This window comes from Peromyscus leucopus, chromosome 8b (assembly GCF_004664715.2).
Source record: "Peromyscus leucopus breed LL Stock chromosome 8b, UCI_PerLeu_2.1, whole genome shotgun sequence".
NCBI classification, from domain to species: Eukaryota; Metazoa; Chordata; class Mammalia; order Rodentia; family Cricetidae; genus Peromyscus; species Peromyscus leucopus.
The window spans coordinates 89,817,705-89,878,652 of record NC_051086.1 but is presented as its reverse complement, the minus strand read 5'-3'; the positions used below and the strand labels follow the sequence as shown (position 1 = coordinate 89,878,652).

The following is a 60,948-nucleotide window of genomic DNA, read 5'->3' as shown; positions in this document are numbered from 1 at the left end:
GCCAGGAAACCCAATGGCTGCCCAGTATCTTCACCACTTGTGGTATATGCGTCATGAGCACACAACTGATCCAAACTGAGGAGCACTGTAAGTGCAAACTAAATTCCAAAGACAGTTTGAAAGAAAAAAAAAAAAGGCAAACTTAGCACTAATTACTTTATATTGATTACATATGGAAATCATTTAGAGCATTGAATAAATGTTATTGGGGTTAATTTCACTTGTCTTAATTTTTTTTTCCTGTTAAAATATGTGGCTACTAGAATACTTTAAATATCACGGGTGACTCAGATTCTTTCTCTATGAGTCAGAGTTACTCTGGGAGCTGTGTGCTCAGTGTAGACAGATGGGATGATTCAAATATGGGCATCCCTTGGTATCCAGAAGAGCTGCTTCCAGTAACCGTGTGGGTACCAAAATATTCAGGTGATGAAATCCTTTATACAAAATGACGTGGTATCTGGGTACAGCCCGTACACATCTTCTTGGAGACTAACAATCCCTCCTGTCTTGTAAGTGCTTTGTGGAAAAGTTGTTACTGTTTATGGAATAATAAGAAGGGGAAAAAAGATGTTTGATGTAGACACACCTTTTTTTTTTTTTTCCTTTATACTGTTTTAGACCTGTGATTGGTTGAATGCTTTGGTGTGGAATCTGTGGGTAAGAAGATCTGGGGCAACTGTAACATTGGGAGCGGGGAATGTGGTCTGTGTCCTAAGAAGAGAGAACTCCGGGGGGGGGGGGGGGCTGCTGTGGCAGGTTCCAGGGAGTTCTGCAAGTCCAAATATGGTTCTGGGGAGACGAGATGCAGGAAAACAGCGGCAAAGGCGGCAGGAAGCCCGGGCACTGGCGAGGCTAACACAGACTTGTGACTGAGGCAAGGGCTGCGGGTCTTGGCAGCATAGAATTCCAGACTTCCGGGTCAGGAGGGTTAGGCTGGGGCAAGGCTAGGTCAGGTAGAAACCGGAGAAGGGTCAGTGACTCACAGAGCAGGCCTCCTAATGCAGCCCAGCCACTCAGGTTTCTTTTCCCGGGTCCTCCTTCCAGCCTGAGGAGAATGCACTTGCTGAGGGGTGCTGTGAGTGAGCTCTACCAGGAGGGACTAAGGGAGGAGGCTCTCCAGAGAGAATTTCCTGCAGCCTTACATGGCTTCCTGCCCAAAGCTCCCAACACTTGACCCCCCCCCCCCCATTAAATTTCTTCCTTCAAGGAGAGTTAGGTGGCCATGAAGACTTCGCAAGCCCAGAGGCCCCCAAGTCCACAGCAAGCTGAAGGATCCCAGATGTCTAGTCCACCTGGGGCCTTCTGAGGCATTGACTTTGGGAGCTCCTGGGAAGGAGTGGAGGTCTCACTTCACCCAAGGACTATGGTTTCCGCCCCAGCAGGCCTTGCTTCCTTCCCAGGGTTTTCCTCTATGCCCACCCTCACTTCAACCCTCCCTCACCTCTGCTTAGGAGCTCACATTCTCTACTTCACTGATGTAGCTCTTTCCCAGAGCTTGGGAATTCTTTTTTTTTTTTCCTTTGCAGACAGGGTTTCTCTGTATAGTCCTGGCTGTCCTGGAACTCGCTCTGTAGACCAGGCTGGCCTCGAACTCACAGAGACCCACCTGCCTCTGCCTCCTGAGTGCTGGGATTAAAGACTTGTGCTCTGCCATCACTGCCCAGCTGAGCTTTGGAATCTCTGAGGAGAAAGAGCGTCTTTAAACCCCACAGGAAGGAATCCTGGGGCTTCGTACACCACTTCTCTGAGAATAGAATGCAATTTCCTCCAGCGTCTGTGAGACTGGGTCCCAAGGTTTTATTGTTATTATTTTGATTTTTTTTAAACTTTCATTCATTTATTATTTTTATCTTTTGTTGTGTACGTACGTATGTGGGTACAACAGCACACATACGGAGGTTGGGGGACGCCTTGTGGGAGCTGGTTCTCTCCTTCCTACCATGCAGGCTCAAGGGATCTGACTCTGGTCATCATATGTGACAGCAAGCACCCTCACCCTCTGGGCCACCTCTCAAGCTTAAGGCTGAGTGTTGAGAGCCCATCAGAGGTCGACAAAAGGGGCAGATCTCGGCTGAGCACATTGCTGCACTCTGTAACTTCGCCACTTTGTAGGTAGAGTTAAGTGTCCACGTAGCAAACAAGACCCTGCTCAAGCCGGGCGGTGGTGGCGAACGCCTTTAATCCCAGCACTTGGGAGGCAGAGCCAGGAGGATCTCTGAGTTCGAGGCCAGCCTGGGCTACCAAGTGAGTTCCAGGAAAGATGCAAAGCCACACAGAGAAACCCTGTCTCAAACAAACAAACAAACAAACAAACAAATAACAACAACAAAAAAGACCCTGCCTCAAAATAAACAAAAAGAGCCTAGCATGGTGGGTGGCACCCAGGATCTCCGGAATTAGGAAGCAGACAGGAAGATCATCTTGAGTTCCAAACCAGCAGGAGGGAGAGTATGAGATCCAGTGTCAAAAATAAGCCACATCCCCCAAAGCAGCCAGACCTTTCTTTTTTTCTGTTTCCTAGACCTATACAATGCCCACTCAAACAGGCCAGCCGATCCCCATGGGGTTCCTGCTGTGCCTCAGATTCAGCTCTACCCTGATATAGAAATGTATTATATAGAAATGATAGGATAAAAAGTAGTTATTGCATCTACTCTTAAAAAAAATAGGATAAAAGGGTAGATTATTGAATCTACTCTAAAAAAAAAGGATATAGATATAGAAAGATAGATTATTGAATCTACTTTTAAAAAGCAACTACTAGTTTTAAATTGGATTGGAATTTTGTATGCTGTATACAAATTTTGTATAATGATACAAATGATAAATTTTATTAGAACATTCTGTACATACATTTCTAATCTTGTTCAAGGTATTGTACCTATACAGCTCATTTAACAATGTAATGCAATTTTCTAGTCCTTTAAAGTTATTACCAACTAATTAGGATATAAAGAAATGCAGGTTAGTAGTTAGTCACCTATTACAATCAAACTTGTAGTCATATTAAGTATGTTTTCAAGGTCAAACAGATATATTTTAGATAAACATGTCATCTTCAAACACTTCAGAGATCTACAGAATATGGCATTTAAGATGTTTTAATAACATAGATTCTTTTTTTTTTTTTTATGACTATGAGACATGTCTGCTCCTGGCAGCACCAATCTACTTCAGAGAAGATGATGGGCATCATCCATATGGAGTTTACATTCTTTGTGGCAAAAGTCAGCCACTGGGCAAGAAAGTGCCTTTACCTCAACTGCTGACAGTATGCTGTCCAAAACGGACAAGAAGGAGACAAAAGAAAGGACTGCCGAACTCTGCCAAGACAAGGTAGGACAGCCATTCAGAAAATCCTGCTTCACAGAAAAGTCTGTCAGATATGCTGGGCCTGTTGGCTGAAGATGGATGTCCCCAACATTGCAGAGGAACCTTGGGTGACTATCCAGGCAGCCAGATGTTTCTGTCATTTCTCACATTTTTCACAAGTTGCTTATTTGCACTTCCTGCTTACTTAGGTAATGTTATTTCCTTCTCGGGTCTCTGATAGAGTTGAAGGCTAGATAGTTATAGTTTTCCTTGTTAACAAACTCAGAACAGAAACTCACTACAGAGGTGTAAAGTGTGTAAGTTTAAAGGACATCAAAAGATAGTTTTCGGTTGGTAATACATTAGGATAGAAAGTGAATTAGGGGGGTTGGGATTTAGCTCAGTGGTAGAGTGCTTGCCCAAGGCCCTGGGTTTGGTCCTCAGCTCTGAAAAGAAAGAAAGAAGGTGAATTAGGTACTACACTTTGGGTTCACCAAAATTGGATAAAAAAATAATGGAGTATTTTCTCTGAATTTGTCAAATGCTAATGGACTGGACATTGTTAATGTAATTCTTGACTGTATATATTATATATACTTATTGTACTTATTGTATATCGTTTTTCTTATATTAGTTATAACCTTCTTTTACTATTTTAGACAAAAAAAAAAAAAGGAAATGTGGTGATAGATTGTGCACCCTAATAAAATTTATCCGAAGATCAGAGAGCAGAACAAGCTTAAACATAGAGGCCAGGCAGTGGTGGCACACACCTTTAATCCTAGTACTTGGTGGCAGAGATTTGTCTGGATCTGTGAGTTCAAAGCCACCCTGGACTACATGAGATTGACTCAGTCTAGGAGAGAAAACAGCCAGGCTCACACCTTGAATCCCAGTACTGGGAAGCACACACCTGTAATCCCAGGAAGTAACGGCTGGGCTAAGAAAAGCATATAAGGCGTGAGGAGACAGAAACTAAAGGCTTTTCAGCAGAAGGGTCCCTTTGAGCTGGCGGCTCTTTCAGCTGGAGCCCTTTCAGGCTGAGGCGCTGGTGAGGTCAGAGGTGGTGGCTATGGCTTGTTCTGATACTTTGATCTTTCAGCTGTCACCCCAATATCAGGCTCCAGGTTTTTTATGATAAACCTTCAGAAACTCGTGTTACACTACTCCTATGCTTGTTATAAATTCTAAAAACCCTCTGAAAGATGCTCACAGGCCGCCTCAACCGGGAACCTACCTGACTTCTCCCATGATGCTGTGCTGGAGGTGGAGATGACCTCGGGGAGGTTTAGCGCCCGCCTCCCTCTGCCTTGACACACCCGTTTATCACCCAACAGGAGCACGAGTGTTGCTACCTGCTCCATTCCCACAGAGATCAAGATGGTATCTCCTTTCCCAGCGGGACTTTTCATTTCTGTCCCCGGAGAAAAGTGAGGCCCTTGCGGCTATTAGGCGCCCTCCTCCAGGCCTGCAGAGTTTCCACCGTACCGAAGGCTCCCCCTAGTGGAGACAAGAAAAACCTAGCAGTCTTGGAAGGAGAGGGGGACCCTGGAAATAATACGGCTCAAAGGCTTGGAGACCCCTCTTGAGAGACAGTCCCACTTCCTCGCCCTCAGCCCTCTAGATTGAGGGTGAGCCTAAAAAGGACCCGGGATCCTGTGGTCTCCTTTTCACTCTCCAAGCCTGGCCTACCTTACTACTCCTCCCTGTCTGGTCCCTGGAAAAACTTAGCTGTGCCCTACACCAAAGCCCCTCGAAATGAGAGAGATGGAATCTTGGACAGTCAAGCTGCCAGCAGAGAACGGAGTCCCTGGTTTCTCCCCCATGCAGCCCCCTCCCGGCCACCCCCACCCTCCCTCCCTCCCACCCACCACCTCGCCCTTGGATCTCTTTACTAGAAACTTCTTTTCCTTTGGTCCTTCTTCTAGGCCATCCAAAAGTCAGGCTTGATTTGGAGAGGGGATGGCGTAGGGAGGGAGGAGGGTCGCAGCAGGGCGGGTTTGTGATGGGTCCTCCAGTTTGAGCATGCCCAGCCTCCACCTCTGCCCCACCCCCCAGCCTCGGGGTTCTCGGTTTCGCTCCTCTGCTGGGCTTCCTTCTATGGAGAACTCCTAGGAAGGCCGGTGCCCAGCTGGGACAGGGCGGTGGAGAGGGGCTCCGAGGAGAAAGAGGAGCGGGGAGACTCGGGGAAGGTGGCAGGCTGACTTTCGGGGGCGAGGGCCCGCGTCCCTCCAGCCTCGAGGGGCGTATGCAAAGAATTGCTAATTGCAACTAAACGAGGCCTCGTTGTGGGGGAAGGGGCAGCCCCGGCTGTCAGGGGCTACCGCCTCTTTGAGTGCCCGGGTAAGGCCAGGCCAGCCCGCTCTTCTCATGTAAAGCAGCTTTTTGTCTGGGGGAGCCAGCGCTGGGGCCAGGGGATGAGGAAGGGGCCCAAGCCTTTGGCAAGTTTCTTGTTCCCCAGCAAGGGAGAAGGATGCCGAGGCCTCCTCGGAGTGAGAATGTCCCCTCCTCCTAGTCCCCTCTCAAGCTTTTTATGTGGGGGTTGATGGGGTGCTGCCCAGCAGGAGGGGGTGGGTCTGGGATCCTAGCACCCCCCTTGCTGGGCTGTGGGAAAGAACTGAGCACAAAGAACGGGACTGGCCCAGTGAGTTGGGAGACAGGGCCGCTCTGATGCCGGCACATCCTGAGCTTGGAGCATCTAGCACGGAAGCCCCTTCTCCCCAAAGGCTCTCCTCAGTGGCTGCCCGCATCTTAGCTGGGTGGAACTTTCTCACCCGCTGGTTTGTCCCGTGAGGTGGGGTGGGGACCTGAGGATGTTGGCCCGCTTCCAGCTATCAGAGATGTCTTTGCTCTAAACACAGACTTGAGCTGCTTGTACTTAGTTCCAGATACTAGGAGGAATGGGGCCAGAGGGTCACTTGACCCAGAAGATAGAAGCCTACCTGGGCAGGCAACTTAGTAAGATTCTAGCCTCAAAGGAATAACCACAGCCAGGCGGTGGAGGCGGCCGTCTTTGATCCCAGCACTCGGGAGGCAGAGCCAGGCGGATCTCTGAGAGTTCTAGGCCAGCCTGGTCTACAGAGTCGAGATCCAGGACAAGCACCAAAACTACACGGAGAAACTCTGTCTCCAAAAAACAGAAACAAAAACAAAAACACAAACAAAACAAAACATGATAATGATGCTCTGGTCCCTGGAGCCACATAGCCTTCAATATGACTGATGGATTAATTTTTTTTTTTTTTACTTTGCTTTTTGTTTTTGGAAACAGAGTCTCACTATGTAGCTCTGGGTGGCCTCGAACTCCCGGCGATCTGCCTGCCTTTGCCTCCTGAATGCTGGGATTAAAGGCATGCACCACATCACCTGTCTTTGACAGATTGCTTTTTGTTTTGAGTTAGGATATCACTATGTAACCTCTAACTTGTGATTCTCCTGTCTCAGGCTCCTTGTTAGAGCCCTGGGCCATGCACTTTTAAAGTCGTGGGCAGAGTGGTCCAGTACTCAGGAGACAGAGGGAAGAGGGATCTCTGTGAGTTCCAGGCCAGCCAGGGCTGCACAATGAGAGTCTTCTCAAGATAGAAAGGTTATATCATTTTAAATAGGCTGGCAGGGTAGCTCATTTGGTCAATGCTTGCCTAGCACGCACAAAGCCCTGAGTTTGATCCCCAGCGCCACATATGACCAAGTATAGTGGAGCACGCCTTTAATCTCAGCCTTCAGGAGGTAGAGACAAGTGGATCTCTGTGAGCTCAAAGAGCGAGTTCCAGGCCACGTTGATCTACATAGAGAAACCCTGTCTCAAAACAAAACAAAACAAAAGCCGGGCGGTGGTGGTGCAAGTCTTTAATCCCAGCACTCAAGAGGCAGAGTCAGGTGGATCTCTGAGTTCAGGGCCAGTCTGGTTCACAAAGCAAGTTCCAGGACAGCCAAGTCTGTTATACAGAGAAACCCTGTCTCAAAAAACCAATAGATAGATAGATAGATAGATAGATAGATAGATAGATAGATAGATAGAGACAGATAGATAGATGGACAATAGACAGACAGATAGATAATAGATAAAACAAAGTAAGATTCCCTACTTATCCTACTGCCAATGTGGCCTCAGAGCTCCCATTTTACAGACTAGAGAAACAGAGCCCAGGAGTGAACCAGCCCTGAAGGACAAAGAGTTCAAGGTCTCAGGGAGACTTGGATAAAATCACTGGCGAAGTCATTTGTTTTTCCTGTGAAATGTCCACTGGTTCCCACAAGCAGGGCCCCTTTCCTTCCTCAGTTTTTGTGCTCTGTGGCCTCTCCTTATCACCATATGTCACTCTGTCTGGGCCATTCAGCCAGGTGGAAGATGCTGACTTCCAGCCTGCCAGATACCCAGGGATTCTTGGTCTCAGAGTGTCTTTGGCCAAGGGACTCTGGCTTGGGGCCAGTGCCTTTCTGCTGCTGGACTCACTCCCCACAGGCCCCTAATCCATCTCACCCAGCAGGAAGCCCTTAAGCTGCCTTTTCAATGTCCTTCCCCAGCCTGCTGTGGGCTCAGTGCCTTTCTATACCACCCTTGGCAGGAGCTGTGTTAGACAAGCTGGAGAGAGCTGCCCTTGGAAAGAGGTCATCTTGCCTCAGGCAATTTCCTGCTCCTGGTTGGAAGCCTCTTCTCTCTTGTTCCCTGGTCCTCTCCCGAGGTCACCCTTCTAGGACACTGCCTGGGTATCTCACGGCATGTACTGTCCTGGCTAAATCACGCCGAAGTTCCACATTGTTCAGGTGCCGTAGAGAGGAGGCTCCAGAGGGCAGGATGCTGGGCTCTGGGGAAGTGTGGCGGGCAGGAGTGGCCTTTGGCTCTGTGCCTTCTGTCCTTTTAGGGACCACTCTCCATGTTTCCCGAGTCTTCCAGACTATCCAGAGCCTTCTCGGGCTGTAATGCTGCCCGGCTAGCACCAGGAGAGCTCAGCCCTTGAGAGAACAGAGCCAAGCAGAGAGGAGACAAGGGCTGGGGTACAGGTCAACCCTGGGTTGGATGGAGACTTCCGCAGCCTGGCTCATTCTAGAGTGAGCTTGGCTTTCAAATCCCTAATGCCATGACTCCAGCAAATCGACTTGTAAAGGTTTTGATTTTTGGCTTGAAAAGTATGATTTTTTTTTTTCCAAGCCGTAAGTACTGGCTCACATCTATAATTCCAGGACTTGAGAAAGCCGAGGCAGGAGGATTGCCAAGAACTGGAGGCCAGCCTGGACTATGTGGTAAGTTCCAGGCTAACTGGATCTTAGAGTGAGACCCTGTTTAAAAAAGTATGCTGTGTAGTGTCTCTCTCTCCTCATCTTACTTCCGCACCCTTTCCTCCGGGGTCTGTGTGTGGGGTCTTCCCACCTAGGCCCCCCCTTTCAGCCTTGCCTGGAAGCCTGCAGCCTTGGAGAGGCTGGAGAAGAGTTGGGGAGGCAGCCAAGAGGTCTGTTTGTAGTTCAGATTCTTTTCATTCCAGCCTCAGCAGGCTCTCTAAGGGAAGGGCGGTGATGGGGAGGAGGATCCTTGGCGCACCAGCCTTGGCAAGAAGAAGGATATGTGTTTTCATCAGCTGACCCCCAACCACAGGTAGGACCTGAGGACCTGCCTGTACCGATGGTAGCCAGAGCCCCTGGACCCTCATCTGCCCCTTTAAGGACCCTTTCAATATGGGGACAATGCTCAGGGCTTAGATCTTTTCCTTTGCTTCCTCTGGAGTTCCCCCCTCCCGCCTCCTCCTGGGGATGCTAGGATGCATTTAGAAGGAGAAGAAGCAAAAGAGGCATCGCCTGGAGAGTGACTGGTCCAGGCTCAGCTTCAAAGAAGCCACGTCCTATCCATCAGTGCCCCCAAACTGAAGTCTGCAGAGTTTTACTTTAACCAAGCAGTGGATTTGCCATTCTATCTTGCCACCCCCTAGGCCACAGAATTCCTCCGGGGTTATCAGGGTGACCTGGCCCTGGGGGAAGGCAACCTGAAACCCCAGCCCCCCTTCCCATTTACCTCAGTGCTTAGAAGTCCTTGTACCTGCCCCTCTCCCTGGGAAACATCCCTCTCCCACAGCTTCTTCCTGACGAGGGGACAGAGGAAAAACAAACACGGGCAGGCGCTGGCCGAGTGTCCACCAAGTGAAGCCATCACTTTGTCTGACCTTCTCAACCTCTTGAGGAAGAAGATTAATGTCTCCATTGTATCGTCGTCGTCGTGTGACCGGCCCCAGGAAGGACCACAGGGGCCAATGAGCTTCAGTAGTCTGAATGGGAGGCCCAGGTGGAATGTGAATATTCCATCGGAATTGAAGTTGAGAGAAACTGGAAGGCAGGAAGAAACACTTACGGATGAACTAAGTCATCATTATGTATTAAAGATGGGCTAGAGAATTGGGAGGCTGATCACATTTAGAGTGTGCTTTTATAGGAGAGAATCTAAAGGAATCTAAGTTAGAAGTCTTTTTTTTTTTTGGTTTGGTTTTTGGAGACAGGGTTTCTCTGTGTAGTTTTGGTGCCTGTCCTGGATCTCTCTCTGTAGACCAGGCTGGCCTCTAACTCACAGAGATCCACCTGCCTCTGCCTCTTGAGTGTTGGGATTAAAGGCATGCGCCACCGCTGCCTGGCTGGAAGTCCTTTTCTTACTAAATATTTCTCTTTAAAACCAATTTATGTCACCAGGAGGTGGTGGCATAAGTCTTTAATGCCAGTGCTCAGAAGGCGGAGGAGGCAGAGGCAGGTAGGTAGATCTCTGTGCTGGATCAAAGGCGTGCGCCACCACCCGCATAGGAGAAGCCCTCTTCCTGGTTAGAGAGTCCAAAAGGGGAAGCAAGCCACACATGAGGATACTGGAGAAAAGGAAACCTATGGCGTTGTCCATCATGGGCAGATGTTGAGGAAAGGTCATTATGGGAAGCAGAGGTGCTCTGAGAACGGGCAGGTAAGCCCTAAAGGAGGAAAATCGGGAGGACAAAACGACAAGGCTTGTCCCCTTTAGCCAGACTTAGTGGCATCCACGGCATTCCTACATTTGCTTGTTTTCGTGTGGAGATACTCTTGGCTCTGTCTGTTCATAAGAATAAGGCTCCTCTGGAGTTGGGGTGCCCTTGGGGAGGAGGGATCCGGACTTCAAGGCCAAGATAAGTGTGGTGAATCCAAAAGTCAATTCCAGGGACTTTTGCAGAAGGGATGAAAAGAACCCTCTGATAAGACTCCTGGACAAATGGGTAAAGGGATGAGACCTGTCTTATGATGGTCAGACCATCATTAGGTGCCCTGCGTTGAAGAGTGGCCTTTTCCACAGTCTAGGGTTGTGTCTCTGAGCAGGATGGGAGTCAACGAGGTTGAATAATTCATCTGATCTTTAATTTATTATTATTGTCATTATTGTTATTATTATTATTAAGACAAGGTCTTGGGCTGAAGAGATGACTCAGGGGTTAAGAGCATTGACTGATCTCCCAGAAGTCCTGAGTTCAATTCCCAGCAACCACATGGTGACTCACAACCATCTGTAACGAGATCTGGTGTCCTCTTCTAACATTGTATACATAATAAATAAATCTTTAAAGAAAGAAAGAAAGAAAGAAAAGACAAGGTCTTGCTATTGTCAGGTCTAAATTCTGGTCATCAGACAAAAGTCAGCGTTCTTTAGGAACTTGTGAAGCCAGTTCTCATCCCTGGCAGAAGGGACAAATGGCTATCTTTGGTACCTATTTGTATACCGAAGTATCTGTTAGCTCCCAGGCTCCCTCAGTATCACAAGCACCTGTTGCACACTTCAGAGTCTCCATGTTAGCATCCCGACCCATCCCCTCCACCTTCCCACCCAACCCCTTACCCTAAACTTTTCCAGCCCAGGGGCCTCACTGCCCCCAGCTTCTCGTCTCCTCATAACCCTGCTGTTTGAGCAACCTCTTTCCCCTCTCACTCCTCACACCAGGTCTTTCCTTTGTCTTCCTCTCTCATTCTCCCCCGTCTCTCTCCTCTGATGGTCAAGTCCAGTCTACCGGCCACGTTCAGTCTACACTTTCTCTGTTGACTCCGGATTCTTCCAGATGCCTCTTGTTCTCTTAGAATAAAAACCTTCTCTTCAGCCATACCTTGGTGTGGTTATGTCATCCGTTATACCCTGACTGGCTTGGAGCTCCCTATGCAGATCAGTCTGGCCTTAAACTTATAGAGATCTGCCATTGTGCCTGGCTTCATTTCTTATATAGTAGGATGTCATTAGTGGAGACTAGAGAGATGGCTCAGTGGTTAAGAGCACTTGCTGCACTTGCAGAGGACATGGGTTTGAGTCCTGGCAACCACATCAGGTGGCACACAACCATCTGTAACTCTGTTTCCAGGGAATCTGGCAACTTTTTCTGGCTTCCGTGGTACCTGCACTACATGCATATATACAAACCCAGAGACACAGACCCATACACATAAATTATTGTTTTATTTTTTTTTTTTTGGTTTTTTGATATAGGATTTCTCTATTTAACAGCCCTGGCTGCTCTGGCACTCACTCTGTAGACCATGCTGGCCTCAAACTCACAGAGATCCACCTGCCTCTGCCTTCCGAGCTCTGGGATTAAAGGCATGTGCCACAACTGCCTGGCCATAAATTGTTTTTAAAGAGAAATATTTAGTAAGAAAAGGACTTCCCACCGAGTGGTGGTGGCGCATGCCTTTAATCCCAGCACTCAGGAGGCAGAGGCAGGTGATCTCTGTGAGTTCGAGGCCAGCCTGGGCTACAGAGTGAGTTCTAGGAAAGGTGCAAAACTACACAGAGAAACCCTGTCTCAAAAAACAAAACAAAAAAACCCAAACAAAAATAAATCATTACTCCCTCTTCCTTCCCCTCCAGACACCGTGGAGATTCAGCTGAATTCTTGGGGCAGTTGGTAGCTCTTGTGTCATTGAGGCCTTGAAGGCTGGTCCATTATTCCTTTGGATGCTCTGTAGTAGTCCAAATTTCTGGATGATTTTATGAACTAAAATTTGGACCCTGTTAGGCACAGTGGGTATACAACTTTAATCTCAGCTACTTGGGAGGCAGAGGCAGGCAGAGATCTCTGAGTTTGAGAACAGCCTCGTCTAATCAAGAGTTCCAGGCCAAGCACAGCTTCACAATGAGGCCATGTCTCAAACAACAACCACAGAGATTTGGACCTTGGACTGGAGAGGTGACTCGGAGGCTAAGAGTACTGGCAACTTTCAGAGGACTGGAATTGGATTCTCAGCACACATGGCAGCTCACAACTGTCTGTAACTTGATTTCCAGGGGAACCAATGCCCTCTTGTGGCCTCAATGGGCACTGCATGCATATGACACAGACATACAGCAGGTAAAACACCCACACACATAAAATAAAATAATTTAAAAAAATGAAAAAAAAAGGGGGGGGGGCTGGAGAGATTCTTAAAGATTTATTTGTTTTTATTTTATGTGTATGACACTTTTCCCTGCATATATGTTTGTGCACAACGTGCTGTGGGTACCTGGTGCCTATGGAGGTCAGAAAAGTCATCAGATGTCCTGAGACTGGATTACAGATGGTTGTGAGCCACCATGCAGATTCTGGGAACTGAACCCAAGTCCTCTGCAAGAGTAATACATGCTCTTAACTGCTGATCCATCTTTCCAGCCCCTTGTTTGGACTTTTCTCATCTTCCTCTGAGATGAAGTTTACAGGGTTAAGGAAGGAACGGATTTTCCCTTGAACAGCTGGACCTTCCCAGGGTGATGCCTGCTCCGAGTTGCCCAGAGCCTCCCTTTTGGTTTGGATACTTCTTCCATGTGATCGGGGACAGTGCACTCAGATCATCCCCCAAGGCCTCTGGAGTTAGCAGAGCAGCTTTGGCCGCAATGCTAACCTTTCTCCCTAAGATCTGAATCTCAGCTACGGTAGTCTAAAGGCTGTTGAGTGAACCCCCAAACCATCCCTTTCCTTTCAGTTACATGGAGATTCAAGTCTTTACCAGTTGGGAGTCTCAAAGCCTGCTTATGAAGGCCTGTGTCCCTTTGGCCCCTTGATGAGGGTTTCTGTTTTTCCTGCCTGGGTTTCTTTTTTAATGGCGGGTTTCTATACACATACATATACAATATATACGTGTGTGTGTGTGTGTGTGTGTGTGTGTGTGTGTGTGTGTGTGTGTAAGGAAGAGCTAGGTCACACCCAGTCCTCATTGAATCCCTTTTCCTGTTAACTAAGTCCAATACTAAGTATTTGATTGACAGCTGGCACAATTGAGCTTTATTTTGGATGCCTTACAGCCCCTGTCAGATGAGGAGTAACTTAGTTTCTTCCTGGGAATCTTCTGTGGGGCCACAAAGGAGATCTTCACATATTGGAGGACCTTGGCTTGAGAACTCAAGAAGTCATGCAAGTCCCTAGACAGAGCCTGGACAAGGAGGTGGGGACTATCCTTGAATCCCAGGGCAGGATCTTCCAGGTGAGCTGGGTGACTTGGGATGCTGGGTCCTCAAAGACAAACTGGTCCTGGGACTCAGGGTTTAAGGATTTACAGAACAGGGCACTATTTAAGTCTAGGGCAATAAACCATTCTGGGGTCCTTTGAGATCTGGGCCAGAAGAGTGGGTGAGTTGGGGACCAAGGGATGAAGTGGAATTACACCTTTATTAATAAGTCTGAGGTCTTGGACTAGTCTCCACTTTGTTAGATTCTGGACTCCAAGAATAGGAGTGTTACAGGGACAGCAAAGTTGCTGTTAGACAGGCTGTGATGTTTGGGAAAGCCCTGCTGTGTCTCCGGGTTTAAAGGATACTGTCACGGGTGGGGAAACAGCAGCCCCTCCCCTAGACCTGCCCTCCAGTTCCAGACCCCTGCCTCTGAGGAAGCCTGCCAAAAGCCAGCCCCTCCCTGGGGCTGCTCAAGACCACGCCTACAGGGTACTTAGGACCTGGTAGCCATATTTCCCATGTGACCCTTCCTCTGTGACTCTTCCCCTGCCTTCCCAAGGGCCACTCAGGATTGCTTTGCTCATTAAACCTGGATTTATTAATTCAGTTTGATTTGGCTTATTACATCGGTGGCAGCGGGAACCCAGCAACCAGGGATCAAAACTTATCAATTTGATGTCCTGACAGATCTCCGGCTTGGAGGGAGGACACTAACAAGGTAGCCTTTCTTTTGTCTCTCCATTCTCTTTCATTGATTTCTTCCTGGTCTTGATTGTAGACTAAATTAGTGGCACTGTTGAGAAATTTGTCTAGGGTAGGGGCTGGAGAGACGGCTCAGCAATTGAAGGGCACTGGCTGCTCTTCCAAAGGACCAGGGTTCGATTCCCAGCACCCATATGGCAGCTCACAATTGTCTATAACTCCATTTCCGAGAGATCTAATGCCCTCTTCTGGCCTCTGCTGACAATACACACGTGGTGCACAGACATATTTGCAGACTAAATAACTCATACACATTAAGAAATAATCTTGGGTTGGAGAGATGGCTCAGTGGTTAAGAGCACTGACTGCTCTTCCAGAGGTCCTGAGTTCAATTCCCAGCAACCACATGGTGGCTCACAGCCATCTGTAATGAGATCTGGTGCCCTCTTCTGGCCTGCAGACATACATGCAGACAGAACATTGTATACATAATAAAAAAAAATAAATATATAAAAAAAGATCATTTTAAAAAATAAAAAAAAGAAAAGAAATAATCTTGGGTTGGAGAGATGGCTCAGTGGTTAAGAGCACTGACTGCTCTTCTAGAGGAACAATTGAAGGGCACTGGCTGCTCTTCCAAAGGACCAGGGTTCAATTCCCAGCCCCTACATGGCAGCTCACAACTGTCTGTAACTCCAGTTCCATAGGATCCAATACCAATACCCTCACACAGACATACATGCAGACAAAACACCAATGCACATGAAATAAAAGTTAAAAAAAGAAAATCTTTAGGGGACTTGAGAGATAGCTCAGTGGTTCAGAGCACTGGCTGTTCTTTCAGAGGACCAGCTTTGACTTCCAACATCCACGTGGTCACTTACCACCATCTATGAATCCAGTCCCAGCTGGGTCTGACAGCTTCTGTGGGTACTGCACACATGTGGTACACATACATAGGTGCAGGCGAAACACCCCTCCCACACACACACAAAACCAATCTTATCATTTTTTTTAAATCTTATAGGGTGTTATTAGTCCCTAGAAGATCTTCTGTAATGTTTGTCTGATGGCCAGGGTAGTCCAAGTTGTAACCGTGATCTGTCAAAATCAGGAGTCCCTTGGGGCTGGAGAGAAGGCTCAGTAGTTCCGAGACCTTAGCCTTCTTGCACCAGACTTGGGGTTGTTCCCAGCAACCACATGGTGGCTCACAGCCCTCTGTAACTCCAGTGTCTGGGGAGCTGATGACCTCCTCTGACCTCCACGGGGCACTTGCATGTATATGGTACACACGAACTCATGTAAGCACACACACATACACAGAATAGCAAATAAATAAATCTTTAAAAGGGTCGGGCAGTGGTGGCAGCAGCGGCGCACGCCTTTAATCCCAGCAGAGCCGGGTGGATCTCTGTGAGTTCGAGGCCAGCCTGGTCTACAGAGGGAGATCCAAGGCCGGCACCAAAACTACACAGAGAAAACCTGTCTTGAAACCAACCCCTTAAATAAATAAATAATCTTAAAAAAAAAAAAAAAAAAAAAAAAAAAGAAGATCAGGAGGAGTCTGCCTATTGACCCAGGATCTGAGTGGATATGATTAGTGCCTCATGGCGTCTCCCTAGGAAGGCTGTGGGAGACTCAGCTCCTTGAATGACTCAAGACAGCTTGTAGTAATTGAAGGGTTTTTAGTGTGGGTTCTTTTTCAGCCTTCCAAGATGCAGTAAGAAATGCTTTTGTCTCAGTCTCCCCAGGAGACTGTCCCATTCAGAGCCACTCATGGGGATTGCTTGCCATCAGTAGAGGGACAATTTCCTCCCTGTGCCCGTCTCCTTCAGAATCTGCCTTGTATGTTTTATCCCCACACAGTTTTGCAGCCCATGAGATTGTAGTCTTCTGTGAGGGTTAAGGTTAAACATGAGTATGCCTTTTCATGTCCATGTCAAATCACAGGACTGGGCTAGTCCCCAGAAAATACCTATTAATCAGGAGCCTCTCGGGGCAGTTTTAATTTGCCTTCAGTCTTGGACCTGGTTGGATCTTTTCTGGGGTTCTAGGTATGCCTCTCTCAAGGGCAAAGGAGAGGGGAGAGGGGAGCCTGGAGTTTTGGTTCCCCTAGATAAGGAGGGCAGGAAGGAGACATTGTAGGTACTCCTTCCTAGATGGAAGCCTTTTCTCCTCTATGGGACAGTTTCTTTCCCAATGTGGTGTATTTAAAGGCTTTGGGGACTGAGTCAAAATCATGGCTAGAATTCATGAACCCATGTGGTTGTTTTGTTTTGTTTAAGAATTATTTTTATTTTCTGTGTCTGAATATTCTGTGTGCATGGACGTATGTGTACCATGTGTGTTCCTGGTGCTCATGGAGGCCAGAAGAGGGCGGCACATCCTCTGGAACTGGAGTTAGACAGTTGTGAGTTTCCATGTTGGTGCCCTCTGCTAGGGCAAATACTCTTACCAACTGAACCATCTCGCCAGCCTCCCATGCAGCTTAAAAAATTGTTTTGATTTATTTTATTTTGTGTGTATAAGTGTTTTGCCTGCACATGTATGTGTGCTCCATGTGCATGCCTGGTGACTGTAGAGGTCAAAAGAGGGCATCAGATCTCCTAGAACTGGTTGTGAGCCACCATGTGGGTGTGGGTAACCGAACCCAGGTCCTGTGAAAAACATTAAGTGCTGAGTCATCTCTTCAGCCCCTCGTGTCATTTTTTTTGAAAATATAAATCAGGGTTTGTTTGTTTTTTTTCTCAAAGCAAAGAAATCTTGCATATATAGTAAGTCATACCATTTCCCTCCTCCCAGAAAAGCAAGTCAGGTTGTAAATATAAACTGATAATTAATACTTCCCTCTGGGGGCCATTTCCCCTCCCCCCCCACTTCCCATCTGGTATTCTGGCCAAGCTTGAACACAGAAAAACACTATCCTTTATTATTATTATTTTTTCCTTAGGATCTGGAGATAAAAGTGGTCTAAGTTGGGTTTTTTTTTTCTTTCCTTTTAAGATAGGGTCTCTCTACATAGTCCTGGTTGTCCTGGATCTTACTATGTAGACCAGGCTGGCCTCCAACTCAGATATCTACCTGCCTCTGCTGGGATTAAATGAATGAGCCACCATACCCGGCTGGTCTGCGCTCTAAGCGGACACTGAGTGGTGGTTTGAAAGAAAATGGCCCCTAAAGAGAATGGCACTATTAGGAGGCATGACCTTATTGGAGTAGGTGTGGCCTTTTTGGACAAAGTGTATCACTGTGGGGTGGGCTTTGAGGTCTCCTTTGCTCAAGCTGCACTCAGTATGACACGGTTCACTTCCTGTTGTCTGCAGGTTCAAGATGTAGCTCCTTCTCCATTATCAGCTCCTTCTCCAGCACCATGTCCGCCTGCATGCCACCAAGTCCCTCCAAGACGATAATGGACTAAACCTCTGAAACCCTCTGAAACCGTAAGCCACCCAATTAAATGTTTTTCTTTATAAGAGTTGCTGTGGCCATGGTGTCTCTTCACAACAATAGAAACTCTAAGACACACTCCAAAGGAGAAGAAACAAGGTGGACTTTGACTCTGGGTCGCTTATATGTTGTGGGTGTTCTGTGGAATCCTGGATAAGCTCCTAAGCTGTAATAGTTGTTATAGTTGTGGTCTGTGACTCCAATACCACGTCCTCCAGATGATGAGGAATTAAGCCCACAGATAGAAGAAACAGAACACTTGGCCCTTGGCCAACATGTTTATTAGAAAGTGAAAGAGAGGGGTTGGGGATTTAGCTCAGTGGTAGAGCACTTGCCTAGCAAGTGCAAGGTCCTGGGTTCGATCCTCAGCTCCAAAACAAACAAACAAACAAACACAAAAAGAAAGTGAAAGAGAGGTGGGTGGAGAGACGGCTCAGCAGTTGAGAGCCCTGGCTGATCTTCCAGAGGACCTGGGTTCAATTCCCAGCATCCATGCAGCAGCTCACAACTATCTGTAACTCCAGTTCCAAGAGACCTGATACTCATACATGGACATATATGCAGGCAAAACACCAATGCACATAAAAAAACTCATTTTTAAAAAAGTAAAAGAGAAATTTTGAAGCAGGAGGATTCAAGAGAAGATACTGTCGAAGGAAGGGCTGTGTGTTGTTAAATGGTTACAGAACAAAGAAAACAATAATGTCACCAGACATAGTGGCACATGCTCTTAATCCCAGTGCAAGGGAGGCAGAGGCAAGGAGACCACTTTGAGTCTGAGGCCAGCCTGGTCTACACAATGAGTTCCAGACCAGCAAGGGAGATCCTGTTTTAAAGGAAAAAACAAAGCTAGGCAGTGGTAACAGCCTTTAATCTGAGCACTTGGGAGGCAGAAACAGGCATATCTCTGAGTTCAAGTCCAGCCTGGTCTACAGAGTTGGATCTAGGACATCCAAGGCTACACAGAGAAACCCTGTCTCAAACAAAACAAAAGAACACTTGTCATTCTTCCAGAGGATCTGAGTTTTATATCTATGACTCACATTAAGAGGCTCACAACCCCCCCTAACTTCAGCTCTAGGGAATCTGATGCCCTCTTCTGGCCTTTGTGGACACCTACATGCACACAGAGAGAAATACACATACACACATAAACAAAATTAAATCTTTTTTTTGTTTGTTTTTTGTTTTTGTTTTTTGTTTGCTTGTTTTTTTGAGTCAGAATTTCTCTGTGTATAGCCCTGGCTGTCCTGGAACTCCCTATGTAGACCAGGCTAGCCTTGAACTCACAGAGATCTGCTTGACTCTGCCTCCTGAGGGCTGGGATTAAAGGTGTGCGCCACCACCACTTGGCAAGTAAATCTTTTTGTAAAAAAGGAAGAAAATACTAATGGGATAAATGGTGACAGTTGGTTTGTCTTCTCCTGGTGCACAAGGTAACCGATTTCTTTTCACAGCACTGGGGTTATCTAAAGATCGTCAAACAGAAGGCCTCTGACGTGTGGAGAGTTTGACAGGATGACTGGGGCCTCCAGATGTGCAGCATCTTATTGGGTCTGGCTCGAGATTAAAAGCATGCACCACCACACCGGCTGATTCTGGTTCTCATGGAGCGGTTGAGCTCTAAAGAGCTCCTGTTTGACCTGCACATGGTGGTCCATGCCTACAAATCCTAGCACTTGGGAGGTGAAAGCAGGAGAATGAGAGATTGAAGGCCATCCTTGGCTGACATAGTGCGTTTGAGGCCTGTCTGGTCTGTAGGAGACTCTGTCTCAATAATAGTTCTATTTGGGTTGAGCACGTGCTCATTTGGTCCTTTCTTCTCACTCATCCTAAAGCTGGATGCTGAACCCTAAAAAGACTGGTGAGGTGAGGGCTCTGCCTAGAACCCAAGACTGTGAGGACTGAAACACCTCCCCGTCCCACCGAGAAGGCCCAGCCGGAAGCAGCCAGCAGCATGACGTCCCCTCAAGTTATGACTCACGGCTCTCTTTCCACTCTGGGGTCGGGCATCTTCGGGATCCTATTTCTACTGGAGGGGGCCTTTGCTAGAGAGTGTCTTAAACCTTTTGGGGCTTAAGGGTGTGATGAGAAAAGGGTAAGTGTGAGGTCAGAAGTGGTAAGAGAAGGGAGAGGAGGAACAGCTCCCCCGTAAAGGGCCTTGAGTCCCCACTGGAAGCCCGCATCCACCACAGTTCACATGGAACTTCAGCACAAAGAATCCGTGAAAATATCTGTGGTGCATGTATTGTGTGGTGGTTATGCGTGTAAACGTTCTGTGTGAGCTCCCTCCTAATCAATGTCTATGCCGCATGCCATGTGTGTGCATGTGTGTGCATGCATAGAGAAACAGGAGGTGGATGTCCAGTGCCTTCCTCGATAGCTTTCTTCCTTCCTTCCTTCCTTCCTTCCTTTCTTTTTCTTTCTTTTTTTGAGACAGGGTTTCTCTGTGTAATTTTGGTGCCTGTCCTGGATCTCGCTCTGTAGACCAGGCTGGCTACGAACTCACAGAGATCCACCTGGCTCTGCCTCCCGAGTGCTGGGATTAAAGGCGTGCGCCGCCACCGCCTGGTGATAGCTTTCCTTTTTATTTATGTATTTTACAGAGCTTTATGGGCTCAGCAGGCCACACTGCTGTCAAACCTCATATCCTGAGTTCCATCCCCAGGACCACATGGTGTGAGAGAGACAACTCCTGCAAGTTGCCCTCTGACCTACACAGGCTTGCCCCTGCTGTGTGTTGAGTAGCAAATTCCTCCAAGGCAAAACACACCACCCTGCAGGGAAGCCCCTGGAAACTAGGGAAGGAAACAACTCAAAAGCTTTAGGAAGTCCCTGAAACTGACCAGATTCACTAGGCCGGTCCTTCTCCAGGGTTATATAAGCAATGGAAACTGCTGAGAGACACTCTGAGGAGATCAGCTGTGCAGCCTGGAGGAAACTCTCCAACTTCTCAAGCCGCCTTCAAAATTGTACAGCGAGTGCTAGTCCCAGTTTCTGTAACTGTCACTCATGCTGGCTTGGGCTTTGGTGATGCAGCTGTCTTTAAGTCATTTATGGTCCTGTAAGTAACCCTTCACCCACACCCTTGTCAGTAACCCCAATATAACCCATTGGTTTACCAAGGCACACTTTGATGCTGTACTTCCTTTGGTTTCTTGTCAGTTCCATGGAGTGAGTAGACATTGTTCCTATTTCACCGGGAATGTGTGCCCACCCCTCCAAAAAAATAAATAAAAGTAATATGAATATTTTAAATGCCATCAAAAATTACATTTAAAATTTATTTTGTAGCCAGGTATGGTGGCACATACCCTTAGTCCCGGCACTCAGGAGGCAGAGGTGGGCAGATTTCTGAGTTCAAGGCCATCCTGGTCTACAGATCGAATTCCAGGACAGGCAGGGCTATGTAGAGGGACCCTGCCTCAGAATAAATAAATTAATTATATATACACATATATAATTATATATACATAATATATGTGTATATATACATAATATATAATACCTTATACACATATAATTATATATACACATACATATGTGTATATATACATAATATATGTAATACATTATACATATGTATATACATATTTAATTTACTTTGTGTGCATGAGCACAAGTGGAGGCAGAGGATATTTGCAGGAGCTGGTTTTCTCCTTTACCACGTGGGGTCCTAAGTACCAAACCCAGCCACCTTATTTTTTTTGAGAGACGATCTCTCACTGAACCAAGAGCTCATAAATTCAGCTGGACTGGCTGCCCTTCCTCAGCCCAGGGCTGCATCTAGCTTTTTACACGTGTGTTAGGGATCCAAACTCATGCTTCTTAAAATAGTATTTTTCATTTCAATTCTCAGATACCTTTTTTTTTTTTTAATTTTATGTTCATTGGTGTCTTGCCTACATGTATGTCTGTGTGTCTGTGTGAGATTGTCAGATCTCTTGGAACTGGAATTACAGTTGTGAGCTGCTATGTGGGGGCTGGGAATGGAACCCGAGTCCTCTGGAAGAGCAGCCAGTGCTCTGAACTGCTGAGCCATCTCTCCAGCCCCCAGATATCTTCTTATCTTAGTCCTTATCATCACTTTAAAGGGATCATAGGTCGTAGAGAAATAACCAGAAAATATCCGCAGCTCACTGTTGTATCCCCCAGCCTCGGATCTCAGAGAGGGAGTTAGCTTAGCCAGAGCCGGAATGAATCTGCCCAGGCTGAAGGCCTTCCTTCTCTCCAAGGGTACACCCGATCCAGTTCCTGAGACTCGAGGGGGCCCCCTTAAGAGTCTGCAGCTGGACCAGACATCCAGGATTCCCTAAGCCTGTTCCTGCTGGCGGGTCCTCCCACCACAAGAGCTGATTTTCAAGTTGGGGGAAGAGGCCGGTTTCCCATCCCCCAGTTATCCCCACAACGCGGAGTCCGGGGAAGGAGGGGGAGTGGGAAGGGTGGGGGTAGTGAGAGAGCCAGGTCCTTGCTAGTAAATCAAAGTTGGTTTCCCAGAGGGAGCTGCAGCCGCCGCTTTGACTTCCTTCTCCCCTCCCCCTCTGCGTTACCCCACAAGCCCAGCTCCAGGGTTTCAATTCCACCCTGAAAAGCAGTGGGGCCTCCGCTCAAACCCGCCCAGCTCCTCCAATTCCCAACAACAGCTTAAGTTACAGGAAAGAGCGAGCGAGGGGAGGGGGGATCGAGGTGACCCCCTGCCTTGAAGCAAAGGAGAGAAATCCTGGGAGAGAGGAGAGAGAGAGGAAACAGAGGGGCTTAGGAGATGCCCCCCCCTCCCAGATGGAAGGGAGTGGCCGCAGCTGAGAGGAGCCCCCAGTGAAAAGCCAACTTTCCCAGCGGGTATCCACACGGTTCCCCTCACCGAGCCTCCACACTTCAACCTGCATGTCACTCAGGCTTCCCCTTTCTTCTTGGTGTTAGGCCCTCGCCTTTTAGAACAGGAGACAGAGTTCTTGATCCATTGATCCCCACGAACCCTAATTTCTTCAATGTAAAAGCAGAGTCAGCCACTCACCAAACTCAGCATAGATTTCTGAGCCTCCTTCTCTGCCCTGAGCCACCCACGCTTGCTCAAGCTAAGGCCTGGGCTAATTAAAGCCCTTAAGTAATACATTCTCTGTGATATCTGTTTAATCCTTTTAAAGCCCATTTGGCCTTCCAGAAACATGGGTGTAGGTGCTGGAGGGATGAAGGGCCAACTAAACAGGCGTGGATTTTGGCAGGGCCAGGTGACAGGCACTGAGGACCTGGGAAGGCAGGAAGCAGAGGTCGCAGAATCCTAGGTCTTTGCAGATGAGAGCGACTTCCATTGATCCTTTTCCATTGGCTTCCTGACTGTGGAGATTACAGGCATGACCACCGCTCATGGTCTGTGTCCAGCTGACCTTGGTCCCATTCCTTCCTTATTTAATGTGCTTTGCTGTTGTACCTGCATGTATGTCTGTGTGAGGGTGCTAGATCCCCTGGAACTGGAGTTACAGACAGCTATGAGCTGCCCTGTGGGTCCTGGGAATTGAACCTGGGTCCTCTGGAAGAGCAGCCAATGCTGTTAACCACTGAACCATCTCTCCAGCCCCATCTGAGCTCAGTCACTAGCTCCAAGAAGGTTTTTTGTTTATTTGGTTTGGTTTTGGTTTCAGGTGTTTGTTTGTTGTTGTTTTAAAGACAGAGTCTCACTATGTAGCCCTGGCTAGACTAGAACACACTATGTAGACCAGGCAGGCCTCAAACTTGCAGATCCCCACCTGCCTCTGTCTCCCAAATGCTGGGCTTAAAGCTATGCTCTACCACACCCAGCCCAAGAACGGAGTATTTTTGATTAGAGAATAAAACCTTTAAGGATTGGAAAGTATCTGAAATTTTTTTGCTCTCCTTTCATAGTCCCCAGACAGATGCCAACAATCCCTCCCTCTTCAGGGCAGAAGGTGGTAATGCTTTGGGGAGGAAGAACAGTGATCCATTATGGAGGAGAAAGGTGGGGCTCACTCTCTGCCAGAGCTTCCTGGAGAAGAGACCTTTCCCTTAGGAGCACCCCACAACAGGCACGATCCCCTAGAGATTCTGTAGACGTAGCAGAGAGAGGCAGAGAGAGGCAGAGAAGCTGGCTTCTGAGAAGGAGCCGGGGTTGGGGGAGAAGAGGGTGGGCAAGTGCTTGGGCAGCTGTCCCTATGGTGGGAGGCCGACATGGAGGACTTGCGGGGAAGAGGGAACCCTGGGCAGCGCCCCTCTGGTTTCCTTCGCTGGGCATTCTCTATGCTGTCTTTTGAGCATGCTTGTGGCATGCAGGATATCACTGGCAGGCTGTCATTCACTCAGCTGTGTGGGACACACAAGCCTTTAAGCCTGTCTGGGTCTGGGAGGCTTTGAGTGAAGGAAGTTCCAGAAATGCAAACACGGTCGTCTCACAGTCCCCTCGCCCTCCCCAACATCAGCCTGTGCTTTTAGAATTCTTTCTCTTTTAAAAAACTTTATTTATTATTAGACCTGGAACTCGCTTTGTAGATCAGGCTAGCCTCCAGTCTCAGAGATCTCCCACCCTCTGCCTCCCATGTCCTCGGTGGTTTAAAGGCATGTGCCATCATACCTGGTCTTTTTTTTTTTTTTTTTTAAACAAGGTCCCATGTAATCCAGGCTGGCCTTCAACTTGCTATGTAGTTAAGGCTGCTCTTGAACTCCTGATGCCCTTGTCTCCAACTTTCCAAGTGCTGGTGTTACTGGTATGCACCATCCCACCTCTGACTTAGACTATCTGCCTTACATGAAGCAGGTGCCCCATAATTTGTTGGATTAAAAACAACAATAGCCAGTCAGTGGTGGCACACACCTTTAATCCCAGCACTCGGGAGGTAAAGGCAGGCGGATCTCTGTGAGTTCGAGGCCAGCCTGGTCTATGGTGAGAGTTTCAGGACAGCCAGGGCTATTACACAGAGAAACCCTGTCTCCAAAAAAACAAACAAACAAACAAACGAAACAACAACAACAACTGAAACAACTCCTGGCTCAGCGGTGGAAGGAGCTGGCTGCCAGGCCTAAGGACTTGAGTTCGATCATGGGGAACTCACACAGTGAAAGAAGAGAGACAGGACTCCTAGAAGTTGTCCTCTGATGTCTGCATGCACCCACAAAATAAATAAATAATAAATAAATCTAATTTAAGAAATAACAACACATATTAACCAAGCTTTTAGCTTAGCACTGGGTCAAGGGAGGGCTACATGCCATTTCACAATTGAAGCAAGGTAAATAAAACTTCTGAACTGGAATCAGGAAAAACAAGCCGTGTGGCATTCTCTTGTAGAATCTAGCCTGGCCTGATTCTTCCTCAGGCTCCCTTCTTGGTTCTTAAAGGTTGACATCTCAGACAGCTTTTAGCCTTCCTTCCCATTCTGGGTTCTCTAGATGGTCTCGGTCCCACTTGCAGCTCCCCATCTTAGGCTAGTGACCTCCCGCTGGGCACTGGGCTTCAAAATCGATCTGCCTATACACCCATGATGAAGCTGGTCCACGCTCAGCTTCGATTTTTCCTTGATGTTCTGACCATGGCCAATGATAGCTGGGATATCTAGTCAGAAACCTGGGGGTGGATCTCCTTTCTTCCTGCCTCTCTCCACATTTACACACCCCCTCATCTCAGTTTTCACCCTTACCATCTCTTGTCTGAAAGCTTTAAGATAATAGATTGATACAGTTATATGTATTGGATTCGGTGTGATCATTTGGTACATGAATAGAATCTGTAATAATCAAAGGGTAGCAGACATTTCCATTTCCTTAAACATTGGTCATTTCTTTGTGTTGGCTTATACTTCCTACTCCTATGAAAATAAACTTTTTTCCCCCTAGACAATCCAGTGTCTCTCTTATGGAAGGTGAATGCTTGTCAGCCCAGGAGTTATCTTTTTTATTTTTCAAGACAGGGTTTCTCTGTGTAACAAACAACCTTGGCTGTCCTGGAACTGGCTTTGTAGACCAGGCTGGCCTCGAACTCAGGGAGATCCACCTGTCTCTGCCTCCTGAGTGCTGGGATTAAAGGCGTGCGACAACACCGCTCTTGCTACCATTTTTTTTTTTTTTTTTAAGATTGGGTTTTATGTTGCTCAAGCTGGTCTCCAACTCTCTATGTAACTGAGGATGACTTTGCTCTGTTCAAAGTGAACTTTGTAACTTTTTATGTGTGACTGAGACTAGGTTGGATTTGTCTTTCTGTGCCTTATCTGGCCCTTGCAATCCACCCTAGAGTTATGTCTCTGGATGCCTGTTGTGTTTCTCAAAGCTGCCCAAATATACGACAGTGTCCCCCCCCTCCCCAGCCCCCTTCCAGGCCTGGTCTGTGTACAAGGTGCTCAGTCAAAGCCTCCTGTGCCATCACCCCCCCACTCCCCCCCCACTCCCCCCCACTCCCCGCCTCAGTCCCCCAGATGCACATGGAGCTCTAACAGGGCCAAGTACCTGGGCACCCTGCCCATTCCCCAATCCATCTATTCCCCCAGAATGCCGCTGTACTGGCATTCCATGCTCTGGACTGCCTGCCTGTTTCTCCATTAGATTGTGAATGCATATTTCTGCATCCAGAGTCTTGCAGGGCTCATCCTTCTGGCCTTTCTTGCCTCATCCTCATTCACTCATTCCAACCATGCCTATAACTCAGTTAGATACCCTCCTCATGATGCCTTCGCAGCACCAGAGACCTTCTCTCCGGAGAGCTGATAGATAAAGCCGCTGGGCTTTATCTATCCATGCTTGTGATTGTGTGATGAATGTGAACCTCTCCATTGGAACCTACGCTGCATAGGAATGCGGCTGGGTCTGGTGCTTAATCTATAAATTAATTAAGCAAATAAATACACAGTTTTTTAAAAGGCACTGGGCACTGTATAGTGGAGGAGACATAGCTTTAAGGGCCAGGTGTGGGTGCACACCTGTGATGCCAGGGTTTGGGAGGTGGAAGCAGGAGGATCAGGAGTTCAATGTCATACTCCACTACATAGCAAGTGAGTTTGAGGCCACAGCAAGCTTCATGAGATCCTGTCTCAAAACAAAAGAAAAAGCCCAGGGTGACACAGCTTTGAAATTCATGCTACTCAGGAGGCTGAGGAGGCAAGATCACAGGAGTGAGTGCTGTGGAATAATCCTTCTGTACACTGTGTGAATATATGTCACTATGGCTGGTTTAATAAACAAGATGACTAGCCAATAGCTGAACAGGATAAACTTAGGCAGAGAATGATGGGATGAGGAAGGGTGGAGTCATAGAGTCACCAGCCAGCCAGAGAATAAGGCAGATACACAAAATAGGATAGAGATAAAAGCCAAGAGTCTTGGGGCAGCACATAGATTAATTTAAATGGTTTACGTTGTGGGGCTGGAGAGATGGCTTAGAGGTTAAGAGCACTGCTTGTTCTTCCAAAGGTCCTGAGTTCAATTCCCAGCAACCACATGGTGACTCACAACTATCTGTAATGAGATCTGGTGCCCTCTTCTGGCTTGCAGGGATATATGCAGACAGAACACTGTATACATAATAAATAAATAGATTTAAAAATAAATGATTTACATTGTAAGAGCTAGTTAGTAACAAGCATGAGCTATTGGCCGAGCATTTATAATTTACATTACATCTCTGAGTCAGTTATTTGGGAAGTGGCTGCCAGTTATTTGGGAGCAGGTGGTCAGGACAGGAAAACTCTGCCTACAAGTGAGTTCCAAGACACCCTAGTTAATGAGATCTTGTCTCAAAATAAAAAGTCAAAAGAACTGGAGAAATGCCTCAGCCATTAAGAATCCTTGCTGCTCTTGTAAGAGGACCAGAGTTCAGTTCCTGCACCCACACCCACATGATGGGTCTCAATTAGTACCAGGGATCCAGTTCCCTCTTCTGGCACCTGAGGCATGCATGAATTACACTTGCATACACACAGGAAAAACACTCCTACACATAAGTATAAAGAAATAAATCTTTAACAAAATAGCTTGGCATGGTGGCAATCATGAGGCAGAGCAGACATGATCAACATAAGGAGTTCTAGGCTAGCCAGTGCTACATAGTAAGAACCTGTCTCAAAACAAAACAAACAAAAAACAATTAAAATAATGACTGTATACACACACACACACACACACACACACAGAGAGAGAAATAAATAAAAAAAAAATGGCTAGGGGGCTGGAGAGATGGCTCAGAGGTTAAGAGCACTGGCTGTTCTTCCAGAGGTCCTGAGTTCAATTCCCAGCAACCACATGGCTGCTCACAACCATCTGTAATGAGATCTGGCTCCTTCTTCTGGCCTGCAGGGATACATGCAGGCAGAACACTGTATAAATAATAAATAAATAAGTCTTTTTTAAAAAATGGCTAGGAATGTAGCTTAGTGTTAGAGCACTTGCCTAGAATGTGCAAGACCCTGGCACCACAATATGTGTGTGTGTGTGTGTGTGTGTATCTATGTATGTATGTATGTATGTATGTATGTATGTATGTATGTATGTATATCCCAGCAGGCCTGATTTTACTTTTGCCTTTTCATTTTTTGTTTTTTGAAATAGAGTCTCACTCTTTGCTCTTGCTGACCTCAAACTCATAGAGATCCATTGCCTCCGCCTCTCAGGTGCTGGGATTAAAGACCCGTGCCACCATGCCTCGCTCTCTTTTTAGATTTTTCAATTTTAAGTGTGTGGGTGTTTTGCCTGCATGTATGTCTGTGCGCCCTGTTCATGCCTGGTGTTTACTAAGGTCAGCAGAGGGCATCAGAGCCCCTGGAACTGGGCTTTCAGATGTCTGTGAGCCAGAATGTGGGTGCTGGGAACTGAGATGGGTCCTTGGCAGGATTAACTGCTCTTTTTTTTTTTTTCTTTAAAGATTTATTTATTTATTATGTATACAGCATATATGACTGCAGGCCAGAAGAGGGCACCAGATCTCATTACAGGTGGTTGTAAGCTACCATGTGGTTGCTGGGAATTGAACTCGGGACCTCTGGAAGAGTAGTCAGTGCTCTTAACCACTGAGACATCTCTCCAGCCCTTTTTTTTTTTTTCTTCAATTTTTTTTGGGACAGGGTTTCTCTGTGTAATTTTGGAGCTGTCTTGGATCTTGCTCTGTAGCCCAGGCCGGCCTTGAACTCACAGAGATCCGCCTGGCTCTGCCTCCCGAGTGCTGGGATTAAAGGCGTGCACCACCACTGCCTGGCTCCCATCTTTAAATTTTAAAAATTGTATCTACTTAATTTGTATGTAGGGGTATGTGTGTGGAAGTCTGAGCACAACTTGTGGCCTCTAGTTCCCTTCTTCCTCGAGGTGGGCCCCTAGGACTGATGTCAATCATCAGGCTTGGCAGCAAGTGCCAAGTTTACCCACTGAGCTGCTTTATCAGTTCTTCAAAACATTTGACGTCCTGGAGTTACCTGGTACATGGCCCACACTCTAAAAGGAGTCTGTGACCAGCCTGGGTAACAAGGACACAGCATAGTCAGCTCCCGCAGCGATTACGTTAGTCTTGGAATCAGGAATCCTTAGTGTGTGCAAGGCCTGGTGTGTGTGTGTGGGGGGGGGGGGAGGCAGGGCACAAGACACAGGACAGGACTCAGGTACAGGGCTCCCAGTTTGTATTCTTCTGGTCCTGGGCTTGAGCCTCAGAAGAGAGGGAAGGAGAGAGGGAGAGAGAGAGAGAGAGAGAGACAAGGTGGGTGATGGGTGGGGTGGGTGGGAGTGCGATGGGCAGGGGAGGAAAGCAGGGAGGGAGGGACAGAGCGAGAGAGAAGGGGAATAGTGTGTTGAAGGAATGAAAAATTGACCGACTGCATGAAAAAGGTTCTTTATTTCCACTTCCCAGCTTCACCCCTTAGTCTTGGAGTGGTCCAAGGGATAACTGCCACCCAGGCTACCCCTGACCTGGAAATGGATTTGTCCTGGAAGGAAATCGAAGATTCAACACTTACACTGGATTTGCTCTCAATTTATATTAGACTGTGAACTTCCTGAATGGGGTACAGGAGCCTGTCTTACTTTAAAAACTTGATATATATATTTTGCCTGTACAGGTATTTTGCCAGCCCATATGTGTATCACATTCATGTAGTACCCAAGGAGGCCAGAAGAGGGCATCTGATGCCCTGCAACTGGAGTTCTAGACCTGTGTGAACCATTAAGTGGGTTCTGGGACTCAAACCCAGGTCCTCTGTAAGAGCAGCCAGTGTTCTTAACCACTGAGCCATCTCTCCAGCCCCAGAACACTTTCTTCTTTAAAAGAGGGGAAAGAAGTTATTCAAGACTCCAAAAGGATACTGAGGGTGGTGGTATATAACTTTAATCTCAGCACATGGTAGAAGACAGATCTCTGTTAATTCGAGGCCATCCTGGTCTACATAGAGAGTTTTAAGTCATCCAGGATTATACTGTGAGGCCCTGTCTTTAAAAAAAAAAAATCATCCAAAAGGAGCATTTTCAGGTTGTAAAGAATTTGAATATTTTTGTTTGTTTCTTTTTTTGATTTTTTTTTCCAGACAGGGTTTCTCTGTGTAGCCCTGGCTGTCCTGGAACTCGCTCTGTAGACCAGGCTGGCCTCGAACTCACAGAGACCTGCCTGCCTCTGCCTTCTGAGTGCTGGGATTAAAGCTGTCTGCCATCACCGCCTGACTTTTGTTTATTTCTTTTCTTCCATTCTCATTCTGCAGTTGAGGCTGGCCTGGAACTCCTAGTAATTCTCCTGCCTTAGACTTCTGGGATCACAGTTGTGAGCTGCTGAAAATTTACAATCATTCATCTAGTCGGGGGTTGGGTGGGGAAGAGACCACTTCTTAACCCTGTGAAGCCCAGGTTCATCATACAGTCTTCTCTCCTTTAAGCTGCTGTTTTGCCGGTTCCAAACGCAGCCCAATCCTAGCAGCCCAATCCTAGAGCAGGAAGCAGCTCTCACAGCCGGGAAGATTTGGCCCACAATGAGAAACAAAAGCGGCTTTCTGAACTCAATCTTCTTTCTTTTTAAGTTCTCCTCCTCTTTCTCTCCAGAGAGACAACAGAAATAATTGATCCATCATCCCTTACCAGACACAGATTCCCATGCAAATTCCCTCCTCTCTCCAGACCTCCAATTTACAAGCCTAGTGTGTTGGGGTGTGTGTGTGTGTGGGGGGCTTTCTACGGACCACGCCACCCCTCAGCCAGGTGAGATGGCGAGGAGAAATCCTCTGTCACAACCCCAGCCTCCACCCTCGCCACACACACCATCTCTCGGGTGTGGAATCACTTAAAGTTTGGGTAAAACTCCCTTTTCTCCCGGGAGATCAAATCTGGAAGCCTTTAGGAGGCGGGGCAGGGATGGGGAGGGAGAAGGCAAATTCCCCAAAACATTCGTCAGACCTAAGAGAGCAGTTTATTCCCTCAAAACTGCCCATCACCCCCGCCATTAACTTTCTATTAAGACCTCCTCCTTATGGCAACTAAACTTTACTTTGCATAATTAAGACTTTCCTCGGAAGAGGGGTGGATTGAAACCTCAGCTCCAGGCCTTTCTCCTTCACCTCACCCCCCACCCCTGCCCTAGCCCTGCAGCCTGGCCTCTGAGTTCCTGAATTTTCTCACTTTGAGGTGCCACGGAACACAAAGAACCATAATGGGCTCCTTTGTGCTCGCTATGGGGCAATTACACCCCGGAGTCCCGGCCCCTTTAAGAGCCCCTTAAAGAGACAGGCTCTCATTTTTCAGAGGGTTACTTAAGGGTGTGTGAAGGGGGAGGGGCAAGGCAAACTTCTCGGGGTCCTTGTTTAGGGTGGAGTTACACTTTTACCACGACTGTATGAGAAGGGCTTGAAAGAAGTCTTTGCAAAAAAGTTTTAAAAGTTCGCTTACGAGCTTTTAAAACACACACATTTTTATATTTTTATATATTTTTTAACCTGAGATTTTTTTTTTTCACTTGATTTTATAAATGGCATTGGAAAAGGGAGGCGGGGTTGAGGAGCGGGGAGGTGAGCCAAGAGCTTGTGTACCCGAGAGCGCCTGGGCTCCAGGACCCCAGATCAGGCTTGAGTTGCCTGGTTCGGACGCCACCCTGGGAAAACGTGTCTCTGGACCTCGCCTCGGCGACTCCGAAGAAATCGCGGATTGGGCAAACAGCCCCTAATATAATAATAGCTTGTCTCTTTAAAAAAAGCCAAGGGAGGGGGGTAGAGTTTTCTTGGCATCTGGTTTCTGATCTCATTATGTTGTGGTCGACCAATCCAGCCCTCGGGGCTGGTCCTCGAGTTTAAATCTGATTGGCCGAGAGCACATTTTGGGACGGTGCAAAGCTCGACGGGGCGGTTTCAAGGATCCCTTTGAGGGGGGGCCGGGCTGAGGAGAGGGCGGGGCCGCCAGCGGGGGCCCCCTTGAAACCGACTAATTGGGATCGGAGAGGCCGAGGTGAGGGCTGAAGGAGGCACAAAGGAGTCGCTGGGTAGAGGAGGGTGGGGAGAGGGGAAGCCCAGAGGCTAGAGGAGGAGGAAGAGGAGCGAGGGCAGCTGTGCGCGGTGTCTTCGACCACTCAGTCCGACCGCGGCGAGCCAGCAGGCGGGTGCGCCGCCCCCTCCCCCGCCCGGCCTCCCCAACTCTGCGGCCGCGAGCAAAGTTTGCAAAGAGGCGCGGGAGGCGGCCGGGCAGAGCTAGGCGGCAGCCGGGAAGGCGCGCGGTCTCGGGGTTGGGGGCGGGGGCTGGGGGGAGCCCAGGAGCCGAGTGGGGGGCGGCGGCCAGCATGCGGGCCCGCAGCGCCCTGCCCCGCAGCGCCCTGCCCCGCTTGCTGCTGCCACTGCTGCTGCTGCCAGCCGCCGGGCCGGCCCAGTTTCACGGGGAGAAGGGCATCTCCATCCCGGACCACGGCTTCTGCCAGCCCATCTCCATCCCGCTGTGCACGGACATCGCCTACAACCAGACCATCATGCCCAACCTTCTGGGCCACACGAACCAGGAGGACGCGGGTCTGGAGGTGCACCAGTTCTACCCGCTGGTGAAGGTGCAGTGCTCGCCCGAGCTGCGCTTCTTCCTGTGCTCCATGTACGCTCCGGTGTGCACGGTGCTGGAGCAGGCCATCCCGCCGTGCCGCTCCATCTGCGAGCGAGCGCGCCAAGGCTGCGAGGCGCTCATGAACAAGTTCGGCTTCCAGTGGCCCGAGCGCCTCCGCTGCGAGCATTTCCCGCGTCATGGCGCGGAGCAGATCTGCGTGGGCCAAAACCACTCCGAGGACGGAGCTCCGGCGCTACTCACCACCGCGCCGCCTTCCGGGCTGCAGCCCGGCGCGGGTGGCACCCCGGGCGGCCCTGGCGGCGGTGGCGTGCCGCCACGCTACGCCACTCTGGAGCACCCTTTCCACTGCCCCCGCGTCCTCAAGGTGCCGTCCTATCTCAGCTATAAGTTTCTAGGTGAGCGTGATTGTGCAGCGCCCTGCGAGCCCGCACGGCCCGACGGCTCCATGTTCTTCTCGCAGGAGGAGACGCGTTTTGCCCGTCTCTGGATCCTCACCTGGTCGGTGCTGTGCTGCGCTTCCACGTTCTTCACGGTCACCACCTACTTAGTGGACATGCAGCGCTTCCGCTACCCAGAGCGGCCCATCATCTTTCTGTCCGGCTGCTACACCATGGTGTCGGTGGCCTACATCGCGGGCTTCGTGCTCCAGGAGCGCGTGGTGTGCAATGAGCGCTTCTCTGAGGACGGTTACCGCACGGTGGTGCAGGGCACCAAGAAAGAGGGCTGCACTATACTCTTCATGATGCTGTACTTCTTCAGCATGGCCAGCTCCATCTGGTGGGTGATTCTCTCCCTCACCTGGTTCCTGGCAGCCGGTATGAAGTGGGGCCACGAGGCCATCGAGGCCAATTCGCAGTACTTCCACCTGGCCGCCTGGGCCGTGCCGGCCGTCAAAACCATCACCATCCTGGCCATGGGCCAGATCGACGGCGACCTGCTGAGCGGCGTGTGCTTCGTGGGCCTCAACAGCCTGGACCCGCTGCGGGGCTTCGTGCTGGCGCCGCTCTTCGTGTACCTGTTCATCGGCACCTCCTTCCTGCTGGCCGGCTTCGTGTCGCTCTTCCGCATCCGCACCATCATGAAGCACGACGGCACCAAGACGGAGAAGCTGGAGAGGCTCATGGTGCGCATCGGCGTCTTCTCGGTGCTCTACACGGTCCCGGCCACCATCGTCATCGCCTGCTACTTCTACGAGCAGGCCTTCCGCGAGCACTGGGAGCGCTCGTGGGTAAGCCAGCACTGCAAGAGCCTGGCCATCCCGTGCCCGGCCCACTACACGCCGCGCATGTCGCCCGACTTCACAGTCTACATGATCAAATACCTCATGACGCTCATCGTGGGCATCACGTCGGGCTTCTGGATCTGGTCCGGCAAGACGCTGCACTCGTGGAGGAAGTTTTACACGCGTCTCACCAACAGCCGGCACGGCGAGACCACCGTGTGAAGCGGCCTCGCCTGGTGGGCACCCCCTCCCTCCCCCAGGGCCGGACTGCGTGGTGCCCTCCTTCACTCGGAGGAGGTGCGCCCTATGGACTCCTATTTTATTTTTTTAAATAAAGAACAGTAAAAACCATTATTTTAGGTCGCTTTTTAAAAAGAACTCTGTCCAACACCCCCTACCAGGTTTGTAATTAAAACTGTAAATAGTCTTTGTAAATTTAATTATTATATTTTATATTTAAAAGGAAAATGGGGAAAAAAAAAAAAAAAGACCAGTGAGGGCGCCAGGGCTGAAGAATGGGGTGGGGGTGGGGGAGGAGGTCTCGCCTCTTCTAAGTGCCCTTTTAAAAGCCGCCCTGTGCTCTGGTTCGAATTTTTTGGTGATTTGGCAGGGCTGGGCCTGCTGGGGAGGCACCTAGCATGCGCGCTGTTTTTGTTGGCTTCAAGGAGTTGGAAGTTAGTTCCACTCAAGTTCTATAAAAGCCAAATTTGCAAGCCTCCTCGCCGACGCGGGGCCTGTGGAAGCTGTTGGATATTTTTTAACGAGACTTGGATTCGTTTTGTTATATTTTATTTCCCGTTCTTCTCCCCCACCCCACCCCCTTTTCACCCTCCTCATTTGTTCTGTCTCCCTCACTCGAAATCTGGAAACCTCCCAATCCAGATGCAGACGCGGAAAAACATACCGCTTTTCGGGAGAGGGCGGAGATGTGGGGAGGAATGGCCTCCACCCCCCCCCCCCAGCCCACTCCCCCGCGGGCACGGAGATCCTTCTGTGGTTTCAGCTCCGGCCCACGCGCAGAGAGTGGGCCACAAAACGCTTTGTGAAGTGTGTTTTGACACTCCCCCCCCACCCCCGCCCAGTACACACACCATTTTAAGAACTACCTTCTTTCCTTGAATTTTAGAGATTCCACTAGCCTCTGAAGCCTGTATTTGCAAACCCTAGGACCTTTTGCTCTTCGATCCCTTTCTCTCCCGGTAGTCTGCTCCCCGCAGTGGTATCCAGGTTAGCAGTTTTTAGGGTTGGGTTGTGTGTTATGTGTGGGGTTTTGTTTGTTTGTTCTTGTTTTCCAAAAGCAGTAAAAATGGTTGGGTTGGAGGGAGGGGAATGGATGGGCTGGTGGGAAATTTTAGTTTTCTTTTGACAAAGACTGGCCTTTTAAAAAAATAAAAAGTTGTCCAGGAAAACAAGAACAGAAACTACTGGGTTAAGTTCGCTTTAGAAGGCCTCTCTGGGCAGGCTCTTTGTGGCTGTGGGGATGGGGTTGCGTGTTTACGTGACATTCTATATCATAAGAGTGATAGAATGTGTCTAACATGTTTCTTCCCCCTGCACACAAATAAAAGTAAAGATTTTTCTTAAGTTAGCTGCCTGAGAGATGATATATAAAGTATCTTTGCCAGTATGAGAATTCCAGTCTCCAACACACATCAGTCCTCTCTGCTGTTTGGAGTCTTTTAGAATTTGGAGGCTGAAGAATTGCAGTCTAGCACGCCAGAGCTCTGCCCTCACCATCTCTCCTGTTTCTTGATAATAGTGCAAATTAAACCTAATAATCATCCTAATAAAGCGCATTTAATTATCTTCAGAGATCTAGCCCTTTAATTGTGTTAACAGGGTTGTAACTCCCCCTCCCCTTAACCAAACCACACACACCCCCTCCCCTCCCCTTCACCTATTTGGTTGGGGGTGGGGGAGAGCGGGCTCCTTGCCCAGGGCCTCAATTGTTTGACTAAATAGTTGCGGGGAAACTGATTTCTTATCATCTTTTGTTGGCAGACTTGTGGGGACTGGGGAGAAAGTAAGTTGGAACCCCGACTTCCATGTGTTTGTGCGTGTTAGTTTATGTTGGGGGAAGGGAAGTGGGAATGCTTGGTGGTAATTGAAGTCATATGTGGGGCTTTGTTTGCAATTGTATTGAAGCCTGGGCATTTCAGCAGAGACCCCCTTCCCAAAATATATAGTCTTTCTCCAAATTATTTGTGCTAAGTTCACCAAGTCTTCAGTATAAATTTGCCTGTGATGGGGGCGGGGAAGCAATGTCACCACTCCAGGGCTCCATTTCTTCCCAGTCTGAAAGGACCCGGTAAAGGCTATGGGAAAGTTAAACTCCACACAATTATGAGTGTCTCTCCTGGCAATAAAGGTGAGACTCCAGGAATCCAGTGGGGTTTACCAGTGCCCGGGATGAAGTACAACAGGAAGAGGATGCTGGTTTCTGCTGAAAAATTGGGGAGAGCCTTCCCCACCCTCGAGATTGCCAGGGTCTTGGCTCTGTGTGCTTCTGTGACATCCGCTTCTGTGCCCTCACAGGAATGGCTTAAAGAGAGGTGAGCTGGTGACGCTAGCCTTTTCTTCCCACCCCCTCCCCCCACCTCAAGGTCTCCTGCCAACCTAGGGGTACAGGGCCTGGGACGGTGGACAAAGTGGCTTTGTGATGAGCGGGGATAAATTAGCTTCTCGGAGAGCCACAGATCCTAAAGAGGCAGCCAAGGAGTGAAGTGCCTGGGAGAACACAGTGGGGGAGACCTCCCTCCATCCCACTCCCACTTCAATGAAACCTCTGAAAGGAGGGGGAGCTTGAGGGCAAAGTGTGAGGGTACTGCAGGCTAGAAAAGGCCTTAGAGGGAACCCCAACGGTCGGTCGACTGCCTGAGCTTGAGGCTGCACCTGGAATCAGTGTCTCCATTGTTTGGAGAACCCAGTTAAGCAGCTCAGAGGTTCGCTTCTAGGTCCTGTGTGGAGGAACGACTTTCTGTCTTGTAAACGGGTTGCTCCTTCCCTCTGGAGGAAGGCCTTGCATTTAATGGAGGGTAGAATTGAAAAGGAAAACTTCGTAGGTCACAGGCCACAGGTGATGTCTCCCTGTTCTCTCAAGTCCTAGAGTGACATGGCAGCTCTGCCGTGGCCAGATCTCTCCTTGAGACAGCTCTGCCGTGGCCACATCTCTCCTTGAGACACTCTCTTCCATCTCTCCTGCAGCTCTGCCGTGGCCAGATCTCTCCTTGAGACACCCTCCTTACTGTTTAGACTGTTTAATGCCCCCCCCCCCAAGTCCCGGCCTTATGTCAAAAACATCCCCATTGTTACAAATTCCTACTCCTCTAAGAGATCGTTAAAAAGTGGGCCTCCGAGAAGCCACTTAAGTTTTCCTAGACAAATTCCTCTGTCTCCCAAAGATTGAGTATCGGGTTCTTTTTAGAGGACCTGTAACTGCCAACTCCTGGACTATTAAAGGGGGGAAGTCTCCAAGAGGTGTTGGGACTCTTGTGTTTGGTTGGATTCTGGCTATACTGGCTGGGTGCTAAGGGACATGCATGTGAGCTCATGGAGCCGTCCATACGCCTGCCCTTCAGTTGAATTGTCCCTTCTGTGGATTTTGCTGCTCACTGGATCAGATCACCTCAAACCCCTAAAGTTAAATTTCTGATGGAAGATTACACTGACTCGGAATATGAACACTCTTTAGTTCTTTGAAGGGCTGGGGGAATGGGGAGAGGCCAGCCCACATGAACACACAATTTTACATTTTAAGTTTAGGAGGATTCCAGACCATTTGGCCAACTCCCCCGCCCCAGCTAGTTATACTCATCTCTGTGGTGGAACGGGAATCTGTGTGATAGACATGGTAGCTCCTGCCTGTAATCCCAGCACTAGGGAGGCTGAGAGGAAGCATGGTTTGGGCCACAAAGTGAATTCTAGGCCAGCCTGGGCTATGATGAAACTCTCTCAAAACAACAGTAAACACACACACACACACACACACACACACACACACACACACACACACACACGGGGTGGGGGGCAGGGGCACAACTAACTAGACCTATAAAAGCAGAAACCCCCAAACTAGATGGTTCTTAGGATGATGAGAGTCTTCTCTCAGGTAACAAATTTTATCAGACCCAGCAGAGTGTGGGGAGTTGACGATATGGAGTGTTTGGAGGGACAAAGGACAGGTCTCTGCATCTGTGTGTGGAGAGACACCTGGGTGAGGCAGGCCAATTGTGCAGGGTTTTCTCACCTCTGCCTGGTGTCCCCATGGGCAGAAAGGCCATGTTCCTGTCAAGCAAGGCTGCCATGTGGGTAAGCTAGGTGATACAGACAGAGCCAGCCTAGAGCACATGTCAGATACACCCTAGCACTTTCCCAACTACTTAGGATAAATTCCTGAAAGTAAAATTACTGCCTCAAAGGACACACATTTCTTGAGAGCCTCATAACCTATTGGTAGTAGTACTTTCCACAGATTAGAATGATTTCCCAGGATCCTAGGTTCGAGCTCTGATTCTGAATGCTAGCCTAGTGTCTAGGGGCTCCTCAGGGTGCTGGTGGGCAACGTTTGTCTCCCTCTCTGATTAGGACACAAATGTCTTACTTGCCTGAGTGAGCAGGGCACACACCAGGGCGGGACTGCCTCTCCAAGGGCTTTGAAGCCAGCTAATTAGGGCTGGGGCTGTCACAGCTGGCTTCCCCTGTGCCTCCCCGCCCCCCAACCTCCTGCCCCAGCTTCCCAGCCCAAGAGCCTTCCCCAGCCGCCTGGCCTGCCCCTGCAGACTCGTCCTCCAAGCCCTCAGCAAAGGTACCAGATTTTGCAAACCGGAAGGGCTGAGGCAAAAAGTAAGTAAGATGAAGAAGGAGAGGATCGGACAAGGGACCGCACTCATCCTTTGCCGTTTAGAGTCTTGACTGCCTGTTGCCGAGGCTGTCTCGTCGTTCCCAATGAGACCTAGTGAGGAGCCAACCTGGGCTGGGGGCTGAGCTCGGAGCCCTTTGTTTGAAAGCCAAAGCTTTCTGAAGGTTCCAGCTTCCCGATCTGGCCTTATAATTAGCCCCAATCAGAGTGTTTATGTCGGGGCCTCGTGCGGAACTCAGAGCCCCGTGATTTCATTTAAAACCTGGGGAGAGGGGGAGGGGACCCATGTGGGGGCAAGCGAAAAAGAGGGAGGAGGTGGAAGGTGGCGAGAAGAAGCCCCGGAAGAAGGTGGGGTAAGAGGGTTCTGGGGGCAACAAACACCCCCTCTTTGGCCATAGCAGGGGACAAGACACCTTCCCAGGATAGCTGACCCCCAGCATATCCTGACTCAGGGCAGGCTCTGTGGGTGGGTGGGCTCATGCCAGTCGGAAATAGCTTGGATATAATTAACACAAGTAATCACCTCTCAGCCCAGTGGGAGGGAAGGGTGCAGGCCAGAGCCAGGCTCCCCCAGGAAGCTCTGGCTGCCCTTCTTCTTCCTCTCCCTAAGGGCCTGGGGTTAGCCAGGCTCTGCAGCTGCTGGAGACAGAGTATGGTCAGGGAAGGGATGTGGGAAAGAAGGGGGCTTATTCTTATCTCTGGCCTCCTGGGTGATAGCAGAGTGTGGGCTGAGGTAGAAAAGCCGGGGCTTGAGGGGACAGCAGGAATTGTGGGTGCAAAGGCTAGAGAGAGAGTTCCCAGCTACTGCTCCCAGGTGGCAGGGGCTATGGCCCCCTCCCCCTCGCTCACCCCACCCCCCATGTCTAAGCACCCCAAGGACCTCTCCAGTAGAGGTGGCTTGTAGGGAATTCTACCTACAAGACTCAGTGTTTTGTGCCAAGGGGGCTGGGAGAGCCATGAGCAGTGTGGAGGCAGAGCTCACAATTCCTTTGCTTAGATCCTTCCAGGCCAGGATGGGCTGTGAGTGCGGCTCAGCAGAAGAGAACATGGCTACCATAAGTGGGGAAGGTCATGAGTTCAGTCCCCAGCTGTGGTGGTATTTTGTTCCCCAAAATATCGTGTACCTTAATAAACTTATTTGGGGTCAGAGAACAGAAAAGCCACTAGTTAGGCAGTGATAGCACACGCCTTTAATCCTAGCATTCCAGAGACAGAAATCCCTCTGCTTCTCTGTGAGTTCAAGGCCACATTGGAAACAGCCAAGCATGGTGACACACGCCTTTAATCCCAGAAAGGCAGCCTTTAATCCCAGAGAGTGGTGGTAGAAAGCAGAAAGATATATAAGGCGTGAGGACCAGAAACTAGCAGCATTTGGCTGGTTAAGCATTTGGCTGGTTAAGCATTTGGCCTGGTTAAGCTTTCAGGCTTTGAAGCAGCACAGTTCAGCTGGGATTCATTCTGGATGAGGACTCAGAGGCTTCCAGTCTGAGGAAACAAGACCAGCTGAGAAGTTGGCCAGGTGAGGTTAGCTGTGGTTTGTTCTGTCTCTCTGATCTACCAGCATTGACCCCAATAACTGGCCTCAGGTTTGATTTTATTAATAAGAACCTTTAAGATTCCTGCTACACCCAGCACTAAAAAAAAGAAAAAAAAAAAATCCTACCAGATCCCCAAGGAGTATCTGAAGTCCTTCATTCCTATCGCCTATGATGCATAAGCTGGATCTTATGGTCCTAGATCAACCTGCCTCTTGGCTTTGCAACTTACAATCCCTACCTTTCCCTTCCCTTAGCCCACAAGGTCCTCAGAACTGCCCCAGGCTGGCAGCCAAATCCCATCCAGTCTTCTGGTCACCCATCGTGGTTGCTGTGTTGGGTGAGTCTTTATCCCTGTGTGCCAGAGCCATACAAGGGGCCAAGACCACAGGCTCGGGAATCTGTCTATTAAGGTGTGTATGTGAGTGTGAGTATGTGTGTGCTGTGTATGTGTGTGTGTGTGCTGTATATGTGAGTGTGAGTATGTGTGTGTGCTGTGTATGTGAGTGTGAGTATGTGTGTGTGTGCTGTGTATGTGAGTGTGTGTGTGTGCTGTGTATATGGTGTGTGTGTGCTGTGTATATGGTGTGTGTGTTGTGTATGTGAGAGTGTGTGTGTGTGTGTGTGTGTGGTGTGATGGAGAGGACTCTTATTCCATGAGAGGTTTTTGTCTACATAACAGAATCAACTTTACTCATACAATTTCTCTCTTGAGCCTTTTTTGATTTGTTAGGGTCTCAAGTAGACCAGGCTGACCCAGAATCCTCAATCTTCTTGTCTTCTTCCCACCCATCTCCTACAATGCTGGGATTACAGGTGTGTGTGCTCAGGGTTGAACCCAGGGCTTTGCACATGATAGGCAAGCACTCTACCAATGGGGCTCTGTCCCCAGCCCTCCTCCTATTACCCTCTTTGTGCCCTGCTCCCCAGCAGTCCTGAGCACCTCTTCCTTCCTGGCCCAGGGTAGTGTGTAATCTTCTATCCCCTGATGTGGGCTTCCTTGTGGACATGTCTAATCAAATTTTATTCTGCTCTTCCACATGATGTTGGCTTAATTCATAAGCCAGTGAAGATACCAAGTGTGGCAGAAGGAAGCCACTGTTCTGTTCTACAGAATCGTCATCCAAGCCAGCAGACGCCTTTGATCCCAGCACTTGGGGGGCAGAGGCAGGTGGATCTCTGTGAGTTCAAGGCCAACCTGGTCTACAAAGTGAGTTCTAGGACAGCCAGGGCTACACAGAGAAACCTTGTCTCAAAAAAAAAAAAAATATCATCCAAGCAATGAACCGGAGTAATCTGTGGTAAAACTCGCATGCGCTAAGAGTATGGTACAGGGTGACGGCTCAGTGGTAAGAGTGCTGGCCGCACAAGCTTGAGAACCCGAGTTCGAATCCCCAGTATGGGGGTAACGGCTGAACTTGGCTGCCTGGGCCTATAACCAAGGCACTGGGAGTGGGAGACAGGAAGATCCAACAGTTCAGTTGAAAGGCAGCAAGCATCAGGTTCAGTGAGAGGCTCTGTCTCATGAAATAAGGTGGAGCCAGGCAGTGTGGCACACACCTTTAATCCCAGCACTCAGGAGGCAGAGACAGGCGGATCTCAATGAGCTCCAGGCCAGCCTGGTCTACAGAGTGAGTTCAGGACAGCCAGAATGGCTACACAGAAAAACCCTGTCTCAAACAAACAAACAACAACAAAAACAAAACAAAATAAAAAAAGAAATAAGGTGATGTGATGGAGGACATCCATGTCTAGCCTCTTGAGTTATGCATACACCCACTCACATTATAACACACACACACACACACACACACACACACACACACACACACACACCTCTGAAAATATGTTGGCAAAGCTTAACCAGGACAGAGAATTCTGGAAACCTACACTATCTTTACTGCTAATGAGAATGTTAAAAAAAAAAATAGTTTTCCTATCAGCCAGAGTAATTATTCAAATATGCAATCAACAAGTCAGAATTTCCAATTAACTCATTAATTGATGAAGGAACCAATAAGCTATTATAACCTTTCAAAGGAGAAACCAAAGCAGAGACGTGTCTGGGCTATCTTGAATGCTGAAATGAGTAGTGAATGATGCCAGACTGGGTAATATCCATGGGCTATGATCAATTACATCTCCACCAGAGTATCTGCATTTCTGTGGAGAAGAATTGCTTCCATTATTATCAGCTGTCTGAGCTGTAAAATCATTCAAGGTCAATAAAACATGCAAGGACACGCAATACCTTTTTGCCCATTGCTAAGTCTTTCATAGTTTCCTTCAGTGAGAAGTTCTGAGTACAGATATCTAAACCTAACAAGTGCCACTCACTCCTACCAAAGAGAGTTAGTTTTGCCAGGCGGTGGTGGCATACACCCTTAATCCAAGCACTCAGGAGGCAGAGGCAGGCGGATCTCTGTGAGTTCGAGCCCAGCCTGGTCTACAGAACAAGATCCAGGACAGGCACCAAAACTACTCAGAGAAACATTGTCTCGAAAAAAAAAAAAAAAAAAAAAAAGGGTGTTAGTTTCGGTTGGGAGCTCAGAGCCATTCAGACAGAGCTGATAAACCATCCACCGGCCCCAGGCTGGCAAAGCCGTCCACTCTTATTCTTTCTCATGCTGGATTTCTGGTTTCTGTCTCCCTTCCCTTTCTTTCTTTTTTCAATTTTTATTTTGTGTTTATGGGTGTCTTACCTGCACGTGTGTTCGTACACCGTGTACATGCCTGGTGTCCTCGGAGGGCAGAAGAGGGCTTCATATCCCCTGGAACAGGACTTGCAAATAGCGGTGAGCTGCCGTGTGGGTTCTGGGTCCATCCTGGGGCCTCTGGGAGAGCAGCCAGCGTGCTTGACCTCTGAGCCACCGCTCCAGCCCCCCCCCCAACCCTTCTTTCACCCACATCACCATCCATTTCCCTGCGACCTGTGAAACCAACACGGTTTTTTCTTCATAGGCACCACTTAGTGTATACACACCCCACACTACACATCTATAGCACTGATAATATTAATAATGATACTTTAATCCTAGCACTTGGGAGGCAGAGCAGGCTGATCTCTGTGAATCTGAGGCCAGCCTGGTCTACAGAGTGAGTTCCAGGACAGCCAGAGCTACACTGTCTGGAAAAACAAACAACAACCAAAAAAAAAAAAAAGAAAAGAAAAAAAAAAAGAAAGGTCTTATGTCAACCATAATGAATTGTGTAGCTACTCCTGGAGTACTGCCTTGAGAGAGATACCTAAGCATCACTTGGTTTAGCAGAACACCGTGCTGGAATCCATTAGTGATGTCTAACTTGGCCACCGAATCATAGATCCTAATAGTTTTCTTGCCTGTTGGGTATTTGTCAGGCTGGCTTACACCATACACTGTCCTCCATCACCTCCTGACCAATTTTAAACATTGTTTATGGCCCTTCCTCTCTTTGACAGGGTCTTACTGCGTACCCCCAGCTGCCCTGGAACTCCCCAGGTAAACCAGGTTGGCCTTGAACTCACAGAGATCTTCCTGCCTCTGCTTCCCGAGTGCTTGGATTAAGGCCTGTGCCACCACCACCTGGCTTAGCCTTTTCTTTAAAGCCTGAGAAACCCAATGCCTGGGTCATCATCAGCTTTTAGGTTTTTATTACTCCAACTGTGAGTCTAACTACCCTCTCCTCCGCTGTCCTATGGATGATACATCTCCTGTACGAAAAGCAGACTCTTCGGTCTGACCTCAACCCACAGAATCAGAAGCTGCATCTTCACAAGGTTCCAGGGACTTGTTGATACATTCAAGTGTGAATGAAGAACGCTGGTCCAGGGGCACCTCATTCTCAGCCGACCCCGCCCCACCTCAGTTCAGCAGCTGGTCATCTTCCGGGAAGGTGCTGGCTGAGGCCCAGGTCTAAGTTTTCCCGCAGACTCTTGACTCTTACCCCAGCAGAAACAGGTGTGTTCATGGACTATTTCAGCTGAGGCATGAGGATTTGAAACCATTTTGGCCCCACATTGGAGGAGCCTCGTGGAATTCTTTGGCCCGTTCTCTTAGGGTGTGAGGATCTGTTTGTGGATCTTTTGACCACGCCTCTACAGCACGTTGGGCCCCTTTCCTATTTGGGAGACTCTACAGAATTGCCTTGGGGGTCTCTAGAGTCCTGCTAAAACTTCCCACATATCCTTGAAGGTCTTTGCCCCTTCCCATGGGGACCTAGGAGGTAGGGTGGAGCTGGATAGTGCAGAGACAGAAAGGAGAAACACTTGCTGAATTTGAGTTCAACCAGAGTTTGCCGAGCACTGTTCTGTGCCCCTGAGGGTGGGGGAGTGGGGTGGGGTGGGGGAGTGGGGGGGAGAAGACTGGAGATATGGTAATAGATAGCATTGGATGTGCCTTTGTGGATTTTTTTTTGTTGTTGTTGTTGTTTGTTTGTTTGTTTGTTTGAGACAGGGTTTCTCTGTGTAGCTTTGCACCTTTCCTGGAACTCACTCTGTAGCCCAGGCTGGCCTCGAACTCACAGTGATCCGCCTGGCTCTGCCTCCCGAGTGCTGGGATTAAAGGCGTGTGCCACTGCCGCCTGGTGCCTTTGTGTTTTAAGAGAAGGTTTCTCTGTGTAACCCAGCCACTTTGTGGAGCAGGCTGTCCTTTAACTTTCAGTGATCCTCCTACAGGCTAGAACTACTAGTATGACTCACTACACCTGGCTGTGCCTTCTTCATTTTTGGCAGTGTTGGGGATTGAACTCAGGGCCTTGTGCACACTCGGCAAATATTCTGCCATTGAGCTACGTCCCCGAGCTCTGCTCCCTGCCCTTTGGGAAAGCAGACATATAAACAGATCATACGTAAACTCATGCGATACCAAAGGCAGACCTGGGAGTTGTTGAGAAGAAGAGAACTGAGAACATTCCATGCAGAGGGAACAGCCCACCGAGGCCTTGAGGAAAGGAAGGCTGTGTCACAGGCCCATGAGGAGGGTGTGCTCAACACAGGGCGGTAGGGCGAAGTGGAATGAGGATTTGAGCTGATCCCCAGAGAAATCCAAATCTCATACTGCTTTCCTGGGCCCTGCCACAGATGCCTGAGCCATCTCTGCCTGCTCTGAACCCCAGATCTCATTTCTATACTGACTTGAGTCCAAACCAGCCTCAAAAAAAAGGGGAGGGGGCTGGAGAGATGGCTGCAGTTAAGACAGTTAAGAACGTGATTTTCTCTTCTAGTTCCCAAACACACGTCAGGCGGTTCACGACTACCTGCAACTCCAGCAACTCCAGCTCTAGAGCATCTATCCTCTCTGGCTTCCCAGGGTCCTCACACATGCTCTTCGCATACACATGTTGAATTAAAACAAAAATAGTAAAATTTTAGCCAGGCAGTGGTGGCGCACGCCTTTAATCTCAGCACTCAGGAGGCAGAGGCAGGTAGATCTCTGTGAGTTCCAGGCCAGCCTGGTCTACAAAATAATTTCCAGGAGAGCACAGTCTCTACACAGAGAAACCCGGTCTCAAAAAACCAAAACTATAAAAACGGCCAGGAGAAATTTGCATACATCCCCACATGTCAAAGGCATACATGAGCAAGTTTGGGATCCCTCCCTCCCAGTCAATGGGTGGCTGGATTCCATCCTCACCAACCTTGTACTAATACTAAGAGAAACAGGAAGGGTCAACACATTAGCTTCCTGAGAAAGAACTCTGGAAGAGTGCTTTGGGCTTCCTTACCTGAGATGTGGGTAGAACTGAGGGCAGACTTAGTTATGCATAGGAAGCAGATCTCACCACATGACTGTGTGTTCCTAGTGAGCATAGTTGTAAATGTGTGGGTGTGTATGTGCTTACCCTAGGAAAGGAGGACATTGCTTATCCATCCCTAAGGCTCAGGAGGATCTTATTCCCTTCTCAAAGAAAGAGGGATATGGTTTCACTGGCATCCTTTTTTTTTTTTTTTTTTTTTTTTTCCTCAACATGATTTCTCTGGGTTACACTTCTGGCTGTCCTGGAACTCACTTTGTAGACCAGGCTGGCCTCGAACTCACAGAGATCTGCCTGCCTCTGCCTCCCGAGTGCTGGGATCAAAAGCAGGTGCCACCACCACCCAGCTCATTGGCATTCTTCTAGAAGTCACATGAAAAACTTCTTTTATAGGTTAAAAAAAAAAAAAGAGTTAGGGTTACTGGGCAGGATGGTACACGCCTGTAATCCCAGAACTTGGGAGGTAGAAACAGGAGGACCAGGAGTTCAAGGTCTTCATCAGCTACATACTGAGTTAAGGCCAGCCTGGGACACATGAGTCCCTGTGTCAAAACGCCAAGAGAGGGCTGACAAGATGGCTCAGTGGGGAAAGACACTTGTCATCAAGCCTGATGACCTGAGTTTGATCCCCAGGACTCACACAGGTGAAGGAGAAAGCCACCACCTGAAGGCTGTCCCCTGACCCTCACCGATATGCCATGACATCCATATGCACTCCCTACCTCTGCCACATGCAAAATAAAGATGTAACAGAAACATAGAAGGTCTGTGTCTCCTTACACTGCACCTGGACTCCACTGACTGACTGAACATGGTGGACATGACGCTGTGTGAGATGTGGGTCGGGTTGTGAAGCCCCATGAAGCCACAGTCCCATTTCCTTCTAACCCTTTCAGTTTATAGGGAAGACAGAAAGGACCATGCGATGTTATCACCTCCTTCCTTTTGGACTCTTGACTCTTCATGTCCCAGAGTCACCGTACCAAAAGACAATCACTGTCATTCCCTGTAGATGTGAAAAACTGGGTAGCTCCCTCTCAGGATTTGTGTACACACGGGCACCCCCCCCCCCCCCCCCTGCCCCGCGCTTCCCCAGGGATGTCAAAGGTGCTGTGGGAATGTGTAGATGAGTCAAATCCCAACTTTATGGACCATGGCAGACTTCCTGGAAGAAATAACATCTAAACAGAGACCGGGAGGACGATGAGTGCAGTCGCCTGTGCAAAAGCTCCAAGGTAGGAGAGAAAGCAGTGCTCTCGAGGAACTGCGAGGAGTTCAAAGGAGTTCCATTTGGCTGAGCACCGGTCAAAGTTGGGCAGGGGGGGGGGGCGAGGCACAGATTTTTAAGGACCTTGTGAGTTCTAGGAAGGTGTCTGTATTAGTCAGCTCTAGGTTATTGTAAATCAATTTATGAAGAGAAAAGGTGAGCTGGTCATAGCAATGCATGCAGTTAACTTAGCAACTCAGAGGATGAGACGGAAGGATCACAAGCGTAGGGCCTGACGGGCCGCAGAGGAGAGTTCAAGGCCAGCCCTGGTAACTTAGTAAATCCCTTTCTCAAAATAAAAAGCAAAGGACTGGTGATGTAACATAGGATGGCAGAGTACTTACCTAGTTGACATGTACAAGGACCTAGGTTCAATCCCCAGTACTATGAGAGAGAGAGAGACGAGAGAGAGACGAGAGAGAGAGAGAGAGAGAGAGAGAGAGAGAGAGAGAGAGAGAGAGAGAGAGATCATGATCTATCAGCACTATTGTTCTTGTATGTATGTGGTTTTTAGGATTTATTTTATGCACATGAGTGTTTTATTTATGTGTACGTATATGTACCACCTGGGTGACTAGTGTCCATGGAGATGAGAAGACTAGATATGGATGACTGTGAACCACCACTGAACCTGAGTTCTCTGTAAGAGTAAGTAATAAGTGCTTTTAACTGCGGAGCCGTCTCGCCAGCCCGTTTTGTTTATTATTTTGAGATGGTCTCACTGTGTATTCCTGGCTGGCCTGGAATTTGCTATGTAGACCAAGCTGTTCTTGAATTTACAGAGATCTGCCTGCCTCTGCCTCCCGAGTGCTGGGGTTAAAGTCGTATGGCACTCTACCTGGCAACCCTGTAGTTTGGGGGCCTGAGGTGAAATGGTACATCACAGCAAAGAGCACTTGGTGGAGGAAAACCTTGTGGGTGCTGGGAACGGAACCCGGGTCTTCTGGAAGAGAACTCAGTGCTCTTAACTGCTGAACCCTCTCTCCATCCCATAAATAAACATTGTTAAGGGTGGAAGGCACATAATGAAATATAAATCCCCATCTCTCTCTTGCCTCCAGCCGGCAAGCTTTCCTATAGGTGCTGGATTTAGGATGATCACTCTGGCCTAAGAGAAAGCAAGCCCCAGAATAGAGACCTTTTAGCAACCCATTCCATATTCTAGTTAGATATTAGTTGCTTATTTTATTTTGCTGTTATTGAGGAAAAGTCTCTATAGCCCTGGCTGTCCTGGAACTCACTCTATAGACCAAATTGGCCTTGAACTCACAGAAATCCACCTGCCTCTGCCTCCTGGGTGCTGGGATTAAAGTACTTCTGCTGTCTTGGGGGCCAGTGATGACAGAGAAGTCTAACTGCTCTGAAGGAAGGAAGAGCTACATAGGAGGGGGGGGGCTGAGGACGTGGCTCAGTGGCAGCGTGTGTACCGACATTCAGGAGACCCCAAGTTCCAGCCCCAGCCCTGAAAAACCAACTGCAGCAATAGACTCTGGGAGAGAGACACCCTGGAGGATGCGAAGGGAAAGCGAAGTCCACGTGGCCCTGTTTCTTCCAGCCACCCTAATAACCTCTCCCCAAACATTCGTGGTGCCATCTTGGATTTCCCAGAACCACAGGGGCCAATCCAGCCACACCTCATGATGCCAAGAGCTGTCTACTGTACTAGGCTTATATTGCCGACCCGTAGGCAAATTTTTAAAAAATTAACTATTGTTTTAAGCCTCTCCGTCTTGGGGTGGACCGTCACTCAATGAAAGAAGAGAGAGGAGGGAAGCGAGAGGTCCACTGTCCCCAAGGTGCCCGCGAGCCGCTGCACCTCTGTAATCCAGAGCTTCCATGCAGGAGGTTCAGGGGTCTCGGTCTGTTGTTTCTCTCGTGCCCCATAAACAGCTCTGTGATCCAACTGCATGTGGATTGTGGCTGCTTCGGGTGAGCCTTCTCTGCCTTCAGTTTAGGGGAAGGAATTTCCTTTCTCCTGACTTCATACTCCTGGGAATGTGCTTTTTCTTTGGATTTCTGTTCCCTTTCTTTCTTTTTCCTTTTCTTTTTTGAGACAAGTTCTCATTGTGTAGCCTTGGTTATCCTGAAACTCAGTGTTTACCAGGCTGGCCTCTTAACTCACAGAGATCTGTCTGCCTCTGTCTCTCCAGGGATAGGGTTAAAGATGTGGGGCACCCGTGCAGATGTTCACGGGCGGTGCTCCTGCTGGAGGCCATGTTGATGTCCACGGTCTGTGTTACCACCAAAGGCTGTGTGGATGTCCGTGGTCTGTGTTGGCACCTGAAGCCATGTTGGTGTCTGTGGCCTGTGTTACCACCAAAGGCCATGCTAACATTCTTGGCCTGTGCTGCTGTTTAGGAGGTGTCATGGTAGGGGTAGGATGGTGTCTGTGGTCTGTACTGCCACCAGAGACCACACTGAGGTCCATGGTCCCTGCTGTTGCTGGAAACCGTGTGGAAGTCCGTGATCTGTGCTACCCATGACTGTCAAGGGCGAGGGAGCTACTTTTGCAATGGTATCTAGGACTGTAGACTCCCAGTTGAAAATGACAGACTTGGAGGGGCTTCTGTGACAACATCTCTCCTTCACCTCCACGCCCCCCCAAGAGAAACAGTCTAGACAGGAAGCTGTTGAAGAGGACTCTTCAAAACTGTGATAGAGATGCTGAAGTGTAGCTCTTCACAGTTGATGGCTTCTGGCAGGGCTGGGGGTGGGGAAGGACTCGGTTTTCTTTAAGGGGCTGGCCACTGGGAGTTTGACCGTGCTCCAGTAAGGATATGAACAACACAGACTGGACTTTAAGATATTTTTTCTTTTCTTCTTCTTTTTTTTGGGGGCAGGGGGATTGTCACAAGGGTGGGGATGTAGACCTGGGATGACTGAGAGGTAAGTGTGGTCAAGGTGCATTATGTGAAATTCTCAAATAGTAAAAACATTCTGTTGAAAAAGAATGTGTGGGCTGGAGAGCTGGCTCAGAGGTTAAGAGCATTAGCTGCTCTTCCAGAGGTCCTGAGTTCAATTCCCAGTGACCACATGGTGGTTTACAACCATCTGTAATATGATCTGGTGCCCTCTTCTCGAATGTAGGCAGAACACTGTATACATAATAAATAAAAAAAATCAAAAAGAAAAAAAAAAGAAAAGAAAGGAAAAAGAATATGTGGGCCGCCATGCCTGGAAGATTCCTATTTCTAGCACAGGGTTACACACCAAGTTGTTGTTCACTAAACGCCAGAGACGCACGGTTAACTGAGGCTCGTTGATAGAGTCCTGGGTGGGCTCCCGTTCCTGGGTTCCTCTTCCCGTCAAAGTCCCCTGGTCATTCTATTTATGAGAAGAAGGGCCCATCTCCCGTCTCTCTCCAGCTCAGGAACTGGTTCCGTGGCTAGGGGTGGGTGAGGTGGGGCTGGAGATATGGAACAGGGATTCGTGAGGGGCTTGCCGGAGCCCTCCTCCTGTGTCGTCACGGATTAAAGGCTGAGCCCACGAGGAAGATGAAGTCACATGCAGGGAGAGTGTGTCTGGCAGGAACAGAGACTCAGAGAGCTTCTTCCTCCTCCTCTTCCTCTTTGTTTCCGAGCAGAGGCCTGAAGAGGAGTGAGCATGCTTGTGTGCACCTGAAGGAGAGGGTGCCGACCTCAGGCTCTTTGACCCAAGTGTCCCCCTCCCCTAACCCAGGGCTGTTGCCAACTCAGCCAGTTAGAGGAACCAGCCTTGTCCTGTCCCCGTGCCATGGGACACATGGCTTCCGATACAGTCTGGGGCTCCCCTGGGCAGGGACCTCACCCCTTTACAGGACTGGGGCTATCTGGGGACCCTCTACCTAGACCCTGTTGACTGCTCTTGTTGGAGGCTCCTTCACAGTTCTATTTCTTGAAGATCTGAGGAGATGGAGGATCTTTCCTATGTCCCCAACCAAACTCTTGTCACAGTAGAGTCAAAGGAGGGACTTAGGGGGAGACTCCTGTCCAGCTTTCCCATATTTAAGGTAAGGAGACTGAGGCCAGGTCCATTCTGCCCTCCCAGGCAGTGGCAACCTGCTCATCCCACAACCCCTTGCGAGTGCCCCTCCCCACCTCCCACCCTGATAACCCCTTTTCTTCTCATCTTTTCTTCCTCAGTTTCTCTCTAGCATAGGTTTCGTGGTGGGGACTCTTATAACTGGGGGAATGAATGGTGGGCAACCTTCCCTGGTCATCACACTTATGAAGTGTGTGAGGAACGTAAGACACTCACAACGTCTAAGCAACACACACACACAGACAGAATCATACCTATATTTCCATTAGTCCCTATGTGGCCCCCCAGTTCCCTAGATGAACCCTCACTCCTGTCCACAGCTGGCATTACTTTGGGCAACAGGGACAGATGCCCGATCCCTGCCGGCCCTGGATCCAGAGGTGGAAATGTGAAGACAGGTCTAGAGTTATCAATGTGTCCCCTTTGGGACTCCTGTCACTGGGTCCCCAAATGTACCTCACTGCTTCCGGTGCCACCTTTGCACCCCGCTTTTGGGTGGGGGTGTCAAACCCGGGCTCTCTGCACAGTTAGGCAAGCGCTTTACTGAGCTGCGTGCCCAGCCTCTTTCTCATTCTTGATAAGAACCTGTTTGTACAAGCTCCCGCCTGGCCACAGGGACTGAGAAGACACAGCCGGATCTCTTTATTAAACACAAGGGCAGATGCTTATCTTTCCTTTCAGAACAGGCTGTTACCTCCTTCTGGGCCGTGCCAGCCAAGGGCACTGCATGGTGAGACAAATTAGGTAACACTGAGCAGACCCCTGGTACCTACTGCTGAGAGCGCGCTCAGCTCTGGGGGAGGGGCGAGGTTCTGGGGGAGGGTCTGTGAGCAAGATCAGAGAAATCCCTCAAAGTTCCTTCCCTCTCCCCTTCTCCTGGCTCCCACCCCTAGCCTGCAGCCCCGCCATTCCAGTGCCCCCCACCTCTGGAAAAGCTGAATTGGGATTCGATCCCCAGCCAGTTGCTGAGTTCCGGAGCAGCTGTCTCGAGCCTGGGGGGAGGGGGTCAGGAATGCTGGGGCTGAGGCCTGGGCCGCCCCAGACAGAGCCGGCTCTGAATTCTGGGAATGTTTGTGCAGCTGGAGCCCATTAGGGGAGGGAGCCGGGCCGCTTATTAATCCCAGCCTTGTTCCCCGGGTGGGGCCAGGGCCCCCGCACACGAGTGGAGGGGGAGGGGGCTTTGTTGAGAGAGGTGGGCGCCAGCCCTCAGGCCCCTGCTTGGTTGTGTCTCAGATAGGAGCCTGGACATCTGCACCTCCCACCCCACTGTATTAACGTCTATAGGGAGATAATCATAGGACCAGGTGTGGGACTGTGTGAGGGGCCTTTTGGGGACGTGACCAGGTCCGACAGAGTTCTTACTGGGAGAGGCAGGAGGCATTACTGGTCCTGAGGGGGATCTTGCATATTCCTGGGTCACGGATTCCTGCCTTCCAAGCGCTCTTTTCTAGCTGGCACCCTGGGTAGTGGAGAAAGGGGGCATGGATTCATGTCCCAAGTATTCGAATGTGTTCACAGAGCAGCTCAGGGAGGAGACTGGAGGCAGGGTGTCTGCACACAGCCAAGAGGGTGACATCTTGCAGTAACTCCAGGAACTGCTATCTACCTGGGTTCCGATGTAAGGAGGACATTCAAGGCTTGTGCAGGGTGTGACCTGCTCAGCCGCACACAGTGCTCTTGGGTATAGGCTGGGATTCTGGGGGGCCTGGGTTTGAGTCTAAATCGGCACTGCTGAAAGCTGTGAGGCAAAATCAGTTGAGGCATGGGTTCCGTCTCTATAGGTGAGCTATGAGACCTCCTTCCCTGTATACAGTCTGGCCTACCCGCTCACCATTTTGTTGAATTGCTAGGGCATGCTAGATAAGCGCTCCACCTCTGGCTACCTCCTAAGCCCGTCTAAGTTCCTCATTCACGTTCATTCCCCATTTGTGCATCCATGCATCAAGCCATCCGTCAAGCATGCTGGCGTGCACATGCTCTGTGGTTACTGAGGCTGCTGGCCATCAAGCGGTTCAGACTTGTTGGTGTGGGGTGGGTCAGCTACACACACAAATACGGTGTAAATGTGGAAAGTGCTTGAGACTGATGCTGTGGAATGTGCGAAGGACGAATACTCACCAGGTTTACATGAGCATTCTTAGGATGACATTTGGGGAGGCACCCTGTACCCTGAAAGTCCCAGCACAGTGGAGAAGGCAGTACAGCAGATCTCATGGGGCAGAAGGGAGGCTCCCTTGTGGGGGGACTGCAGGTGGCTGGCTCATGAGTCCAGTGTAAAGTCACCTAGTGTATGTGACTCTTTGCAGCTTAGACACTCGTGTGTGTGTGTGTGTGTGTGTGTGTGTGTGTGTGTGTGTGTGTGTGTGTACACCCGCACACGTGCATGGGAGGCCAGGGATGGTGGTAGGGGTCCTCGGGTCAGAGGCTACAATGTCTCTATCTTCACACTAGGTATGTCTGGAAGACATGCCATTTCCCTTCTAAAGAGAAGCTTCCTGTCCCCTATACAGATTGGGGGACCTCTCAAGATAGGACTTGAGCCTCCAGAATTTTGTGGGGTTTCTTCTTATCACCCCAATTTTATTTACTTATTCATTTTTCAAGACAGCATTTCTCTGTGTAGCTCTGTCTTTTCTGGAACTCACTCTGTGGACCAGGCTAGCCTCAAACTCAGAGATCTGTCTGTCTCTGCCTCTGCTGGGATTAAAAGCGTGTGCCACCACTGCCCAGCCACCCCAGTTTTCTTTAACAAGCAGTCCTGAAATTAATCCCTAGCCCACATGATCTGGGACACAAGTGTTGGGAGACCCTTAGACAAGAAGTCCTCAGTCAAAGGCTGTGGCTGAGATGACAGGTGGCATTTGGAGGCATACCTGGGGAAATCTCAGCTCCCCATTCCTCTTTCATCCCCAGGATCTCAACACTTTCTGTCTCTGTAACGGCCAATCCTGGTGCTCTGTGGGTCCTGTCCCACCTGCTCCCTTGGGAAATTCTCTGATATTTTGAAGGGACCCTATTGACACTGGAGACATTTTGAACTACAAAGTCCCACAGCAAGGAGGGAAGAAGTCTTTGCAGGGTTTTAGGATGACTGAAGCAGAGCCCTCCCCAGAGTTGCCCAGGGCCCCTCACAAACCCCCCCCATCTTTAAAGATTTATTCATGTGTTCTATGTATATGAGTGCTCTCTCTTCATATATACCAGAAGAAGGAATCTGATCCCATTACAGATGGTTGTGAGCCACCATGTGGTTGCTGGGAATTGAACTCAGGACCTCGGGTAGAGCAGTCAGTGCTCTTAACCTCCGAGCCATCTCTCCAGCCCCCGCCTTCTCTCTTACGAACTTCAGCCCCTCTCCTCCTCAACTCCCAGGAGCAGTTGGGTCATCAAGATTTCAACTAAGGGCCGGCGGTGGCGGCACACGCCTTTAATCCCAGCACTCGGGAGGCAGAGGCAGGAGGATCTCTGTGAGTTCAAGGCCATCCTGGTCACAGAGTGAGTTCCAGGACAGGCCTCAAAGCTACACAGAGAAACCCTGTCTCAAAAAACAAACAAAGAAACAAAGATTTCAGCTATGTAGATGTACCGCAGGTGACCCTTCCTTAAGGGCTGGTTTTGGTGCCCTCCTCTCTGCTCCCCCAAACAGGGTACAGGGATTTTTGTCACAACCTCTGAACTACCCAAGACCTGACAGAACTCACCCATGAACATTTCTAGGGTGACCACTTTGAGACGGGTGGCCCCCACCAGGCTGGAGATGTGACAGGGCTGGCGGAGGGCAGAGTACACAGGGAACTCAGCTCTCGGTGAGGGCCAGTGAAAAGGCGTAGAATGAGTGATGGGAAGGAGAAATGGGGAATTCACTGAGGCATACGCTCTAGAGGCTCCTCCATATCGGCGTGGCACAGAAAAATCATCTTTTTCTAGACACAGGTACCCTGGTGCCTGTCACTAGGAAGGGCAGTCAGTGGAAAAGGTGTTGGATTGAGGGATCAGTCTGTGCTGGCTCCGATATCAGTTTGCTGTGTGACACTGAGCAAAACACACCCTCTCTGAGCTTGGGAAATGGTAAGATGGCACCATTGAGTCCTAAAATCCTTTCAAGCCAGAATGTCCTGGACTTCCTGGCTAGCCCTCTCACCCCGCTTTCTCTCCCTCAGAACCTCCCCCACGGCTGACCTTCCCTTTGCCTCCATTTGGTCTCTCTTGAGGCAGGTGGTCCAGCCAGCTGTTTGGCCTGTGTAGCAATGAGGTTCCACCCACGGTGTGGGTGGTACCCAGGACGAATGGGTTGTAACCCAAGGAGGAGCTGCTGGCTGGGGGCAGGGCACCGGCTGGGATTTGGGGTACGGACTGGAGGCTCTCGGGGGACCTTACGCTGTCGTCAGTACCTTCTAGTTGGCAAATATGTGAGGGAGGAGAAGAGGACTCCGGAGAGGTCACGGTTCAGGCTGTGGTGGGTCTGTCTCCTTTGGGGAGGTGTGAGAGAGCGGACATGGAAGCCAAGGTTGAACTCCACATCCCTTACGCTGGGGGACATCGGGGTGAGCTGGGCCAGGCTGGGAGGTTCCTGCAGCTGCTGGGTGGGTGTGCTTGTTGCTGAGGGTAGTGTGTGGCTCCGAAGGGACAGCTGGGTTGTCCAGGAAACAGGGCCTGCCCCGAGGCTGGGATGGAGGGGCTCTTCACCCACACGAGCTTGAGGCTAGACAGAGACAGAGAGAGCAGCCGGAAGCAGGGCCTATGTGGTTCCAGCCAGAAGACTTGCATGAGAGCCATGTGTGGTAGTGTATACCTTCAATTCTAGCATTTGGAAGTTGGAAGCAGGAGGGTCAGGGGTTCAAGGCCAGCCTCATCTACTTCATGAGTCTGTTGCCAGCCTCCATGAGACAGACCCCCTTTCAAACAAAAAGAGAGAGGTAGAGGCGGCCTACCCGAAAAGCTCTCTGGTGGCAGAGAGATGGGGTTAAGTGGAAACAGGGTCTTGAGACGACTTGAGTGAAGAGCTCAGCTCCCATTTATGGTTTAGCCTGGAGTGTTTCCCACTAAACTTTATCCTTATGGTCCTGGATTTCAAACTAGGCCATGCTGAGGAATTGCCTGAGTGGCTTGTTTATTTTATTTTATTTTCATTTTTGAGATAAAGAGTCTCCTGTCGCCTAGGCCGGCTTTAAACTTACTACATAGCTAAGGACGACCTTGAATTCCTGACTCTCTTGCCTCTGTCTCCCAGGTCCTGGGGTTAGAGGTGTGTACCATGCCCATCCTGGGTGGCCCCTGGCCCACCTGCTCATCCACTGCTTCACTTTAGGGGTTTGATTAGATCGGATCTGGACCCTGAGAATTTGAATTTCCAGCAGGTTGTCAGCTGCTGGGCAGCTCGGGGTTGAGAGGCCACACTTGTCCCCTCGGAGCGTCCCTGCCCAGCTGTCTCACCCTTTCCACCCACCCTACCCTCCACAAGCCATGCCAGCTGTTAAAGGCTCACATGGCTGTGGTGGCAGAGGGCAGTGAGTGCCCCACGGGAGCCCAAGTGGGGAGGGGGTGGCGTTGGGCTCAGCTTGACTGCTTCTGTGGGACCCAGGCCCCTGGAGCATAGTGGGGTGATTGTGGCCCCCTTTTCTCTTTTCCCCAGCACAGTGACTCTCAATCTCTGGGGGGTTCTGGGGATTTATCAATGGACTGAGCATCATCCTTGGACATTCAGTTTTCCAATGTCTCCCCTGTCTGTGTCCTGCTGTTCTTTCAGCATGTATGGGGGATATTATTGTGAAAAAAAGGGTTACAAAGGGTTGAAAAATTTACAAGTGTATACTTCCTTAACTTTAAAAACATTGTCCGGCAGGCACGGTGGCTCACACCTGTAATCCCAGCACTGGGGAGTTCATGGCCAGCCTCTTTTCCGTAGTGGATGCCAGCACAGCCAAGGTGACAGATAATCTCTGTTTCAAAACAAAACAACAAAGCCAGGTGGTGGTGGTGGTGGTGGTGGTGGTGCACACCGGTAATCCCAGCACTCGGGAGGCAGAGCCAGGCGGATCTCTGTGAGTTCGAGGCCAGCCTGGTCTACAGAGCGAGTTCCAGGACAGCCAGCCAGGGCCGTTTGTTACACAGACAAATCTTGTATCGAAAAACAAAACAACAGTAAAACTCATATATATATGAAGGGTATCACAGATATAAATCACACCGGAAGCTGAACGCATAGCTCAGGGGCAGAGAGCTTGTTCAGCATGATTGACATCCTAGGTTTAGGCCTCAACACTGCCAACATAACAATAATAACAATGACAACAACAACCAGTCTTTGTTTTTGTTTTTTATCAGAAATAAATGATTCTGCTGGCTGTGGCTTTGTGCATCTGTTGTCCCAGGAGCTCAGGGCAACCTAAGCAGCAATATAGTGAAACCCTGGCCATTGCTGCGTGTGGTGCTGCTCGCCTTTCATCCAAACCCTTGGGAGGCAGAGGCCAGCCAGGGTTACATAGTGAGACCCTGACTGAGAAAAAAAAACCAAAAAACCACAAAACAAAAAAATTCGCCTCTCCCTCTCGTTAAAAATATTATTTTATATTATGTGTATGTGTGTGCACTCGAGTACACGTATGTGCCCACAGAGGCCAGGAGAGGCCATCAGACCCCCAGGAACTGGAAAAACAATCAGCTGTAAGCTGCCCAATGTGGGTACTAGGAATCGAACCCAGGTCCTCTGCGAGAGCTGCAAGTGCGCTAACTGCTGAGCCTTCTCTCCAGCCCCTACACTTCCTTTTTTCTCTTTTTTGGCTTTTGTAGGCAGGGTTCCTCTGTGTAACAGCTCTGGGTGTCCTGGAACTCGCTTTGTAGACCAGGCTGGCCTCAAACTCACAGAGATCCGCCTGCCTCTGCCTCCCGAGTGCTGGGATTAAAGGCGTGCGCCACCACCGCCGCCGCCAGCCCCTACATTTCAAAAAATTATATTTACTGTGTGTGTGTGTGTGTGCATGTGCGCCACGCTGTATGTGTGTGCATGTGTGTAGGTCAGAGGACAACTTTTAGGAGTCTGTTCTCTTCTTCTACCATATGTGGCCTGGGGATTGAGTTCAGGTCGTCAGGTTTGGTGACCAGAGCCCTTACTACTGAGCCATCTCACCAGCCCAAGTTGTTTCAACTTCATATTTCTCTGTGTCGTTTTGATTGGTTTCGGACTCCCCTTTCAGACTGATAAATTTCACAAGGCATGTTCTTCTTCTGATTATTGCTCTTGAACTATTGAAGGTCAAGAGCCAAGCGCCTAGCCTGGCACTAACCAGGGACTTAATAAGCATATGCTATCATTTATCTGTCAGCCAATCACCAAGCGGAAGAACTGCAAGTCGGAGTCAACAGCCAGGGGCCTGGGACCCACTTGGCACCGAAGGACAAAAGTCACAAACTAAGTAAATAAATTAAATAAAGGCACAAGCACAGTAGTGCACGCCTGTAAACGCACCACCCAGGAAGTTGAAGCTGGAGGATTGTGGGTCTGAGGCCATCCTGGGCTACATAGTCTCTGTCTGCAAAAACCTAAAACAAAGCAAAGACTCTAAAGAGGGGAAGAACAAAGGCCTCTTAGGATGCAGCAGAGGGAAAAGAAGGAAGGGGGAAATGCATTTATGGGGAGGTCAAAGGGTCAAAGGGTCAAAGGGTATCATTTGACTGCCTTCCTTTACAGGCTTCTCTGCTCAGCACCCCCTCTCCTTCTTACCCCACGGCCCCCAGCCCCGCTGCTCTGCCCTGCAGCTCTGCTGGTTTATTTTCCCTGGGAGGGCTTCCTGAAAAGGGAGCCTGGCTTTCCTGACACAAGAAAAGTGTCTCCGACTGCTGCCTAACCCTTCCTGCGGAGCCCAGCCCCAGGGACTTCGTTTGACAAGCAGTCATGCACGTGGACACAGCAGATATCCCGGCACATGGCACACACATGCACCCAGGGACCCTGGGGTGGTGTGAGCGCAGACATACATACATGTACCCATTTAGGACAGGATACGCAGGCAGCCAAACAGTGCCAGGGGCCCACACTCTTGTATTCAGAGTACAACCTCCTCGTGCACCCAGGAAACATTGTTCCGAACCTCTAAGTGTGGCTGTTGGAGGCAAGAAGAGCCAGTGATGGACATGGGGTGTGACTGGAAGTGTGAGTCCCTGCTGCAGCCCAGGGCTGACAGCAACTTCTCCCTGAGTCACAGAAAAAGCTTCTGGGCCAGAGAGACCACCCACTGCGGTGGAGTGGATTGTCCCCCTACCCCACCCTGTGGGTGGGAGGGATGTCTGTGTCCTCAGGGCCCCTGACTTCAGGCTCTTTCATAGTTAAGCTTGCAGCATCTGTACTTCCGTACCAGGCTCCTGGGAAACTGGAGTGGAGCCCTCCCTGCACACACACTTCCTCTGGTTCACATGTAACCATTGAACTGAAGCCCACGCCACAGGCCCAGGGTCCTTCCTGCAAGACGAAGCTTCTGGTGAGTGCTTAGACCTTACCAAGACTGGCAACAATAAAACTCAGCTCCTAAACTGTGCCATCTGCCCGATGTGTCAAGCATGATATTCCATTTCCTTTTTTAAAGATTTGCTTATTTATTATGTACTATGTATAATATATACAGTACTTCTTTATTATGTACTATGTATACAGTGTTCTCCTTGCATGTGTCCCTGCACACCAGAAGAGGGCGCCAGACCTCATTACAGATGGTTGTGAGCCACCATGTGGCTGCTGGGAATTGAACTCAGGACCTCTGGAAGAGCAGTCAGTGCTCTTAACCACTGAGCCATCTCTCCAGGCTGGTACTCTATACCTTTAACTATTCTAACTGCTGAGTGAAGAGTCTTCCGTCCTCCTTAGCAGATGCGGGAACCCAGGCTTAGGCGGAGGAGTGCAGAGTCTTGTTCCTTTCCCAGAGCCGAGGAAACCAAGGGCTGGGATTTGGTCCTAGGTCTGTTTGCTGCAACCCAAGTCTTGAACACGAGCCATCCGGCCTCCTCCTCTTTTTGTTTTTCCTCCTTACACCTTCAGCGTTGAAAAAAAAAAATCTATCTCAAAAAATTCCAGGAGAGGGCTGAGGAGGTGTCTGAGTGGGTTGGGGAAGGTGCTTGCCATGAAAACAGGAAGACTGGGGTTTGAACCCCAGAACCCACATGAGACTAAGCCTGTGATCTTAAGGCTAGGGCTTGCTGGGAAGCCAGTCCCCACTCAGCAAGGAACCCCGTCTCACAGAGTGAAAGTGAAGCCTGGTTGAGGAAGATACCCGACATTGACTTCTGGCTGCCACACTCTCATGTGCACCGCCCCCCCTCGCCCCCCATGTCCCCAACACTAACAATAAACCACTTTACTGGAGGGAAATGAAGAACAAAAAACTTTCCAGGGAATTGAGTTTATTTTTGTAACAGCCTCGCCCAGGGCCTGGCACAGGGGACCATTTTAAAACTGAAAATTCAAAT

At 49.3% G+C, this 60,948-nt stretch overlaps 1 protein-coding gene and 1 long non-coding RNA gene across 2 annotated transcripts; one reads left to right on the top strand and one right to left on the bottom strand.

The window, feature by feature from the left end:
* Positions 1-3,721: 3,721 nt before the first annotated feature.
* Positions 3,722-5,551, bottom strand: LOC114702189. The gene is made up of 3 exons (XR_003735939.2): positions 5,211-5,551; positions 4,553-4,815; positions 3,722-3,761 (listed from the first exon to the last, which is right to left on the bottom strand). It is a non-coding gene; the product is annotated as an uncharacterized LOC114702189 (long non-coding RNA).
* A 26,232-nt stretch (positions 5,552-31,783) lies between these two features.
* Fzd2 (frizzled class receptor 2) lies at positions 31,784-35,889 on the top strand. The gene has a single exon (XM_028882621.2). The coding sequence runs from the start codon at positions 32,589-32,591 to the stop codon at positions 34,299-34,301; it is 1,713 nt and encodes a 570-aa protein (XP_028738454.1). The 5' UTR covers positions 31,784-32,588; the 3' UTR covers positions 34,302-35,889.
* The last annotated feature ends 25,059 nt before the right edge of the window (positions 35,890-60,948 follow it).

Excerpts from the sequence above, each read along its gene's own strand:
- Fzd2 (XM_028882621.2), top strand. The coding sequence starts at position 32,589 with ATGCGGGCCCGCAGCGCCCTGCCCCGCAGCGCCCTGCCCCGCTTGCTG.